General features: G+C 44.9%; 4 protein-coding genes across 4 annotated transcripts; all 4 read right to left on the bottom strand.

Moving 5' to 3' along the window:
• Window positions 1-26,836: 26,836 nt before the first annotated feature.
• RRAGC (Ras related GTP binding C) lies at window positions 26,837-39,499 on the bottom strand. The gene is made up of 7 exons (XM_054395419.1): window positions 39,233-39,499; window positions 33,781-33,984; window positions 32,554-32,753; window positions 31,605-31,719; window positions 29,972-30,114; window positions 28,484-28,632; window positions 26,837-27,215 (listed from the first exon to the last, which is right to left on the bottom strand). Exons 1-7 carry the CDS (start codon window positions 39,497-39,499, stop codon window positions 27,064-27,066), a joined length of 1,230 nt encoding a protein of 409 aa, XP_054251394.1. The 3' UTR covers window positions 26,837-27,063.
• A 1,006-nt stretch (window positions 39,500-40,505) lies between these two features.
• MYCBP (MYC binding protein) lies at window positions 40,506-45,769 on the bottom strand. The gene is made up of 5 exons (XM_054395420.1): window positions 45,736-45,769; window positions 45,473-45,545; window positions 43,761-43,809; window positions 42,951-43,080; window positions 40,506-40,591 (listed from the first exon to the last, which is right to left on the bottom strand). The coding sequence occupies exons 1-5, from the start codon at window positions 45,748-45,750 to the stop codon at window positions 40,547-40,549; spliced, it is 312 nt and encodes a 103-aa protein (XP_054251395.1). The 5' UTR covers window positions 45,751-45,769; the 3' UTR covers window positions 40,506-40,546.
• Window positions 45,770-48,128: 2,359 nt separating this feature from the next.
• On the bottom strand, window positions 48,129-49,693 carry GJA9 (gap junction protein alpha 9). Its single transcript, XM_054395418.1, has one exon. The coding sequence runs from the start codon at window positions 49,686-49,688 to the stop codon at window positions 48,129-48,131; it is 1,560 nt and encodes a 519-aa protein (XP_054251393.1). The 5' UTR covers window positions 49,689-49,693.
• Window positions 49,694-64,042: 14,349 nt separating this feature from the next.
• On the bottom strand, window positions 64,043-65,335 carry TMEM200B (transmembrane protein 200B). The gene has a single exon (XM_054395478.1). The coding sequence runs from the start codon at window positions 65,333-65,335 to the stop codon at window positions 64,043-64,045; it is 1,293 nt and encodes a 430-aa protein (XP_054251453.1).
• Window positions 65,336-70,752: the final 5,417 nt, after the last annotated feature.

Raw genomic sequence — 70,752 nt, 5'->3', positions numbered from 1 at the left:
TTTCATCAAATCCTGTAGAACAAAAATTTCGAAAAAGCAGCAGGGGTATCATGCAACAGAAAAAGAGAAGCAAAGCTCAACTCTAAACCAAAACCAAAACCAAACCTATGAGGTACCTGTTGGCAGCATGGTTTTGTGTAAGCCACTTACTCTCTACAGAACAGAAATGAGGAAGCTAAAGTTTTGTCACCCATCTATATGCACTCCAAGTGCACACATGCAACTATAAAAATGTTAAATAAGCAATTTTAAGTAGCAAACAGTGACTCCTGCATTGATCTGCCATTGACATTATTCTTTGAGTGATTGTCACCATCAGTTCACAGCAGAAGTTTACACCAACTTTGTCCAGTGACTGAAATATTTTCAATGGAAAGCCAGAATGAATTAAACTCTGGCTCTCTAAAGTAAAAGAGCAAGCCAACAGCGCAAAAAAAAAAAAAATATTCTGATGAGCATACATAAAGCAATTAAAGTTTAACTACTTTTCTAAAACAAATTCTTTTAGATGCTAATGGCCATTGTTTTCCCTCTTAGTGAGTAAAATTTTGTGTCACCAAAGGTTAGATGATTGCAAAGATTTAATTGAATGTCTAAAAGAAAAGGAAATGCTTCTTTTAAAAAGCTAAGATGGACCTATTACCACATTCCTACAGCAAAATGTCCTGCAACAATAGTACTGTGATTTGCTGAAATTAAAATGCTATTATGGTGGAATTAGGGCTTCAATATGTTTAGCAGCTTAAATAGGCCTTCCATTTTTAAAGGACATCTGATAATAGATAATTACATTTCATCTTAAAGAAACTGAGTTGTTTTCTTGAGGAAAACTACTTTTTTTTTTTCCATAGAGGTTAAAGCATAGCCATCATTAGTAGCAGCAATAGGCTTTAGGTGCCTACTTCAGCTCAGAGGATATACATTAGCATATAAATAGCCGTTGGTGGCTGCTTGATTCTACCTATTTTATGTTTCCGTGTGGCATCAGAATGCACTTAGCAAGGAACCTGGGCGGGGGTGGGGGTGAAGGAGGAGTTCTGTATAAATATGGCGGGTTTGTAGAGGGGGCATCTTTTGCTGTTAAAGACAATCCCCTGTTCCTCTGTTACTGGGTTTTCTTTATGTCTACTGTATCACTTCAAGAGGCTAATTAACCAGTTCTACAGAGCAGCCTGGCACTGGGTTAGGGACAGGTGCATTGGTTTAAGCAACAGCTCTTTTTCTAAGAACAGGGGGGGATAAGTCAAACCAGGGCATTTACTAAAACACAAATACAGTTATTTATTTTATATTTACATGACATATGCCTGAAATAATCTCTACCATTTTTTTATTGATGGAAAACAATGGGAAAGCAAGGGGGTCGTTATTACCCTCCCAACACTACTTTCCCTGCAATAGGTTTCCTCATGGGAGGCAGACAGGGAAGGAAAGCCATAAGCATTCTCTGTCCTCTGCTTCACACTGACCTTCAAGATTTACTGCTTTAAAATGTTAATCATCGTGAGTGACATTTCTTGTGTCACTAAGTGGATTGTAACAGCAGAGGGAGAAACATTCTTTTTAACAACTTTCCTTACAGCTAAAGAGGGGTGACTGAAGAGAGAGCAGAGGTGAGGAGACAGCTCCTCCAGGAGAGCCATAAGGGCAAACATGCTTCAATCAGTGCATTCTTATTAGGGAGGTGATGAGGACCTGCAGTGAAACAAGTCTGACTAGTTTTATACGAAGACCCTTTAGTGAATCACAGCATGCAACTGGGCCAGTGGTCTCTCTCAACCTCCCATGGATCTAGGCTTTCAGCATCTGAGAGCACTAGGCAAGATAGTCTGATCAGTCTGAAATCAGCAGCACAGCTGCACCCAGCTCAAAACTGCTGCACTGTTCCTTCAGTTGTTTAGCCTGGGGAAGAGGAGGCTCAGGGGAGACCTCATTGTCATCTACAACTGCCTGAAGGGAGGTTGTAGCCAGGTGGGGGTTGGTCTCTTCTCCCAGGCAACCAGTGACAGAAGGAGAGGACACAGTCTCAAGCTGCAACAGGGGAGGTTTGGGCTGGATGTTAGGAAGAAATTCTTCACAGAAAGAGAGATTGGCCATTGGGATGTGCTGCCCAGAGAGGTGGTGGGGTCACCATCCCTGGAAGTGGTTAAAGTGGTTAAAATAAGCCTGGATGAGGCACTTAGTGCCATGGTTTAGTTGATTAGATGGTGTTGGGTGATAGGTTGGACTTGATGATCTCAGAGGTCTTTTCCAATCTGGTTCATTCTGTGATTCACAATCCCCACAAGGTATGCAACAGGGAAGTGTACTTCTACTTGGAGACAACAGACCCATTTGTGAAATATCAGGGAAATTAGAGCATTCCCCATGAAACCTCACGAGGGTACATCAGGTAGCAGGCCACAACATAGAAATAAGACAGTCACCCTTCAAAAGTAACTGACTTCTGCTGCTACACAGTCTAATCTCTTAACTTTTCAGACTCCCTAGGTAATCAATCACACATGATTTGCAAACATAATACAGGGACAGGAGACCCATACCCTTCTGGAGAGGCAGTTGCAGGTGGCAGCCCCTAAAACTCTATTAGGAGCTGATTTAAGGTACCTGAATCCAATCATTCACATCTACAAGTTTTGAATTCCTCTCTACACATTTTGGAAACAAGAGCTACAAATGCATGTGACACACTATCTGTGCATGCTCATTTCTAACAAACCACATCTGTCACACTCTGAAAGGTTTGTTTCACTTAGACAGCAGCCAATGCTTTCATGAACACCACTTTTGAACACTATGCCTGCCAACACTAAGCCCTTCTAATGGAAGCTTAGAATCTGCCTTCCTCGCCTTGCTTCTTCGCTTGGGTCTTAGGCAAAGTCTCTATAAATTCAACAACAAAACAACCAGGTCCACAAGTGACAACCTAAAAACAGGTGCCTTGCACCAGGGGTACCAATATTTGAAATCCTGTTTGAAAAAATCCAGTGGTTTAAATGGCCATTCAAAGTGTTTAATTATAAACAAAGCAGTGGAAGAAATTAAATACCAGTCCAATCAGTTTAAAAATTGCCATCTCACTCACAGTTAATCCAGTCAAAGAAAGGTCAAAGACCTCTATCTTCTAACAAACACAGATCTTGAATCATTACATTAGTGAAGAAAGAAATGCAGATTGTAAAAATGTGACATAAGCCTTCTCTTTTATCTGCATCATTATCATTTTTAAATATGCTATTTAAACTCTGTGACCTTTGCATGAATGAAGCAGGGCCAACACCCTGCAAAGGAAATGGGAACCACGAGCAGGCACTTCAGGCATCTCTTCTTTATTAAAAGGGACTGGGGAAAAGAATTACTTTTCAAATCAGCAAAGCCTACATTTAAGTCACTGAACTAGAACCACAATATTTGCACAGTAGAAGGAGAAATGTAGTAATTATGCCATGATCACTTTCATTCAGCTTCTGTAAAAAATAGCCCTAGCAGCTAGACAAATGTTGGCCTAATGATCAAAAGTGTGGAAGTCTCACCCCAGTGCAGTATCACAAAGCATCTAACACTGTACAGATTAATCAACATAACTGTGAAGCTAATTCTGCAGATGGAGTTATGTTGTTTTACATCTCAGCTTGCTAGATACGGCTGTACCTGTAACCACCTAATTAGGGAAGAAAAGCAAATGGATACCAAACAAGGACAATCCCAGACATCCTTTTTCAAGGGAACACACCTTCAAAGGAGACATCAGATGATAGCTGAAGTGCTCTCCTGTGGCAGAACAGCTCAATGTGGTATAAATATGGCAGCCAGTGTATGCTATATATCAAGATCCTTGTATGTAAACAGTGTGGTTTTCCTCCTTTAATGAGACAATCTCCCCCTGCTTGAGAAAAGCTAACAACAGGAGAAGTGTCTTTGATGTGATTCATGTGAAGCTTCATTTTCAATTGGAGCAGCTTTGTTGCAGGCTTTCACCCTTTCCTCTCAGAGAAAAATCTAACACGTCTTACCTGAAAACAGAGAGGATTTTAACAGACATCCTCAGTTCATCTCTCTAGGCAAATAAATGGTTCTGCTTTTACTCTTGTTGTGATCAAATAAAAAAATATTTGTCTGGAAGTGATCTTCATTTATTTCCCCTCCTGGGATAGGAAATATTGGTATTACTTTAAGAAGACATCTATATTATCTTCAGACCATCTAGTCTTGCTGCAATCATTCCTATTCTCTTAAAGCTTTCTCACTAAGTGCCTTAAAAATAAATAAATTCTTTAATATTTTCCCAAAGCCTCTACTATTGGACCTACAACAAATTGCAGGAACAAAGTCCCAACTAAAGGCTTAATCAATGACCAACTGCAAAAGCTCTTCTCAAGAAATCATATTTTTACAGTTAGTAACACAAGGGAATAACAAAGTTGATATCCACAGCACTCACTGTTAACTTCAGTATCACAGTATATCAGAGGTTGGAAAGGATCTCAAGAGATCATCAGGTCCAACCCCCCTGCCAGAGCAGGATCACTCAGGGTAATCATCACAGGAATCCAGGTGGGTTTGGAAAGCTTCCAGAGAAGGAGACTCCACAACTCCCCAGGGCAGCCTGTTCCAGGGCTCTGTCACCCTCACTGTAAGGAAGTTTCTCCTCATGTTGAGCTGAAATCTTCTCTGTTCAAGTTTGAAGCTGTTGTTCCTTGGCTTATCACTGTGAACCACCCAAAAGAGCCTGGCCCCCTCCACTTGCCCCCCACCCCTCAGCTATTGATAGACATTGATCAGATCCCCTCTCAGTCTTCTCTTCTCCAGACTAAACAGCCCCAGGGCTTTCAGTCTCTCTTCACAGGGGAGATGCTCAAGTCCCCTAAGCATCCTCGTGGCTCAATACCAGTGGAACAAGAGCTTCTGCAGACCTCAGTGAGTTAAGAATTAAGCTACCAAGGAGGGGTTTTGGTTTTGTTGTCATGGTTTTTACACCCACTGTTGTGGAAGGACAAGCCCACACCACCACCAAAGCAAGGTGCATACATTACCATGGGATCACACCCCAAGCAACTTAGTGAAGAACAGAAGTTGATTTCTGCGAGGGACAGATGCAGCTGCAGACCTGTAGCCTCATCAGGCAAACCTCAGCAGCAGAATTTCAGATTTTCTCAAATCCCAGACTGAGGAGTCAAACATAGATGAGGCACTGCTCAGCATCTCATGTTAGTGAAGAATAAAATCCTACTAAAATACTTAGGTGGCTTCAAAATTGCCACTTAGTTTCATGAAGAAGTAAGACTAGAAACAGCTTAACCACACACATGTTTTAGGAAAGCAAACTGCAGTTATATTTGTCCGGTTGTTCAGCTCTCTCTCAGTTTAAACAGAAGCATTTCATGTGTCTGTTGATACTACGATTGCCCTTACCACAGGCTTATTTCCACTCTCCACATGAAATAACTCCTTCAACTTAAATTGAGAAAACGAAGCAAGGACACAGACTAATACACAGAACATTAAAATACGCTTTAAAGGGACAAAAACCTTGCAAGGGATGAACCAAATCATAGAATTGTTAGGGTTGGAAGGGACCTCAAGGATCATCTATTTCCAACCCTCCTACCTTCAGCACTCCCATGCTCCCCAAAACATGTGAACACTACACATCTGTATTTCTACACAGTCATCCTCATGTAACTTGGGACTTCAATTTTTTTTTTATTAGATTTTAAATCAGCTGTAGGCAGAGTTGAGCAATTCAACACTGCTCTGACTGCAGGAAAAAAAAAAACCCTCCTGATCTCCTTCAGTCCAGCTTATGTTGGTGTGGTTGGTTGGTTTGTTTTTCTGACTGAGAGGCAGCTCAGCATTGTATCGCAAAAAGCAACCCAGCAAAGCATTTCGTGTTCTGCTGGCTGAATGGGTGTGAAATGCACTGCCAAGAGAGATGAGCCTGCTGAGTGCAAAACCAGCTGTAATCATAATTAAACGATAAAGCGCTGGTAGCATCTGTTTCCTCACAACCCTGCAGGGCTTATGCGTAGCGTTTGAGATGATCTCAGTATCCTGGTCAAAAGGATTAATTATTCTACAGCGAGCAGTGGGGAAAAGTAACACTCTGAGGGGAAAGTATCAGTGAGGAAATGAGCATTACTGAATCAGCGGCCGGCAGCTGAGGAGCAGCTTCCCGGCAGGCTGCTAATGATGAGACAAAGATTACAGCTAGACACATCTTGCTGGTAAGGAGATCAGCTCAGAAATGGTAATGCTGAGGCAGCACACACTCGAATGAATGGGGCAAGCCAAAAAAAAAAAAAAAAAAAAAAAAAAAAGGAGAGAGAGAGAAGGAAAGAAAACGATGAGGATGGGAAAGAAACTATGTTCTCAGTTCTACAAAGTATTTCAAGTGCTGTGAGTTAACCATAGCAGAGCAGGGCTGGGGAGGAAGCTTCTCTCTAATCATGCATGAGGGTGTTTGTTCCCTTCTCCTTAAGTCCATCTCTACACAAGTCTGGGTTGCAAAGCAGTCCATAATACTTGAGAGTTTTTAAAGGGTCATGTTCCCAGGGCCAGACACATACATTCTGTTATGACTGTTGAACTTCCAAAAATGTGTCATTTCCAATTGTGAAGATGAAATATAACACAGAGAGATATGTTCAGTTTCCTAATGCCTTAAGAATATCTTGTTCACTGTATAGTTATCACACACTTATTTCTGCAAGGCATGCTGCTTCTTGTACATGTCAGCTGAAACGACAGCAGCCCTATTCAAAGACAGATGATGTACCTCCTGCTGTGCTAGCAAACAGACACTCAACAAGACTTGACTTCACTGCTAACAGGCATGGACATTGAACTTTGCAAATGAAGCCTCAGACTGAGAGAATGTGTCCAAAAAAGCCCAGAGCTTCAGACTCAAAGTTGTAGGCTCTGCCTCTCAGCTTGATGGAAGCAGCTTTCTCAGCTGGCCTTGTTCTTTCCAGATCTTTAATTCAAATTCGGAATCAAGGAAAGATTTTAAATGGGAAATGACACAGAACCTGGCTATTGACAGTCAAAAATGTAATGTTGTGGAAAATCAATATAGGTTTTTTGTTTAATGGAAGAGTAATGTGATTCCCTCTTAAAACAGAGACTACAAATTTGCTTTACTTTTCTAGTACTAGACCATTATATTGCATAAAAATTTGCTCATGTAGACTTTGGAACAATTGAAATAACTTTGTATGTTGAACTTAATTTCTTTATAGTAGCATAGAAATTCCCAATCAATTTATCTAAATAACAACTTGGAAGGCAAGCAGGGAGACCATCAAGGATTATCCCCAGAACTAAAAGGATGACAGCAATTCTGCACTTAAGAGCCAGATGACCAATGAGACATTTAAGGCAACAATAAAAAACACCCAGTAGCTTTGTGTTGTTGTAAACATAGAATCATAGAATGGTCTGTCTTGGAAGGGACCTGCAAAAGTCATCTAGTTCAACCCCCTTTGCAGTAAGCAGGGGCAAACACAGACCAAGTGTCACCATATCACTTCCACTACCATGCAGAAAGTTCAGCTCCACCAAATCCTTTCATTTAGGCACATAGAACAACTCAAAAGTCATTTTAACTTCTCTTGCTTGGGAAAAAAACAAACAAAAAAAAAAAACCAAAACAAACAAACAAAAAAACCCACCCAAAACCATACTTCAAAACAGTGTCAAACTAAGATGTAATTTGATTCACCAACATTTGAATCCACAAAAGCTCAGTCTTACTTTTCAAGTGACAATGTGTGTGTCAAGCACAAATATCCTGAGCCTTAGCTTTAAAGAGCTCCATAGCATAAAGGTCAGTCAAGACTAGAGTTCATTTTGTGAAGAGGAATCAGAACCAGAGAAACCTGTGACAGAAAAGACTTCTCAGAGAGAAATCACAACCCATACAATCAGGTATAAACAAAATGCCTTCAAATGCTATTTAGTGAAAGGGAAAATACTCTGGCTGTATTTGAACTCATAAATATCACCTCATGTATTTTGTTAGAAATTATTCCAAAACACAATTTGAGGATGCTTCTCTCTAGAGCAGTCTAATACCCACCCGTGGGGAGCACAGTGATGCTGGAACCCTTCACATGATCACAGGATGTTAGGGGCTGGAAGGGACCTCCGGAGATCATTGAGTCCAACCCCCCTGCCAGAGCAGGACCACAGAATCTAGCACAGTTTGCACAAGAATGCATCCAGATGAGTCTTGAAAGTCTCTAGAGAAGGAGGCTCCACAACCTCGCTGGGGAGCCTGTTCCAGTGCTCTGTGACCCTTTACCTTGGACTTTGCTGTGTGAGGACCCTTCTATATGGAACTGCTCCACCAAAACTAATCTGTATTTTTATCAGACCACATACTGGCAGGAACAGCAGCAGAGATTTTAGCATCCCAACAACAAGAGAACACTAATAGAAATATGAAAGGTACCCAGACCTCCCTAGAGGCATTCTATTATGGCTGAATTCATTTAGATTTCTTCAGCTATCACAACACACAAACCATACATGAGGGTTAATTGATCACTTAAACAAAAAAAAAAAACAAACCCAAACCAACAAAGTTTTCAGAATTCAGACATTTTATCTACCACCACAAACCAACAGAAGGGTTACTGTGAAAAGAAGCAAAGAGAAAACCCCTTCCAGTCTTTTGTCCCTTCTACATTCAATAGCTTTTTATGCATCCAGGCAATGCAAAATGTGTAACTACAGAAAATTGTGGAGAGGATTCAAAGTGAGAAACGAAACAGAAACAAAATTGGATGTAGATCTCCTCTACTTAGTATCTAAGTATCTGATTAACAAAACAAGATCTCACCTTAGAGCTTCATAAACCAGTGCAAAAATAACATCCTTAAAGCATAAGAAACAGACACCATAAAATAACTATTGGGGCATCTGTGGGAATTTGTTGGAGCAGCAACTCTGCTCTTTTCTGTGATCTCCTATGCTAGGAGAAAGGAAGTGGGCAATTATCAATGGATCATAGAATTTCTTTTCATACGCTTGATAGGGTAAGACCTACTTCCTGCTAAAGGCAGACAGCCTGGTATCTAATGCTCTATGATTACAATGTTATATAGTGTCTGGCTAAACATATTCTGGATATACCAATCCAACTTAAAAGAAGGGACCACATAAAAAGAAGTATTGCATTCTTAAATCTTCCCTGGTATCTAAATAAGACCCACGGGAGCTTAATGCTGTTCACACCTCTTTTCAAAGTACAATCTATCATTAGGTGAAAACAAACCATCTCTAACGAGGTGAAGGAATGGAATCCATGTTCGGTATGCAACAATACATTTCCTTGCATGTTTGCACCTCACAGAATTCAGAATAAATTTGGGTTGCCTTTGTTTAGGGATGATTTTACAAATCACTGTCACCCTTTTCCTGATGATGCAATTAACGCCTAACAACTACCAATTACTCTCCCTGTCAAAACCCACCTCTTATTTCTACCACGGGATTGCAAACCTGAAGGGATAATGCCACATGACTTAAGTTACAAAGTCTTCTCAAATACCTTTTCTTTTTCTTCCCTGCATTTTGTTAAATGAGCATTCCAAACAGCAGCACGCAGAGGAAGGAATGCAAGGTTTCTGCTCTCGCAACAAAGATTAGATGGAGCTATGTCAGCACGCCAGGGTACAGGATTTCATTCAGCCAAAGATAGGTGAGGTGGTTTCACTGCATTTGGATGTCTGCAAAATCACTGGAAAAAAAAAAAAAAAAAAAGCCCTGCAGTTAAGAAAACGGCTGGCTAGTAATATATTTAACCCCCCACCTGACATGATAAATGAAAGAGAATAAATGTATACAGCTAGTGAAACTTCCAGGGAACAGGGGGAGACTTCAACACTTTTGCTGACAGTGACTTTACTGTCAGTGGCCTGTCTCTCTCGGAGGCAGCTGTCAATCACAGACCATCTTTCTCTCCCAGAGGAGTTCATTGTGCCTGAAGACAGTTGTGGAATAACTGCTCCTAGGCGTCAGAGCGGCAGATGGAGTGTATCTGTCAATCATTGTCACTAATTATTAACTTCTGTCACTCAGAGCAAGGCAACATCTCTCCGCCTGATCCTCTGTGATTTGATCTGCTACGCCACCTCAGAGACAGACAGTTCAACCTTTCATTATGTGTCGCACACAGAGCGCTCTGCTGGGTCAGCCCTCGTGACTCAGTGTTCCAGCAGAATTCTATTTTAGCCACCGAAGGTTCCGGGGAGAAGCTGGCGCGGAGGACACGCTCTGCGTTCCAATGCAGCGGTCACTCGCCCTCTGTAAACATCTTGAAGCTAGGAAAACGTGGAAACACCAGCCTGGAGTTTTAAACAACGGAGCAGAACATCAATGAAAGCCAAGCAACTCGAGTTTTCACGATAAGCTGTCCCTCGTCATTTACTACAATGTTAATTATCTTACCTCAAAAGACTTAGTCTGGAAGGAGACAACTTCTTTTAATGGCAATTATTTACAGCCATTAGTCAGGTGAAGGGAAGGGGGTGGATCAGACAAGGAGGATCACCCTTGCTTTTTCTGCTGGCCAGAAAAATTACAATAAATTATCACGTGTGATTTCTGCTTGATCTTCTGTGAGCCTGCATTTTCTATCTTGGAATCAGGGGGATTTTTATTAACATTCCATGCAACAGTATTGCTGATGAAAGGAAAAGAATCAGTAACTTAAACATCTCTTCCAGAAATGTGTATTTTCTCTCCCTTTTTATTTTCCAACCATACACTTGATACCCCTCTAGAAATTGTGTTTATGCAATCCCAGTGTGGCATCCCAAGGTTGATCAAGAACATGTCTTATACATAGTTTATGATACAGAAGAAATTGTAATGATTTAGTACTTAAAATTCCATAAATCCAAAAGGCTCCAGACTTTTTATAAACCCAGAACATGTCATCATTTTCCTTCAAACCCCTCTCCTTTGGAAAAAGTCTTACATGCAGAAGTATTTAAACAAAAACATCCCTCTGCAGGCTTAAGTTCTGTTTTAGTTTTAGTACTGGCCAAGTCCTTAATGATGATGAGATTTGTTCAGGCAGGAAAAGTAGTGTGAGTTTTTAACAAACTACTACTGCTCTATTCTAATGTGTTGTATTCTACTACATTCTAACACAAGGGATTCGAGCCACAGGTACAGATGAGGGGGCAAGACCTTACGAGAAAAATGAGTCCAAGAAGGATTCAAGGAAGCACTCCAATTTAAACTTCCACTGAGGTGTTGTGCAAAAATAGCTGAAAGCACTCAGTGAGTGCATGCAATAGCAGAGAAGGAAATAGGAAATCATTCCATTATTGCAGCTTGCATTAATTAATCAAAGCAAGTGTAGCTAATTATCCTGCTGTTCCCATTTGGAAGAGCTAACAAAGACTTACAGAACTCAGGGGTGGGTTTGTTGGTTTTTTTTTGTTTTGTTTTGGTTTTTTTTGGTTTTTTTTTGTTTGTTTGTTTGTTTATGAAAAGACTTTGAGAACCAACTTCATCACTTACAAGGATCATCACAGACATAAAAAGGACATATTCTGCAAGCATTTGAAGACTGATCTCCAAGCAAAAAACCAACCAGAGCTAAGCATGTACATATCAGACATAGAGTGAAAAACCCCAAACTCTCCACATCACCACTTTTTAATAGCAGAAGTGATCTAGCTTAGCAGTGGACTGTCCACAGTAACTCAATATTTTTGAGCATTTTCCTCTTCAGACAACCCAGCTGAGTGTGTTTAGAAAAGCAAATAGGTTCAGGAAGGCATTAATGGTTGAAATACAGGATTAGGCTGACCCATTTCCATTGTTCTCAGTCTTTAAGTGTCCTAAAACGTTGTTAAATGGCAAGGTTTTACAATGTAAGTAGTTTGGAACTGTTAAGATTTTCTCATCTGAAGTTCTCTTAGCTCCTTTATCCAATACTACTCTGCCTGGCTACAACATCTCAACAGCCAGCTACACCACTTCCTTTATTTCCTTTGCTTCAATTCCAAAAACACAGAAGTCACTTATAAATTTCAAACCTTGAATGCTCATGGCTAGACTTGAAATTTCTGATGAGTGCACTCACAAGTTTAAACAGTAGATTGTTCTTTCATTTATCAATACCAAATGAATCTCCCATACTAAATGCTTCAGATGAGTACTTTTTTTTACTCCCAAATAAAAGAAAACCAACCAGCAAACAACATAGAAATCAGATTTATTTAGGTATTTGGTTTTAAAAGTTCAGGACAGGTCTATTCAAGTTTCTTACCCTTTTCTCCTTTAGATTACTTCCAACTCAAACACAAAGCACATTTTGAATAACCATAATAAAATGAGCAACAGAAAACAAACAAACAAACAAAATAAATAAAGGGAAAACATAGCTGAAAAGGGGAACCATCATTGGAAACTGCATAGTAAATGATATTCCAAATATTGGGGAATTTTCATTTGCCCATTTGAAAGAAGATACATTTCAGTGCCTTCCACTAATGTATGGTTTTCACTGGAAAAGAAAAACAAGAAGAGACCATAAGATGATTTCCTCTGCTTTAGACTCTGACCATCTGCTGTCATTACAGCTCAAAAGATATTTAATTTCCTTTCATAACCTTTGACAAGAGGAATTCCTAACAGTATTTTAGTTGAAGAAACTTTTATAAAATATTAAAATCAAATCAATTGCATTAACACATTTGAACCTCGAAGTTCAACACAGTGGAAAACACAATACTTCTTTATTATATCAGCTGTCTGGTTGTATATAAATCATCTATAACTAAAACCAAAAGTATTGAGAGTACTATTTATCCAGACTTAGCAAAAAGAATTATCCAACAGCTGAAAATGAAAAACCCCTAATAAGCATTACAGTGTATTGAAAAGTTTAAACAATGTGATTAAGGAAGCTCTGGCAATAATGAGGAGTGTATGTGATCCCATTTTACCTTGCTAACAAAATCCCTCTGGGATTTCTTATTCTGTTAGACAATAACTAAACTGCAATATTATGTTAAACAAGACTCATATTCTACCTGTATTCAGAATATATTTAAAATTAAAGTATAATGTTCTTTCAGCATATTGCACTTCACTAAAGCATTTGTATTTCCACCCAAATTTGTTGCCCAAAGCAATAAACAGAACAGAAGGAAAAAAAAAAAAAAACAACAACACAACCCTAAGTAATGCCTTGGCCATTTGGAGGCTTAAGAGATGCAGCATAAAGACATTTAACCTGTCCTTTATAAAGTTTTCTTTTAAGAGATGAAACAAGGAACTCTTTAGAAAGACTCAGAGACAACTCAGTGAAGGAATATAGTGAAGAGGTGGCAGAAGCAGCACATTTACCATCTCTCCCTCTGTAAGAAGCCAGTTACAAAGCAAAACAAGCACTGCAATCCTTCAGGAAACAAACAACATTGAAAAGGAAAACTGCTGCACAGATTGCAATGGTTGCCTATACTGTTCACTTAGTGCCTAGAGAATTAAAACCAAACAAATCAATCAAGACACATCTGGAAATAAGGTACAGATAAGAAAGAGCAAAATTTCTCCCTTATTTTATTTGCTGTGGTCAGCAAAATAATAATAAATAGAAATATTCTATTCCCAAGTTATACAGAATTACACAGTTGCTTTTTGTTTGCATTAAGCCTAGGTCTTAAACTGAATTTATGTTGCTCATTTAATTTTATTTAGGGCACTATTTGCAAGTACTCAGTGAGGAGCAAAATGTTTCAATAACCACTTTAACCTGGCACTGCCAACATGCCTTTTGCACTGCACCAGCCTGCAGCTTTATCACATCTGAAGCAGAGACAATGACTTAATGTATTTAAAGTGGAAATTCTTGAATTTCAAGTGCTGCATAAATTTCTTCAGCATGTGTACTGCAGCCTGCAAATAGCTGGCAAATATTCTAACCACACAGCTTACAGTTTAGTATTTACTAGTCACTAAGTGCAGGCACACAAATACTTTCTAGCTGAGTATAATCCCCTGCTAAGTTACCATTCCAAAGCAAGCTAACATTTCCAAACTGAACAAACTGCACACAGACAGAAATAATATTTTCCAGCCTCCAAACCATTAAAATTATTACCAGTACTATTTCAAATACTTAAGGTTCAGACTTGTATGCATCTGAATTAGTATCTACAGCCCTTTTGCTTCCATTGCATAGAATGCAGTCGTGCAAATTCATAAAAAAGCAGCCAAATCCAGACATTCATTTTGCTGATGTTTTAAACTATGTTTAAACCCAGCCACACAGAGGTCAAATTTCTGTGGAACTGCTGTTTATGTCAAGTAAATGTATGAGAGTGTAAGTTTATCCTACAGTTCAAATTTATTTCAGCTAGACAGAGGCAAAATAAGGTCTCGGACACTTCCCCCTTTTATACTCTCTCTGGTTTAATCACATCTCAACCTGAAGTGCTTTACTTCAAACCATTCCTGGATTCAATACATTTCAAATATAATCAATGGGAGGATATTTGATGACAAAACCATGTGTCATGACCACTTGCTCTGGGAAACAGCCTTCTGAATCTCAACAGTTCACGTTTCCAAGCCAGACAATTAAAAACCCCAAGAACCAATAACTGTTGTTGCTAACATGCTTGTGAGCACGCCTGTGTTTTATTGGGTTGGTCATGTACATAGGCATAAAGAACCACATGCTCTTCTCTTAGATCTTCAAAAAAAAAAAAGGAACTGTAAAACTCAAAGGACTATGCAGGAATAAATTTACCAAGTGGGACCTATCAGCCTAATTCCCAAATGCTCTGCTCAGCTGGCAGGCAGTTCTGGAGCTTACCTGAATCCACTATGTATGTAAGTTTCCACTGGGCAAATCCCTAAGGCACTTCAATTCCTGCCTATCAATACTGAGTGTAAGTGAACCCTTCCATTGCAGTATTCTATACGAAAAAAGACTGACTTGTCTTAGCTGTTTAACCAGGTCAGGCATCTGAATCCTTAATAAAGCAGAATCCTAAGCTCATCTCTTTCTTTGGTATTTCTATTTGCTGGTTAAAGCAACTGGGTAAGCAGGCTGTTGTGGATCCCAGTTTTGGGCACTGGGTATCTTCTCTACGTGATACATCCAAAATGAGATGCCCAAAAGTGAACTGCCTGTGTCAAAATAAAGATATGTGATCATCACAGGATAAAGGAAAACAGATTATGTTGTGCCATAAAACATAAGAGATGGGAACTATGATGCTGAAATAACAGCCTGCAGCATAAGCCTGCTTTTTAAGCTCTCTCAGGCTTTGGTACTCCCTTCTGTGTAGGCCTCCCATGTTTCCATTTAACATCAAATTTTGCTCTCTTTATGGACAATTATAGATACAGATATATAGCCAAGAACCTACAACGCTGATAAGAACATTAAAACAAACAAACAAAAAACCCAACCAAAGAAAGAAAACCCAGAAAACTTAGATGCTGTTTGAAATGTAAGAGGTTTTTAGATTTGAAGAAAAAGATTTGTTATGAGGTGACCAAGAATGAACAGCTTTATCATTCAAAAGAGGATTGTGTGGCAGTCACGTTACACAAAGATGCTGAACCAATCAGGAACAGAAAATGAGCACAAAGTAGGAATTTTTAGAATAAGGTTAGTAGTATCATTCCCATGCTGTCACTGTAATGATGGAGAGCAGTACCAGAAGAATAATCGTTCTAGTAATGCCTTTCCTAAGCTAATAGGAAAATATTCTAATGCTGAAAACGAACAGCCTGCCCTCTACAAGTCAGAGAAATATTCTACAAAACAAAACGCCAGAGTAGCAGCAGCTCCCGAAGGACATTTTCTTACTCCTCAGAGAACTGAGGCTGGTAATAATAATAATTTCTATAATGGTAACAACAACAACAACAACATTTCATACCAAATAAGCTGGCATGCTTTGTGCCCTCACTGAAACGGACGAAACCCCATAGTCTTAAGGTTTGATTCTGAGTCTGTCTGTCAGGAAACAAGCGCAAGCCTTCAGCAGCCGCGGCTGCCTGATTAGTCTCACAGTCACTCCAACGAGCTATCAGCTTCTCAGCGTGAAGTTCTCCTGCATCACTGCTCCAAGCCTTTAGGCAAAGGATTCTAATAATGAGTCACAGTGCCGTGACTGAGGCCACACTTCTGCTCTGGTGAGCTGCTTGCTGAGAGGGACTGCATGCTCCCTCATTATCATTTTACAGCTTTTTTTTTTTTTCCTTTTTTTTTTTCTTTTTCCTTTTTTTTTTTCCTTTTGTATTTCTGTTCCTTCCTCCAAATGCTTGGTGCATTTCAGAGAGAGTACTTAGTGCTACCACCAGGACAGAAGACATATGCTCATGTTTAATAACCTTCTGCTGTGAGGTAGTCACAGAACTTAAGGCAGAGGATTATGCAGAACAATAAGATATGATACAGCCTCCTATCAGATCCTAATAAATAGAGATAGAGATATCCTCCTTCCAACCAGCAGAGGTTACAAAGGTAAAATATTTTACACACTTCTCTTTTATAAATGGTATTATGCAGAATGAAAAACAGGAGGGGAGGGGGAGACCACAAAACAAAACCTCCAAGAAACAAACAAACAAAAGCACACAAAAAAAACCCAACCAAAAAACAACCAAACCAAACCAAACCAAAAAACCCCAAACCAAATACTAAAACCAAACCAACCGACCAAAAAAACCCTAACCAAACAAAAACAAATCCCCAACCAATAATGAACTCATTTACCTCCACTCTAGCATCTAGAATCAGGAAAAAGAAATAATGCCCCTGCCCATATTATTATGCATTGTCTGAAAAGTAAATTCCTCTAGAATTTGACCAATGTTACTTAAACCAAAACGTAGTTCTCTCAGCCACATTTTACACAGAGTGATACTAATTTGCCATTTACTAATTGTCTGGCAACATCCAATTGTTATTTTGATGTTCTTTACATGAAACCTAGGCATACTTGAGTGCTAACAAACTATCATTGCTCTGAGACTTCCTACAACTGCAGTCCCCTTTGCTGTTTTATCAAGGGTTACATGTAGTAGCTTCTGTAGAGGATTAGAATAACCTGCAAACCAAACTGGTATGTTCTGATCCATCACAGTCAGTGTTCATACAAAGCACACCACACATTTAAAAAAAAAAAAAAAAAAAAGGCAAACCAAAGCCAGTGAACTCTCCAAGCTCATCTCCAGCTTTTACTTTCTGACTAAAATGTTCTGAAAACAAAAGTTTTTCAGAACTGTACACGTGGAAGATTCACAAAGTGTCAGTCTTTGATATTCTCCTCTCCATGCTCACATTTTTCTGTGTCCTGGCAGTAAGACAGGAGTAAGACAAAAATTACTCAGTGCTCTTAAAATAATGGCAAGTGCTGCAAGTCTTTTCTGTGACTTGCCAGCTAAGCAGGAAGAAAAAAATAATTAAAGGAGAACACACATTGGAATCTGGATATTGTCTTGTACACAGACCCTATCAGGATTGTCATTGGAAATAATTATTAGGGAAAAAAATGTTAAAAACAACAACAAAAAGCTGAAGTTATCAATGATGTCTAAAGAGCAGCACTTGTGTGTAATCAGAGAACAGCAATGCTACAGAAACACTGACTATGAGAGCACAAGCTCACATCTGCCCTAATTTTACATGATTGGAATCCTCAGATGTTTCAATCATGCACCTTTCCTTGGGACAAATCAATCAAGCATCAGCTCTTAACTGCCTAGTTCAGGTGGACCTTGGCATGTTCCAAATACATGATTTTTTTTTTCCCCACTTCTCTCCCATGCACTGCAACTCCACTCTGCTGTCATAATGTTAGTGGCATCCAAGTAGACTAATAGAGAGAGAGCTCAGGTGTATCTATGTGAGCTGCAGTCACAGGAGCCATAAAATTGTAGATACAGAATTACAGAAGTGTCAGGGTTGGAAGGGACCTCAAAGATCATCCAGTTCCAACCCCCCCTGCCATGGGCAGGGACACCTCACACTGGATCAGGTTACTCGGAGTCCTATCCAGCCTGGCCCTTAAAAGCTTCCAAGGATGAGGCTTCCACCACCTCCCTGGGCAAGATTATTTTCACACTAACAGTACCTGGCAGTGAGCTAAAGGGAGCAAACCTCACAGACAGAAAACCTAAGACAAAACTCAAATGTGCGTGTAGGAAAAACCTTGAAACAGAGGCTGGGGAAAAGTCAATCAATGCCAAGTGTGCCTGTCCCACACTGACAGTGTTATGACACTGATATTTTCACTATGACTTTTCTCTATGTCTCTGTTACCTATAGAGTATTGAAAGCAAGAAATAGAAGGAAAATGTCATCTGAAAATGATGGTGTGATCAGCTTGGTAAGTCTTCCAGTCCTGAATTTGTGAGAGGATGCTGGTCTACAAGGTGCACAGACAGACCAAGAAATTCAGAGCTTCATTTAAAGTCACTTACTGTCTTTCTGGTATTTTCAACGAAGTTTGAGAACAGGATAGGTTCTTCCTTGGCATTTTGATAAAAGCATTGTTTGAAAAGGGCACTATCAGAACAAACACCAAACAGAAAGAATGCAACACAGAAGAAGAAAAGAAATTATTCAGCTTGTGATTGAAGGTCCCTGCTGCAGACAAAAATCACCACCCTGTTGTCTTGAAAACAGGTTTTCCAAACACCTCCTACTCCAACTCCTCCATTCAGTTACTTTTCACAGATTTCAGGGATCCTCCTTCGCTCTTCAAGCACAACCACTGGCAATGCATCATCCTCACACAACCAGAGAGCTGCACAATGAACAAACCTTCACCTTTTTGCTGCTCCTGGAGTTTTCCTGATTTGTTATTTTTTTATCAATGAATAGTTCAGGTAACCATTGTGCTTCTGGAAAAATCCAAATGAATGCAGGTTTTGAAGCCTTTTAAGGATGTTCCCAAGCCATCTACTTGGTTGGAAATATATTTAAATATTTAAATGCAAGTTCTAGATAACTCCAGTGAAATGTACATCTCATGATGGGTTTTCCTTAATCTCAAAAGACTGGTTTTTGGCTTTAGATTTTTCTGAACTGACCGTTTATCCTCCTCCTGCCACTGGAGAAGCTGTATGACCTAACTGCCCTGGATTCCCTCTCTAACTTTTTTTGGTCCCTAAGAGTGTTCCACGCTCCAATTCTATGCAAAATTACAGTTAACTTATTCAACTAATAGATTCATGTATTCTTTAAGCCTGCCATGCTGTGAGCCATTCCAGGCTAAGCTAAGTTGACAGACCTCGATTAAAGCACAGCACTGTCATGGAAATTGTGATCTTAACACAAGTGCATGTGACGGGTACCAATTACTTTGCTCTTTTTCATCAGAAGTCTGGATAACACAGGAGTTATTAGGAATGATTGATAAGATCACCTGAATGCTTTACATCATGATCTTCAAACACCATTCATACTTAATCATGGAGTAAGCATAACTGCTTGTCTCTCACGTTATGACCTGTGTGTGCAGGAGAGGCAGATAACCAAAGTTGCTACCAGACCATGCTACCTGTCACTTAAGCAAACTGGTGTCTTCCTTCATGACAGTAGAAGAATGTTTAATAATTTTAACTTCTCCCATTGAGAGGCATTAACTTATTAGATGAGGCAGGCTTTTGGAGCACACCAATGACAAGAAGTGTGCTGAGAGACCTTCTGCTAACGAACAAAGGAAGTCTGGTTGGAGATATGAAGGCTGGGGGTAGCCTTGGCTGAGATGGTGGAGTTCAGGATCATGTGAGGAAGCAGCAGGGCAGTAAGCAGTAATGCAAGTCTGGATTTTAGGAGAGCTAAGTTTGACTTCTTTGGAAGAATCCCATGGGTTAGAACTCTAGAAAGCAGGGGGGGGCGCAGAGAGCTGGTTAATATTCAAGCACCACTTACTTCAAGCTCAAGGTGGGTACATCCCTACAAGTATGAAAACCTACTTGTATGAGCTAAAAATCAAGCAAAGGAGGCAGGAGCCCTGCACAGGTGAACAAGGAGAGCTTCTGCAAATTATCAAATGGAAAAATAAAGTTTACAGCATGTGGATAAAAGGGATGGACACTTGGGAAGAACATAGGAACATTACCAGAGTGCACAGGGGATTCAATAAGGAAAGCTAAGGCCCTTCTGGAATTCAATTTGGCAAAGAAGGTTTCTTCTGAAGACTTAGTTCATCTAAATATAAATTTGTAAGATGAAGGCAGAAGTCTTTTGGGGAAGAAAAACAAACAAACAAAGGAACCCACAACAAAACAAGACAAATCAAGAGAGAGCACAACACACACGCCCCACCCCCTCAAAAAAAAACCCCACAACTTCTTGTATGTTTGTGCTGGAAAACACTGCAAGAACAAACATTCCTTTGGTAGATTGTGCCTATAGTCTAAACACTTAAAGAAGTTTTTAAGATAAACGATTGAAGCAAAAACCCTGTAGAATTAAGTAGGTGGAAAAATACTACCACAGCTGTTCCTGTTAGAACATGACAGAATTCTTACTCCCAGGATAAATTAGCAGGGTTTTTTTTGATATGATGAAAAATGTATTAGGAAAATATTTTCAATTCTCTGAAACATTTCTACTGTTCTCCTCCTGCCCAGCAGCAAAAGATGTATCAGCTCACAGTTGTCCACAGCAGGTTTTTGATGATATGGTCACATATCAACGTTCTTGCTCATAAATACTCAAGCACACTGCAAGTATGTAAACACGGGGAAACTGTGTCTGGACAAACTTTCCCCCTTACAGCTCTACTAGACTGTGTAACAGATTCTTTAAAAAGAGACCAAGACAGCCATCTAGAGGTAAAGGCACATAAATTATCTTTAAGTCACAAGTGAACACTGGTTTACCAATTTACTCACTATTAAGTCAGGCAAAATAGATGTGAATGGAAGTAAAAATGATCCACATTGCTGTTACCCACCAAGGAGCTTATTTTTCCTTAGTGTTTCAACATAACTCACTTAACCAATAACCCTGAACCTCAAAAGTGACAGTTTTCTCTCTTTAGAATGATAACTTCTACAGAAAGTACATACTTTTATAAAAGTAAACTGTTTTTCACTGTGGGGCACTGATAAAGAAGTTAGTTCTGTCTAGCTTAACTGTCTGACTGTACTCATCATTTCCTTCTCCTGCACTAAGTGGCTCTGGTGCAGAACAACACATGGCACAAAGAGGCAGCTAAATTAGCAGTAAGCTTCCATACTACAGTATCACAAAACACTGATTGTTATATGTCCACAGCAATTCATAACTGTAAACCTTCCCAGTAAGTCATAGAAGTGGGAGTTCCAAGTAGAACATCTTTTTAAGTAGCTATTTGTGGATGCCTCCTTCCCAGAGGTATTCAGGGTCAGGTTGGATGAGGCCTTGAGCAGCTGAGCCTAGCTGAGAGGTGACCCTGCCCATGGAGGGGAGGTTGGAGCAGATGATCTCTAAGGTCCCTTCCAACCCAAGCCATTCTATTTGTGGGTACATGAGAGAATTAGATACATTTGGGGCTTATGGCCCGGTGGGAAAGGATTCTGAATAATTCTTACTGTTTATTCAGATCAATTCCTGGCAGTGGGAAAGCTTAATACAGGGCTATTAATGCAGCTGCTTCAGAACAGATGCTGTAGATGAAGAAAAATGTGCAGAACTGAATTATCATTTGAAGAAAGTAGAGAGAAATAGAGATTTGATTCAGACTGGGCAGAGGGAAAACTGTGGGGTGAAACAATTAACCAGTGATGCTTTTCTCTCTCTCTGCACTCACTTCCTTTCTGTTGGTCTCATTTTCTACCCTACCAGAGATCTAATTGTTCTTAACCTAGCAAGTCCACTGTGACCACTGCAGGCTGTCTGTTAAACCCTTCATGGGTACCTGGCATATTTTAATTTGCATAGGGACAAGTGCATGCAAAACTCTCTCACATCTCTTGCCATTCTACAATATGGAGTAAAGGGCTTGAGTTGTCAACGAAACTGGGGGATGTCAGGGTGTGGGGGAATGTTTAAATCTACTCTACTGATTTAGTGTGATGGTTACATTTAGGAGAGTCTACAGAATGTTCACACAGAAGGGGAGACATTTCATACCTTCCCTTTGTGTCTTATCTGACCTGAGGTGCAGGTGGCCCCCTTACTGACACCAGCAAGAAATAATCTTTTAATTAAATCCAAAAGTTTCCTTTAAAGGATTCTTTACACTGGTCTTCTAATGGCGACCTCTTCCCTAGTTTTGCCCTGGCTTCAACTGGCTTTTCAATCGTTTGTGTGGCTATAAAAAACAAACCAGCTCTTCCTAACCCCATTATGATGAAAGCTTTAACTTTTATTATTCATTTTTCATAGGAAGAAGTTAAAGTCCCTCAGGAACCGTAAAGGTAGATTTTTGATCTGTCAGCTAATGAAAGGTCCTAACACTTGAACAAACTGACAGGAGGTCAAACCCCTATTTATCCAGGCAACATAAGAGAATTTTACCAAAGGTAGGCTGTCCCCCAAACCACACCAGCAGTCAGAAAAAGCACCTCTAGAACTCTTTCTTAAAGGAATGTTTCTCTGCTGCTACCCATTTCCAACTCTGAGGGTGGAACCCAGTGCTGTGAAGGCAAAGCCCAGTTGCAGAAGGAAAGGAAGAGAGAAGATGGCCATAAGCACAGCAGCAGGACTCAGCAGAAACATAGAGCAAATAAAACCCTTTACCTGGGATACAGTAACAGCATTTGCCAAACCAGGAAAGCTTAGAGAAGGTTGCTTTTCTCAGCTGCTCTCTTCTGAACGTTACCTTTGTCTTCAAGGGGCAATTATAAACAACTCTGCCCCTGCTCTGCAGTCCTGCAGCAAATGGATGTATGCGTGGCTTGTCCCAAGACTTCACTTGAAGCAGAAAGTGAAGATGGCTTTGGGAAACACTTTAAAATCTTGCAGACACGTTACAAGAGTGCCCTCTGCTGCGAGGACGCACTCAAAGCTGACTCACTGCTACTCCGAGCAAAAGGGAACACAGAACCTTCCGTAAGGGTGAACAGAGCACACAGACAAGCCAAGCGGCACACACTCGGACCGACCGCAGCTCCCAAAGCCTGCCAGCCCCCATCCTGCTGCTGCGGCCGGACGGAGCGTTCGCAGCGCTCGGCAGCTCAGCACACAGCGATGCGCTGCAGGCCGAGCGCCGGCAGGCAGCGATCCTGCGCACGGCGGTGACGGCTGCGAGCTGCCCGCAGGGGAGTAACGGCGCAGGGGTCGCCCCCGTCAGGGCTGCTCCGCTGCCTGCCGCCGCGCCCAGGAGCGGCGCTGACGCTGGAATCGAAAAACTTCTTAGACAAGAGGAGGCGCTTCTAGCTGCTTAGCGATAAATACGCACTCCTTGGGGATTGCTGCCGGAAATGCAAGGGGGACACCCTGAGGCGAAGCTTTCGCGGTTCTTCATACAGGAGTTGTCACAAAGTCACACCTACCTAGCACAATTATTCCTCCTACCAAGTGCATATGCATGAGGTATGACTCATGGAAGTGCTTGGACACCTGCGCCCGCACACATAGCCTAGGGCCCCTCTCACTAGCTCCCCCTCACAAGCTTGAGGTCGTAACTCCCTTTCTCATCCACGTTTGACTCAGATACTAACCGAAGAAAAAGCTCGGCAACAGCACAGAATCACAATCCAGAGCAGGATCACCTAGGGCAGGTCACAAAGGAATGCATCCAGGTGGGGTTTTGAATCTCTCCAGAGGAGGCTCCACAACCTCTCTGGGCGGCCTGCTCCAGTGCTCTGGCAGCACATCAGTTAAAAGGTTTTTCCTTGTGTTTATATGGAACCTCCTCTGCTCCAGCTTGCACCCATGGGCCCAAGTCCTGTCATTAGACACCACTGAGCAGAGCCTGGCTCATTTCTCCTGACACTCACCTTTCATATCTTTATGAACATGAATGAGGGCACCCCTCAGGCTCCTCTACTCCAAGCTAAGGCCCCAGCTCCTTCAGCCTTTCCTCACAGGGAGATGTTCCACTGCCTTCAGTATCCTTGTGGCTCTGCACTGGACTCTTTGAAGCAGTTTCCTGAAGTCCTTCTTGAACAGAGGGGGCCAGAACTAGACACAACATTCCAGATGCAGCTGCACCAGGGGAGAGCAGAGGGGGAGGAGAAACTCTCTTGACCTACTACCCAACCCCCTTCTAATCCACCCCAGGCTGCTATCGGCCTTCTAGGCCACAAAGGCACATTGATGGCTCACTGTCATCGTTCTTCTGCCCACCAGGACTCCTAGGTCCTTTTCCCCAGAGCTGCTCTCCAACAGATCAGCCCCCAGCCTATACTGGTACATCGGGTTGGTCTTTCCCAGATACCAGACTCTGCCCTTGTCCTTGCTGGATTCCACAACAGGAAGTGAGCTCCTGGGAAACAGAACCTTGTTTATGAGGAATGCAAGCTCAGAGTAATAAAAAGAGGGAGGTCAGAGAGGACCTCACTTTTCCAGCTAAATGATAGGCAGATTTAAGTCCTGAGGATAGCAGACAGACACCATCTGTTATTGCTCTGCCCCCTCTGCCCAGGCTTGGACTTTCCTCCTTCCCTTCTCTGTGCTTCAGCAGGTATGACTGTCAACTGCAAACCTAGGCACTGACTGGCAACCAACTGGCACCAGGCAACTGTAAGCTTTGAAAAGTAACCTACTTCATCTTCCACAGAAAAAAAATATTTTATTCCTTCTTCCTGCAGGCCAGTTACCTTCCCTCCTACTGCCTGCCCTCTCTGCACCTTTTTTTCCTCTCATAAGCACACATCCGCCATTGCTTGCAAAAAAAGCACCTGCAGAGCAGCTGTACCACTACAAGCTCAAAAGGGAAAAGGAAAAAAAAACGAAAAAAAATGAAGCAGTAGTTGATGATCTCCTTTAAAATGTCAGTTGTGTATCTCCAATAGGATCTCTTTCTGACGCAGGGAAGACAGAATCCAGCACAAGGGAGAAAAATTCCCCCTCCCTCTCTGGCAGCACAAAGATCTCAGAAGAACCCAAAAGCCCCAGGTGGGAAGGTCATATTTAACTCTTTAAAAATTACTGTGAAGGTAAGATGGCTCTTCAAAATTTGCTTAATTTGCTTAATGCAGGCCTCTTGTTGCAGCACCTTACCCTCCAACACAAACAACAGTGTTATACTTGGACCTTTTTTCAGTTTATTAGCACAAAATCATGTAGAAAGTAAAGACGGAGGGGAACATACACTTGAACTTAGAGCATGGAAAACTCACTGCACAAATAGGAATGGTTTCTTCCTTCCTGTGATCTCACCAATTCCTTCTCCTCCCAGAGTACCAGAACACCATGACAGAGCTTGCAAGCTCCAAAACACGACCTTACAAGCCTACAGCACTTCCTTAAAAAGGTCAGAATTACAACTGCTATGAAGAGAACTGAACTAGAACGCTTGAATTCCCAAGGTCTCCATCTGACTGTGGTGACTTTTGGAGCAGATCCTTTATGGATTTAGTATCATACAACATCTTTAAAGCAAAAAAAAAAAAAAAAAAAAAAAAAAAGACAAAAAAAACCCACAAAAACATTCACACAGCATTGTGCATACATCCTAACCTTAACGAATTCATTTGTACATAGTTCAATGAAAATTGACTCTAGAAGCACAGAAGCAATCCCATGGTTATTTCTGACCACATAAATACATCAGTTGCAGAGATCTCTTACAGTTAAATCTTGCAGAAACTTTTATAGTGGCACTTGTATAGTTAGTTGGTCCAGTGGCTTTGCAACACCTATACACACATAGGGACAGGTAAAAAAAGGCAAGATCTTTACAGGCCAACAGCTGAGCTCAATGCATAGCAAGGCCAATGTACAGTATGACATCTGCAGTAATAATACCAATATCAATAAATTAGATTAAAACAATAGACATATACTTCCCATAGTATGAAAGCCAGCATCCACAACATCAGAAAAGACACTTCTCTCTTCAGATTGCACAGAGACAAACAAGAAGGTGTTTGCCACAGTACAGAATCAACACACTTTCAATGTCCAGAATTACCAGGAGGTTCTGGCACACAGATACTTAACTGCTGTGCAATGGTAACACCCTCAGACATTTTCCTAGGAACTGCCATGATGATCAGTCAGAGAACACAGAGAGATCCACTATCAAAAGTCAGTGACTGCTATTTCTTCTGCTTGGGACTAGCTGAAAAGTGGTTGCTTCATTCCAACAGATGGCAGACATTCCAGTTTAGTTAGCCATGCAGTTGTTTTGTGAACAGGATTAATCACAGTTCCATGACATCCATGTTTTTGCAAAAGAGAGCAGGTAGTTTATTTCTGGTTTTATTACTTCCCTTCTCTCCAAGGGTGCATACCAAGAAGTGTGGTCTGAAAGCAAAGTATCACAATCTCTTAAAGTGACGCTCCAGGTCAGCTCTCCAGGCAAACACAGAATCAGTAGAACAGAGCTCTACCTTCCACCCACTTAACAAGGACAGAATTCAGGCTGGCGAGACCAGGAACTGCTTTTCTGGAATGATTTGTGAGATCAGCCTCACAAAACAAAAAGCCTGAGTTTCACAAGCTAAATAGTAACATTACCTTTTCTTTTTTTTTTTCCTTTTTTTTTAATGACAAAAGGGTACAACTTAAAGCAAGAGTAGATATTCTACAGATTAATTAAAAAAAAAAAAATTGAGCAAGTGATCATTCAGTGTTTCATGGGGTTGTTTTTTTTTTTTTTTTTACATTTTGACCAGGCAATCAGTCAGAGACAGACTGTTAAAACAGGACTCCAAACCCACACCCCCCCGCACTGCACTTGCAACAAAGCTGTTTCCAAACCTGGTGTTTCTAACCCCACTGGCCTCAAGGTATTTTTACAGTAGTTTCAGTTGTCCAACACGAGTTACAAAGCCGCTGGTTCACAGTTAGCTCCACTTTTTCTTCTCCTGTGAAAACATACTTCAGGCTTTCAGACTACTGGTTCTCTCCTCCCACAAAAACTTTGGAGTGAAGAGCTGACAAGTCTATCCAACCTCTTTAGTTCTCCTCTAGACTGCGTTCCTAGGTGTGCCATTGTGAGTCACTGCTTTCATATTGGAGGCGCTGGATTGATGGTTGCAGATTCTGTGAGAGGCAACACCTACTTCAAAGACTTCATGAATGGCTTTGCGGAAGCAATGGAAATTGTAGTCTATCAGACCTGTCGAGAAGGAAAGGGAGGGGGTGGGCAAAAACTTGTGCTCAGCTTGGCATACTTATGTAATCAACAGAGCTTCAAAAAAAACAAAAAAAACCAAACAAACAAAAAAACCCAACAAAAAACCCCAATATAAAACGTTTCATTGAACCACAGCTCTCTTGCTACTTTATTTCACTATGAATTTTGGATTCAGAAAGTTTTATTGATGCCAGTATTTAATTAGACAGCCCCAGTTTTTAGGGAAAAAAAAAAACCCAAAAGTTAACTCATTCCATAGTATATGTTCATAGTTAAACAGCAGGTGAGCAGGTAACACAAGACTCTTAACACCCAAAACCACATTAGCATAGCACGATCATCACTTGAATGGTAGAGTAACAGAATTGTTAGGGTTGGAAGGGACTTCAAGGATCACCTAGCTCCAACCCCTTGCCATGGGCAGGGACACCTCACACTAGAGCAGGTTGCTCACAGCCACATCCAGCCTGCTTCAAAACCTCCAGGGATGAGGCTTCTACCACCTCCCTGTGCAACCTGTTCCAGTATCTCACCACCCTCATGGGGAAGAATTTCTTCCTAACACTAGCTTGCACTTTATGCCATTGACATACATTCTATCTGTGGTGAGAAAACCTTTGAGATAAAAATGCAGTACAGTTATTAAAAGAACACCTGCTTTTTTCCTCTCTTTTTAAAATGCCAAGGTAAGTACTGGCACCATTTAAGTCAGATGAGGGCCTATACTGTCATTTCTACCCTATAACATATGCAAGACCATTCACACCATCAATATCCTACAGGTCCAAGCAACTACACTGTTGGTTAGACCTGCAATGTATGAAACACTCAATTCACTAATCTACCACTGTTGATTTCTTCAGTCATGCACTAAAAATTACATTTGTGCAGCACATGATAGAGAATATGGCTATTCACAATATAGCAGCTGTCAAGCAGAACATAAGAACTACTCCATTCTAATCATTTAACTACAACAGATGGTAGTGACACAGGCCACATCAGCTACACAAGTCATTTCAGCAGGAAGAGAGAGACTGAAGTGATGATTCACAAGAATAAAAATAAGATCTCTTTATATCTATCTCTAGGAAAGGAGAAAATTCTTTTTGCAAGAAATAAATTTAGTTAGCCCAAAGTCACAGTGACTTTTAAAGTCCTATTAATATTTTATAGCTGACAAAAAAAAAAAAAACAAAAACAAACCCAAACACATGAGATAAAAATCATTCAGTGGGGGAAGTCCTTACCTTTGCGCTCAAAACTCTCTTCCCTAAGAATGCAAACTAATGCCAAAAACTTTGTGACCTCCTTTAAGTAGAGGACTGTTGTGTTATTGAGCTTGATAATTGCCATTGACTCTTTATCATAAGCACTTCCAGTGCCATCTTCCTTTAACCTAGGAAAGAAGGAGTTAAGCCAAGACATAACCCAGTTGACATGCACATGTAACTTCAAGACAAATGCCTGTTAGCCACAGAGTATTACTCATGCCAAACACTAAGCAAGGGAAGAACTTGTGATGCAGGTCTTAAATACTGTTGTAAAATCATTATCACACCTTGTGTTCCTCAGGAAAGCTAGACCTGAACAGAGGCCTTCACTAGATATTTAGATGAGGAGTTAAGAGCAAGTTACCAGCATGCACCCTTCTGATAGCAACCAAGAGCTGTGACTGCCAGTACTGGTTTTGGCTAACAGCTGAGCATTGCTAATGGAGGCAGTACAGTACATGACTCACAGCAAAAGTCTGCCTTCAAACTAAAGACTCACTGTTGGTCACTGCCTCACTGAGTTTACAGTGCCACAGCAAGGTACTGTGTTTGAAGGCTCTAATACAAGACTTTAACATAGAAACATTGAGGGAGTGACACCTCAGTGAAATTACTTTTGGTAAAAGTAAGGCTTCCTTAGGGAGGCTGACAGGGTAGGGAGCACAAGAAGGAGCAGGACAAATTCTGCTCTTAGGCTAAAGCAGCCTGCATTTACAAGAACACAATGCTGATTTCTATCTTCAAGTTATTAGTGTTCATTAAATTACTGTAGAAGCAAAAGATGTGTCACAAGTTGCTTCTAACTACTTGCTCCTGAAAAAAACCCAAACCCAAAGCAAACAGTTAAACAACTCTGGGTTGACCTATCCTATCAGGAGACAAATCATTAAACACTGTGGTATTTCTTGGCAGCACTTTATTTTCCAGTGCTGTTCTAAAATAATTTACTGCTTCTTCTCCAGAGCCACTTCAGAAATCCATGGTGGAGCATAATTCAGCTGTAAATTGTGAGAAGCAAGCACTATGTGCACCCCTCACAGAAAGTCAGCAAGAGCTGAGGTGGCCTTGCAAAAGCTACTTTGTTCAGATAGCAGCAATCTCAAAGCAACATGACTGCAAGCTCCACTTCAGAGTTATGGCATGCTATCAGTCCCAGTTACTTGCAGGTATTAACATACCTCCACCCACCATACTCAACAAATCACAGCAGTATTCATATTCCACATAAAACACTTTCATGAATGTCAGGTGGCTGTCTAAGGCCATGAGTGGAAGGAAACAAACTGCTCTTGATCCAGCTTCCAAATCCTTTGGCTTTATTCCAGTTACTTTCAGAACCAATGAGCTCTAATGGCCAATGAATAGCATCCTGCTGGATGACAAAGCCAGCAAGATTTGCACAGTTTGCAACCTATGGTACAGCTTTTAAAGGACATTTTTACCTTAAGAGTATTCATCACTTACCCATATATACAGGAAACATCTATGACTACATCAATCATGTCACAGCACAGCTCATATGACTGCATGTCCACAGGGGAACTGTCTGTTGCAATGTAGATTTTGCTGACTACATCGAAGAGAAAAGCTTTTTCAATGCCTGAATTCTTCAGAAAGAGAGAAAGAATTTGAATGAGTTGTTTTTTTTTTTTTTTTAAATCTGCATTTTTGAAAGTAGAATTTACATACTTCCACATTCTTAATAGCAGGGAAAGGTTTAAACAGAACCAATTTAGAGGCTTAAGTCAGAATCAAGACTTAGAGGATATAATTTCTAAACACAATACCCTTGTTGCCATAGTACCTATCAATATCACCATCTAGCTAGGAAAAGCTGGGGATTTGGTTAGAATTCTTTCTAGTTTATTATTTACCAGATCATAATTAAGGTCACATTTTACTATGCTTCCAGAACCCATATTAAACACTTTTCCTCTTCTGTGGTTCTGTTCACTACAGAAGGGCCACACATTCACATCCACCCAATGGACCAGGCTCAGAGATGAGCTACTTTATAGCAGGACACTGGAGTTCTGTGTTTGTGCTGTCTTGGTAGCTCAGTTTCTGTGTGAGGCAGCTGCCAGGTAGCTTAACATGCAGAGAAAATAAAAGTCAGCTTCTGAACTTATGACTCCTTGAAGAGTATCACATAATGGCAGTCATGGGTATGGAAAAGCAGCAAGCCAATTGCTCCATCCCACTTGTACCTCAGCACTTTGGCTGAGTGCATCTGGTCATGCTGAGTTCAGAAGCCTTCCACTGCTAAGTCAGTTACCACATACACACTGTGGATTTCTGGCAAAGCTTCATTTCTATTTATGCACCACAAGTATGCCTTATCACTTCTTCATAGCTAGTCTGAACACTCAAGGCAGTGTCCTGGGACACCCAGACAATCCTTCTGATGCCAGGGCCACACTCCACACCCTCATGGCACTGAGCAGGGTTAGCATTCATGCACCCTTTATCCATATGGCCAGGTTATTACAAACAGTCCTCTACCAACACATCAGACACGTATAAGTAGTACAGGGTGACATGTATGACCCCCACAGCTCTTCTCAATCACAACTGCTTTTTTCCTCCTTTTTTCCACATGCCTGCAACAGCCTGACAGACACAGCTCAAATGAGACAGGCTACTTCAGCCTGGTCTCTTGAGTGACTTGGAGTATACAGCAGCAAATGTGTATGTCACAAGAAATGTGAACACCAAAAGAATAACAGCTAAAGTTCCACAGGTCACATGAAATAGTTTGGCTCAAGGCCAAGTTAATAGTAGGAAAAAAGTCTCCTGCCAGTGAAGGGAGATTAGGCTACTAAGTGCATTAGTAGACCAATCAGTGTATTGTGCTGGCAGAAACCTTCTGTCTCAACCAGTCATAACCAGGCACACTATGCTTTGTCAGTATCTAGGGAAATCCATGCAAAGCACAGCTGTAGTAGAGAGCTTCTAATGCAGGCAACCAGGCCAGCAGAGTAGGCCAACACAAGTGCCCTACAAATCTCCCAAGGGCATATCTAGCCAGCTCTCCTTAGCAGAAGGACTTCTACTGTGCCATGTATTTCACTTCAAATGCTGTAACATTAACACTTACTGATATAAAGATATTTAGTAGATTTTCCAGCGTTGGCAATTGTGGAATGAGCTTCTGTACCACTTTACTGAAGGCTTCAAATATTGAATGGTCATAGATACTGGTCAAATAAAAGCTGAGATAAGGAGGGAGAGAAAAGGAAGAGAAAGAAAACAATAAATTCAATAATATTTCAGAATTGCAATAGAAACATGAAGTGTTTTCCAACATTCAGGGCTGATGATTTAGCTGGGATGCCTTTATCACTTTATTTTGGCCACTGCACCAAGAATCTGATTTATGAGCAACTGCAATAAACATGAAACAGATTTCCCCCACCCCTGGCAGATGAGATAACAGAATGAAAAACTGACCGTGCTTTCACAACACACTCAGCCTACAGAATGCTTATCACAAAGGAATTAAACTCTTAACTAGATTTCTTCAAGTCTCATTCCTGGACTTCCACTTTGTTCACACTGAGAGATACTGGCAATACTCAAAGGCTCTATGAGAATCAAAATAGCAGTAAAAAACAGAGAGAAAAGACAGCTCATTTTAAAGATCTTGGTAGGAAACACATTAAAAGTGAGCCAAGTATCAAGCAAGAAACTGAACTTCAAAACTAATCATGCAGGCAGGCAGCTTCCTCTCCTTCCCCAGCCTCTCCAGGCAACATGCACAAACTCAGCCTGAATGACAAGTATGCAAAAGGACCTTGAATTATCAGAGAGTTTTATGAATAGAACTGTTGATTGGAATCTGGTAACAGTAGGCTGCCTTATCTCACTCAGCCTAACAGCTGAGGCTTGGCCATAAACTCAGCAGTGTCTTTTATAACAAGAGTTTATGCAGTATTAAGAAACTAACAAAGCCTTGCTCCAGTCCATCCACTATTCCATCTAAAAGTCATTAACCTGCAGGCATAGCAGCAACAGTAGAATCACATATGCCAGAATCTTTAACTCACCTAAGGTGAAGCTTTTCAAGCCCAGCATCTGTAAGGTCATCATTAGCCCTCTGATGAATATCCCTCTGAGTTTCAATTTTATGGTCATCTGATAAACCATCAACTTTATGAATAAAAACTTCAAAGTTCATTTCTGGGTTGACCTTGTAGGCTTTAGAAACTGTAATGTGGAGTCTTGTTAGGGCTTCCATGTAGTCATCCTGTAAATCAGTTTGGGCAGGAATGAATGACAAAGGCTTTATCTCCAATAACTATTCCGTTCTGCACAAAACCAAAATATTTCAGTGCAAGAATTCACTTCTGTAACTAGACAAAAGTATAGAAGAAAACTCCTTGGGGTGTCATGAAATACAAGTAGTTCATGTTCTGATACATAAATTAAGTTGCTTTAGCTCTACTAGGCCCAGCTACACATAACCAGGATTCAGAGGAAAAGGTAGGTTACACTTCAACTGCAGCAAAAGGCAGCAACAATCTCCAAGATGGGCCTAAGAGAATCATAGAATGGCTCAGGTTGGAAGGAACCTTAGAGATCATCTACTCCAACCCCCCTGCCATGGGCGGGGATACCTCTCAACTCGACTTGCCTGCTCAAGGTCTCATCCAACCTGACCTTGAACATACTTAGGGAGGAGCCATCCACAGCCTCCCTGGGGAGCCTATTCTAGAGTCTCACCAGCCTCATATTGAAGAACTTCTTCCTCAGATCCAGTCTAAACCTACTCCCTCTCAGCTTCAAACCATTCCCCCTTGTGCTGTCTCCAGACACCCTTATGAAAAGCCCCTCTCCAGCCTTCCTGTAGGATCCCTTCAGGTTCCTGGAAGGCAGGTAATAACCAGGTTATATCCCATGCTACAATTCCTAAGTTGATTAGAAGCTACCAGATGCCAAACAGCACAAGTACTTCAAAGTGAGGCCAGAAGTGTGCTGTTATGAAATGAACTCTGCAGCAGCAGGAAGGTTTCATTCAGACCATCCAGCATAGTGAGCTGTGTTAGTGTACAACAGGCAAGTCCAGAGCACTTGTCTCTTTTCACTCTCTCCTCCAGGAGTGTATGTTCCTGTCACTTCCCACACCAAGTGTTAGATTGCCAATGCATCCTTTCATACATAAGGGATGGTTTATCAGCTTATCTAAAAATATAAACTATGTGCTTCTTGAGCATTCCTCTTGCACACAAAGCAAAAAGGAAACTTCTTTGGGATTCGTAGTCCTTTGTATTTACCTGGGCATCAATAACATATATTAGAGCACCTGTTCCTCTGAAGATCATCTCATAATCAAATGTTGGATCAAAAAAGTCCATCTGTCCAGGAAAATCCCATATTTGGAAATTCACAAAAGAACTGTTGGAAATATCATCTTTGTAGATCTTGTTGGTACTTTCCAAGAAGAGAGTCTCATTGGGAGACATTTTGTGAAACACCACCTGTTAAAAGAACACAAATAACAGTCTTGACTTTATCAGAAGAGATTGGTAGATGTTCTGTGAGCTGAATCTTATAAACAGGTTCATCCACTCTGAAGTGCTTCCTTTTGGTAAACAGCTTTCTGCACCAGTCAAGGAAATAATCTACCCCCATGACCCAGAACCAAGCAACCACATACAGTTTGGTTTTTCCACCAGTCTAAATAACACTACTGCCTAAAGACACAGACACCCCAGCCACTCTTGCTTCCCTGCAAATCTAACACACAGTATTTTCAAGTACTGCTACATCAGCCAATTCAAAGCTGGTATAAACCCAGCACCTTAATTAAGCAACTGCCAGCTGTTAAGAATTGATCCTGTCCAGCCTTAAAAATTCCTAAAGCAAGCTTTTAGTCTGGTGTCAAGTGTTATGACACAACATAATCAGACTGTTCCTGTACTACAATAAAAGTAAATGAAAAGAACATCTCACTTTTAGAGACCCAAATAGCTAGGTAGTTTGCCACCTCTTAACAATTATGTTTGCTGACTCACTGCTTTCAAGCACCCTATAAAGAAAGGCTGAAAGCTTTCGTGCTAGTTGATAGTTTAGCAGCTGTGATGAAAAACATTAACTGCTAGTACTAAAAAAGCCCTGCTTGGATTTTTAGCCCTTCCCTGAACAAATAGAACTAGCAAAGAAGCCTGTAGCAAAAGCAGTTTCAACAGCCAACTTTTCTCTAAAGCAGCTCCACTGTGTATTACAGAAGTTACTACAAACCAGAAGGTACTGAAATGCTAGGGCTGCAAAATGAGAGATCATAGAATCACAGCATGGCCTAGTTTGAAAGGGACCTTAGAGATCATCTACTCCAACCTTCCTGTTATGGGCCTCTCAACTAGATTTGGCTGCTCAAGGCCTCATCCACCCTGGCCTTGAACACCCCCAGGGAGGAGGCATCCACAACCTTTCTGGGCAGCCTATTCCAGAGTCTCACCACTCCTGTACTGAAGAACTTCTTCCTAAGATCCAGTCTGATCTATTCTTCCTCAGCTTCAAACCACTCCCCTTTATGAAAAGTCCTTCTCTAGCCTTCCTGTAGGAACCCTTCAGGTATTGGAAGGCAGCTCTAAGGTTCCCCAGGAGCCTTCTCTTCTCCAGGCTGAACACCCCCAGCTCCCACAGCCTATTCTCATAGCAGAGGTGCTGCAGCCCTTGGATCATCTTTGTGGCCCTCCTCTGGATTCACTCCAACAGCTCTGTGTCCCTCTTGTGATGGGAACACCACAACTGGACACAGTATTTGAGGTGGGGTCTCAACAGAGCAGAGTACTGGCCACACTCCTCTTGATGCAGCCTAGGATATGATTTGCATTCCAGCTGCATGAGTGCACTGCTGGCTCATGGTGAGCTTCTCATCAACCAATACACCCAACACTTTCTTCAGAGCTACCCCCAACCCACTCTATAGCACTTGGTAATTTATTATTTTAAATGTTTCACACAGACAAAGTAACAGAAGTCATCCATTAAAGAGACCTAGTGCAACAATCCCTGACAAAAAACCTGCAAGACAAACACCACCACAGCTACCCTAATTTACAGATTTTTTTAAATGAGGTTCAAAGCAGAACATCAGCCTAGATTTTTAAGACCAAAGGAAAAAAAATCAGTTCCTCAAGGCATGTTTGAGCCAGCCAGAATCTCAATGAGGTTTTAAGTAACAGGACATTTCTATAGAAGAGAACAGCTCTAGTTATGTAGTTACTATACTGCAAGGACCTCATGGTTTGCAAGAGTCATAAAGCATTCTAAAATCAACATTCCTCCTTGGAAACTCAGTCTCCCACAGGAATCAGTGAATCCAGTTTAAGGCAGAGAAGTCTCTCAGAAGCAATGCCATCAACCCCCTTTTTCCACCTACCCAAAGCAGTGCACTTCATCAGACTGATATTCCCCATCTGGTGGGGAACTAGGACACAGTCTTGCTGAAATTCCATTTCTATCACCTACATCTGCTTCCACTCCTTCTGATGGAATCATAGAAGCATTTCAGTTGGAAAAGGCCTCCAAGATCATCAAGTCCAACCATTTAGACCTGTGCTCTACACAGCTTCAATTAAACACATGAAAAAGCTGGGAAAGCATCTGATTCTTATGCATTCTTATGCAGCCAACACTGATGCCAAGCAGTTCTGACTAGGCATTAGGCAGACAAAACTGGTAACATCCTGAGCTGAGTTTCCTTGCTATGGCTTTTATCATTCCCAAGTGTTCCTTCTATACCTTGAACATCCAACACCTTCACTGACTTCCTGGCAGACTTTCTTCTTTTACTGTGTTTTAAACTCTCAATTTCTGTCTCAGTTTTCAAGACCTCCTTGGATCTCCAAGCTGAATTTGTCCAACATATTAAATTCCCACTACTTTAAACTTTGACTGTAATCCCCAAGGAAGAATGTATTTGGGGTTTTTTTGGTTGGTTTGTTTGGGTTTTGGTTTTGTTTGTTAGTTTGGGGGTTGGTTGGGGGGGGGTTTATTGTTGATTTTTGGGGTGTTTGTTTGTTAGTTGGGGTTTTGTTTGTTTGTTCCCCCCCAATAAAAACCCAGTCATATTTGGAATTACACTTCCAGCTGAAACCCTGGCCTGATCCACGCAAACAAAAATATCCCAGACCACCAAACTATAACCATAAGCATGACTTCCACAACATCCCTACTACAACAGCTGATGATCAAATATAACTTGCCACTGCACCACACCTTATTGGGCACGTTGTAGCAACACCTATAAACAGCAGGAAGAACATCTAAGGCAGGAACTGCAACTTACTGTCAAAGTAACAAATCTAGAAGAGCTTCCCTTCTTTTGGGTTCTGTCTGGAAACCTGAAACAACTGCTTTAAACCTGAGAAATCTACATCCTTTCCCTCAGAATGGTAAAAAAAAAAAATGGAGCCAGATCTTTTCTAAGAATCTTTACAGTGCAAGTAATCCAATGGGAAGAAGCCTTCACTAGGAGTTGTCCCAAAACCCTAAACAGACCCCAAACACTTCCCCCATCCACCCCAAAAACCCCCTACCCAAATCAGGTATTTTGTTTGAACTCTTTCCAGGTTCCTGTACAGTAAGTCCAGTTACCTAAGTCATAAGTCTGCACAAAAAAAATTTGATTTATAAACTGAAGCAATCATCACATTCCCAGAATCTTCTCATCTCGATTTGGTACTGAACACTCACAGGTTATAACAGTATGGAAAATCTGATTGCCTAGCGGGAAGGAGTTCCCCCTATTAATATTGAAATTGATGCTTGGAATTGTTTAATAATTCAGATTTTACACACATACACAAAAAAAGTCTACATTTCCCCAAAGTAAATACTTATCATGATACAGTATTTATCATACCTACCCCTACTCTTTAGGGAGCAACCAACAACTAGTGCCCAGACATAAGGACTGGGTCTGCTTATGACCAGCAGTAAGAGCAGGAATGCTACTGAAGAGAAACTTTTTGATACTCCAAGAGTGCTTCACGTGATTACCACAGTTAGTTCACTCAGGCAGCAGCACAATGAGCTCCTAAGGAACAGAAACCACTGCTTCTAATTCCCCAGCCAGATTGGCAACCGATACACAAATGAAAAATTCTATGTTCTCTTCTTGCACGCCCAACATCACACTGATCCCTTCCTGTCCAACTACTTGAATGGGTCCTCAGAGAACTGGCGCTACTAAACCTGGTCCATAAATAAACAGATCAGTCAGTCAACCCCAAAACTACATCTTAAAATCTAGCCACAATTTGGAGGGGCTACTAAACTCGGTCCATAAATAAATCAATCACCCAGTCAACCCCAAAACTACATCTTAAAATCTAGCCACGTTTTGGAGTTACTACTAAACCTGGTCCATTAATAAATAAATCACCCAGTCAACCCCAAAACTACATCTTAAAATCTAGCCACGTTTTGGAGTTACTACTAAACCTGGTCCATTAATAAATAAATCACCCAGTCAACCCCAAAACTACATCTTAAAATCTAGCCACAGTTTGGAGTTACTGCTTCCCTTCAGCTTTTAGGGTTCATGTTTTTCAACTGTGGATAATACAGTAACATTTCTAATGAGTCTACCATGAGTGCCATTCACATGACTGAAGACTTAAAACAAGACTTTCAGTATAATCACAGCATTTGGGGGCATTAAGCTTAAATAACTGGGTGTTTAGGAAAGGTCACACTGCAATGACAGCCCTGTCACTGTATTTCCTAACAGCACCATGGAAACAATACCTCACTAACAGACACAGTACCTTTGGAAAACCTTGTCTGAAGAGGTTTAGCAAGACAAGCCCACAGCAAAAGACAGGAGTCTTTAGGCTGCAGTTTAGAGCCCACTGGTTTACTACAGTCTGCCTAGACCAAACAGTCTAAGAGAGTCATACCTGCTCTACTGCAATGTTCAAGAGAGGCTTCTCTGCATAAAACCTCTTCAGAACTCTCTGAAGGATTCCACGCTTGCATTTGAAGAGAATTTGAGGCCCCTAGGTCTAAGCTTGAAAACCACTGCATTTCACTTTTAATGTCTTCCTACAAAAATATCACCTAGTAACTTCTTAAGATGGATTACAAACACAAAATTTGCACCGAAGAACAAAGATCGACACTTCTTTTGAGCTATGTAACCAATGAGAATACTGAGTTTCGTCTCATTTTCATTAAGAAACACAAGCAACTTCACCAAGTAACCTAAGGAACTGAAACTGTTTTATTTCCTCCTCGACCACCAACTTTCCTTTGCTCTCTCTACTGAAGGAAAACAGAGGCTGCCTCTCTGCTCACACCAAAGCAGGTCTCGTTCAAAGGAGCAAAAGCAGAACAACAGCTCAAGTCTTCTTCCGACCGGAAGCACTTGCTAAACACCACATACCTGTACCGCTCACGGTGCTTTCACATCCGTAAAACCCCTCATGATAGATTTTTACATCAGTATCTTCAATTTTTATTTTTGAAGCATCAAAACGAAGAGCTATAAAGGCTACAACTTATGCTACACAACCTTCCTTTCTAGGGCAGATGATCGGAGTCCGTTCTGGGAAGTAAGCGTCTTTAAGCAGGAGTCTCCCTCCGCTCCAACCTCGCCACATGCGCCCACATTAAAAAGCAGAATTTGCCTAAACAGCAATAGAAAAAGGAGAAAGAGCTCGGCGCCGGAGAGGCAGCGCGGCAGGCGGGGGCGGGGAGCCGCCGGCTGCCCCTCACCTTCTGGATAGAGGACTTCCCGCTGCGCCGCAGCCCCATAAGCAGGATCCGCGGCTTGGAGTCCGCCCCGCCCGCGCCGCCGCCGGGCCCGCCCGCGCCGCCACCAGGCCCTCCAGGCCCTGGGCCTCCCTCCAGCTCCGCCTCCTCCTCCTCCTCCCCGTAGCCGAAGTCCTTGGGGAACGAGTCCGCAGCCCCGAAGCTACCCCCCACCAACGCCGGCTCCTCGGCCGCGCCCGCCGCGCCCGCCCCGCCGAACTGCAGCGCCATGTCCGCCCGAGCCCGCCGCCCTCCAACCGCCAGCGCCCGTCCCAGGGCCTCTCTCCGCTTGTCCAACCCAACCCGACACCACACAGCCGGCCCCCGATTGGCTGCCATCAAGCTCCTGGGCGCCGATTGGCTCAGGAAGGCAGCGAGGTAGGATGGCTCCGGTCAGACGACCCGAGTCACCTGACGGCGCCAACGCACGTGAGCCAGAGGGGCGGGGCGAGCAGAAACCGTGGGGGGCGCGACTCGGGACTCGCTCCGTTGGCGGGGCTCCTGCGGCGGGGAAACGGCGTAGGGACTGGCCCCGAGGGGCGCTCCAGCTGGAGCGCAGAGCAAACGTGGAGCGAGGCACGGGAGCCTTCGCTAAAGGGGTAGGCGTCCCCCTCTAAGCGAACGTTATCTACGAAGCAAAGTTCGTCACGTTCATTAAACAGTCATTAAGCTTCTACCGCTGTCACCTGTACAGGCAGGCGGCTCAAATGGAGTTTTAACTACTTATTTCATTACAATCCAAATGTAAGGCTCACAAGACCAAATTGTTTGCAAAAGGAAGCAAATCGTTACAAAAAACGTGTGTATTACTGCCCTTACACCTGATGAGTCGACCAAAGAGGCTTTCCTGGCCCCTCTCTAAACACCTTAGCTGCCTGCTGCTGCTTTGGCAAACTGCACCCTGAACTGCATTTATTTCTGTTTTCCTCCAGTCACGTTAATTTCAGCACACGTTCAGCTACAGGATGCAGCTTCCACAACATTATCCTCTCCCTGTTTCCATGGGCTGCTACTTAATGCTAGGTCTGTGTTCTAACTTACAAGGGGCTTGCTTCTTTTTTCTTGTTGCAGAGGGTGAGGCTTATTTTCTGTTTGAGGGGGTTTGGTTTTGTTGGCTTACTTTTCCCCCCCCCCCGTTTTGTTTTTGTTTGGGGTGGGAGGTTGTTGTTGCACAGTTTTAACACAGTATTTTCCCCTCACATACCAAGAAAAAAAAAAAAAGACTGCAGTTCTCAGGAAGCCTTTTATTAAATCAAGGCATTGAAGGAGAAACTACTGTTATTCACCATGCTTCTCATCTTGAGGTGGTTCATACTGAGCCAGCTGTGGATTTAAAGAGAGGAATTTTGTTAGCTGCAGCATTTCAGATACTTTCTACACTAGGAAATGTAGAAAATATTTGGTGTGGAAGCCTTCCATTTACTTTGTGCTATTTTAATCCATTGCTAATATTTATGCCAGGCTATATTCAAAATCAGGCAACAAAGTAACCCTGCCCTCACAGCATAACTTTGACACATTGTATAGCCATGCAGCTAAAGCAAGGGAGGCTTCTAAAACACAGTTTAAGGCAAAAATTAAGGGAGACCTTTTTTGGTGGTTGTTGTTCTGTGTCTTACTAAATACTTTTGATTTCAAATAGCAGCTGATAACCATCAGTGCCTTAGAAGCTCGGATTTCAATGAAATACAATTAAACACTCATAGCAACAGTACCCAAAGGAGTATTTCCTGGAATCATTCTAGCTTTCATTATGTTTTCTGGAGAGTCTGGTCTAAGCAACTACGCACAACCTTTACTTGTAAAGTTATTTCCAAAACCACACATCTAAAGATCTTTATTTCAACTCAAGTTACATTACACATAAGGTCAAGCTTCAAATATTGTTCAAGCACTAGGATTTAAGTCTCTGAAATATGCCAATCCAGTTTCCTCAGTTGAGATCTTCCCCTCCCTACTCCCTCTCTACAAACTGCAGGGTAGGTTAAAAACAAACAAAGCCTATAAAAAAAAAATGAAATTAAAATACCCAGGTGTTCTTTAAAGCAACACTGCATTACAGCAATCACTACACCACTAACAAGAACCACTAAAAGCAGCATTTTTCCCATTCTTTTAGATGTTGCTACGAAAGGTGGCCAGTATACAATCCAAAAAATCAGTTGTGTCCTTTTTTTTTAATCCCCCCACAAAAGGCCTAACTATTCACTTCCTGCCCCTGGCCCCAAATACCCAACATTCTGATCAAAAAATGCAAGGAAAATAACAGATACTCACAGATTAATGCAACAGAGTAATGCCACCTACTTGCACACGATTCAAGTTACCAATAAATGCACTCTTAAAGGCCTGTATTTTATGCTAGAGGGCTGTTAAAACAAAGCTGTACAGTAGAGTTCTCCCTGCATTCTGGCCATGTGAGGTGCTATGGTATGTCAGAACAACAAGCAGAAGACAGTAGGAGAAAGAAAAGGAAAAACCAAAAAACATGAATAAGGGCAAACACATTCAGTGAGAGTTTATCATTTCGTGGTTGGAGAAGGTGAAACCACAAATAAACCCATGGTTATGGAAAGATTTACTTTCCTGGAACAAGTTGACTCCTTTAAAAGATTTATTTAAACAAAGTCTCAGGTTACTTTGCTTTCAGTGTCTACTACTGTCAGGTGCATTTTTAAGTTGGCTGTGCCAGGTGAACTGCTGGTCTTCTGCTACTCTCCCTACAATTCTGCTTTTCACCTTACTTCCTAGCAAGAAATAACAAATGTAGCTGTAAGGGCTCACAATGGGTAACAGAGAAGGAGGAGAATTACTAGGACAGCAAGAGGGCACTTCTGATGAGAAATGTGAAATATCAATGCCCAAGAATCCCTTCTTTCAGAACTAAGGTAGGGTGATTGCCTCCCAGTAAAACATCCCAGGGAGGTTCAGATATAGCAACAGCCATCCTCTTCCAACAAAGGCATGGAAACCTCAACACAAACTACTAACTTAAGGTTCTCAAAGGTTTTCTTCTTCGGTGTTGTTAACACAGACCTTACAGTCAGTGCCCTCTCTTAAGAGGAAATTGTTTGCATCTCAGCTGTTTCAGGGAGCCTGTAAACTCAGGCTGGCTCTACCTTACCTAGCACTTCAGATCCACTGCTGTTGCAGACAGAGGAATACCAGGGCCGTTTAAAATGAAAACTGCAAATGTCTGTTCCACATGGATACAAGTGCCTTCACTGGTAACATCCTGCCTTGTGTAAGTCTCTGCCAGGTCACATAAATATACAATATTCTTCCTTCAGTTGGCCTTTTGAAAACCTCTGTAACAAATACATGAACCTTTCTCTTTTTCAAAGCCCTTATGGAAGCATGAGCTACATAATATCAGACAGATTAAACACACCCAGACAGGACTGAATGAAGACATCAGGTTAGCCTCAATGACACACACTTCCACTAAATAAATAAAATCCCCAGTTTAGCAATATTGTGCTATGTTATAGACTGTAAGAAGTGTCTCATTGGGATAAAAAAAATAAATCTTTACTGCCATGAGTTCCGTCTTCATTCCTCAGCCAGGAGGCTAAACAATGGAATCAAACTTATCAGTTGCTGTAATGGAAGAAAGTTAGCTGTACTCCCAGGATTCAAGTATTCTTGTTGTGTAATAGGGAACTACTAAGTAGACTTTTACCTTGGTTTTCAGTTTTTTATTTTCTTCCAACACAGCGTCGTATTTTTCTTTCATCTCTGCCACTTCCAAGCGAAGTGCCTCTATTTCTGGATTCTCAGGAGCTGAAGCTCCCAGGTGATGCTTCAGAAAGCTGATATTTAGATGTTAAGTATTTCTTCAGCTAGATTTCATACCCACCTTGTAGTTTTAACACTTAGGAAGAAGGTAGTGCTGCAATACATGACTGAAATTGCATTAAACCACTTAAGATCACTGCAGTGCTTTTCATCCTACTAGATGAAGTTACAGAAATAAGAGAACTAAGTAAATTGGTATACTTCCCCCCCAAAAAAAACCCAAAACCAAACCACACCATACACAAACAATATCCAACAAACAAAAAATTACAGACATCAGTATACAAAGGAAAAATTCTTGTGTTTTACTAAACTCCCCTTTTCCTGTCTTAAAAGAAAATTTGAAGAGTCAAAGTAAAAGCAACAGCCACAAAGGCAAGCTGCTTAAAACAGCAGTGTAAAGAAGCTACCTTCAGAAGCCACAGGTACTACAAGTATTGAATCTAATGCTGCAGCTCTAAGACATTGTGACAGCCTGTAACTTAACCTCCTACTTGCTGGCAGAGTTGTCTAGCATCCTGTCAGACTTTGTTAGCTTGCAGGAATACAATTATCAGCTTAGAATCCACCCATAAAAGCCATGTTCAAAATTTAAGTCTTCTAAATGAGCCTCTCCGGTTAATCTAGAGGTCAGAAACAGTACTGCTTCCAAGTGAAGTCTGTAAGAACCATTCCCAGAAGAGAAAAAGGATACTCCAGGGCACTATTTGGTTTCTCTGGCTCTTCATACAAGGCTACCAACACTGCAAATAAAAAAATATTCAACAATTGCAAGAAGTTCATGCAAGTCAAAGATTTTAAACCACGCAGGAACAGTTATAAGGCACGCAAACTGCATGCCACATTTAGAACCCATTTGTCTCTTTAACAAGCTTTGTATCTACCTACTTTAAGAAAGAATAGGTTTGTTGTACAGGGGGGGACAGAACACTCAACCTGTTAACAGCTGGAGAGAACTTTTGTTGATTCCCTAACTACACATAGTCTTTGGCTACTCTAGCACAGAACACAAACATGCCTGGGCAATTTTTACACATTCCACACAAAACCCTAGCATTGGCTTTTGACTTCACATTACTTCCATTTAAGCTATATCTGTAAGCTGCAGGACATCAGCACATCCATAACACTCAGCATAAAAGTTCCATCAAACACCTGCAGCTACAAAACTAAATGGCTACCATTAGAGCAGGTGGCACTGATAATCTTTACAGGTGGGGGCTCTAGCAACCATCAGCATTCCCAAGGTGTAAAGGTACAAGCAGTAAGTACCCTGATGGCTTAAATAAAACTATGCATATACATATTGACTCCATATCTGCATAACTCAGCCACATGAATACTCAGAAAGTTCCCAGCCATAATCACACCTTGCTCCCATAGGGGCACACACATGGCTACAGAAGACATCTGGTTTCATGAACATTTAAGTGCTCTTTTCGCAACCAAATTGGTTTTCCTCTAAGCAGCTAAGTTAAAGATACAATTAGGATGCCACACTGCTTGGAAAACTTCTTGCCATCCCACCCTTACTATTGCAATATACAAAAAAGGAATGATAACCACAAGCCAGGCCAAGAAACTTAGCACGACACAGTATTTGCTTGATATGGGCTGCTCCCTCTTTAAACAGCATATTTTGCAAGCATGAATATTATCATATTTTCTCCACATACTATTAGAAGGCTGTCAAAAAAGGCTTCAGAAGAATTTATAAGAAGCTAAGCCATAGAGAAGCCCAAAGTATGCATCCAGTTTATCATCGTAATTGTCCTCATTCTGACATGGCCAATTGCTCTCACAAAACTTACAAGGTTCCTGAGTTTCAGGGGAAGCATCAAGCTCTGTTCAAGAGTCTTTTTAGCTAGAAGCTCTTTAAAAGTACACTTGCTTCTATTTTGTCTCAACCATTTACTTTCTCTGGAGACCCCATGAAATTCAACTCTCCAAAAGCACTTGGGTCGGCTAAGAGAGGTTTCCAACACACCCCGTAAGGGGACTGAAACCGCAGTCGTGCTCCTCACGCTCCTCCACCGTTCCTGAGCCGCCAGGAAGGGGTTAAGGCGCCGCGGCGCAGAGGCCACGCGTCCGGGGAAAGGAGATGCTCTGCCTGCCCCAGCTCGCACTGCCTCGCCGCCCAGCTCGGGCTCCGCTTCCACCGCCGCACCGGGATTCCCGGGCGAGTCCTGCTGCCGGCCGCCACTCAGACTGAGGAAAAAGACCGATCGGCTCGCCGAGAGGCGGGGGTGCAGGCGGAAGGTGCCGGGGCAGCCCGAGGGGCGACCGCAACACAGCCGTGCCAGGCGGGAGCGGGACGCCCCACGGCGAACAGCCCCCGCCCACGAAAGCGCCCAAGGAGCCGCCCCCCGGGCACGTCTGGAGGCTCGACTAGGGCCGGAGACTTACCCTTGGTGAGCGTGTCCAGCACCCCCGACTTCTCCAGGTACCGGCGGAACTGCTCCCGCTTGGAGTCCGCGGCCTGAGGGAGGACGCCCACACGGTCAGATCGGCGGCGCCCACCCTTCAGCTTACGGAGGCGGCTCGTTGGACCAGGCCGGCCCCCAGCTCCCCGCCGTGGAGGCGGCACGAAGGGCCAAGCCGGGCACCAGTCCGCAGCCTGCCCCTCCGCACCGACCCCTCACCGCCGCCGGCTGTTCGCTCCCTCCTACCTTGTAATGCGCCATCTAACCCTCACCGCGCCTGCACCCCGCCCCGCGCCTGCGCCCGGCGCTTTAACGGCGCGGCTGTTCCCCAGCCGTTACCACAGCGACCGGGCCCGACGGCGGCCCCGAGCCCCGGCTTGGCGGCGGGAGGCCGCCGCTGTCGCCACAGCAGCAGCTCGCTGCCGGCCTCGTCTCGCAGGTTGTTCGCGGCTTTGCTCATCACAGAATCACACATTTAAAAAATAGAGGCGGTTGCACCGGTTTGTTTTCGGGCAACGCTGTGGTGTCCACTGACTGAGAAAATCTATTCATTGTAAAAGTTATAAAAATGCCCCAACGGAATAATGCTGCACCTGCGATGTAAGGGTCTTTTTACACTTCTTCTGCACAGTATTCTGCAGTGTTTTCGATTTTCACTGGAATTAAGTTACAATTTTCACTTGTCAAGTTTTTTGTGATAAAAGAGAATGTTTGACCCATGTCCACGCAAACGAAAAAGGTAAAAATCCGCTATCAGCATCAGAAAAAAAACCAAAATCTTTTGTATCTTGTCTTGAACCAACAGAAATGCAAATTTTATGTCCTGTATGTGAGCATCTAAATGCTGATTTCTCTTATTTAGACAGTGGGAGCAGAGTGGATTAAATGCTTGGCTTTTTGTTACACAGACATTAAATGCAAAATGTGCATTCAGCACAGTTACCACCCACAAAAACTTACACATCAAGAAATGCAAGAATTCAAACCACACTAGCAGATTGAACTGAGCTAAATCACACCATCCTTGGATATCAATTTAAGAGAGCAGGGAAAATTGCACAGGACTGTGCTTAAAAATACATGTGGAGTGCTACTAGAAGTGAGAAGAATTATCTGCTGGAGAAAAATCTGAAGTGAATAGGTGTAAAAGTATCAATGCCTGTTTCTTATGTGGACAGGGTCAAATTTAATCCTGCTGCTATTGTAGAACCTTCAAGCCAGTCTGAAACATGGCTGCCTTGTATGCATGATTATAATGCACATGAAGAATTAAATGATGCTGTAACATAGTGACTTTACACCCCACAAATGTTTTTTTCCAATATACACACAAGAAGTCAGATCCACTGCTATGAAATACGTGTGGACACATTAATGCACCCCAGATAGGACCACCTACCTCACCAAGTATTTAACAGTCTGTCAGTGCCATGCTACTCAAGTAAATGCAGTTCATTCATAGTAGTCTTGAACACAAATGTAACATTGTATTGCCTTAGTCTTTATTATTTCATAGATGGCTCATGGAACTTGCCTTACACTCTATGGACTGGAGCAGCAAGTGCTTGAATGTCCGTTATTTATTACCCTTATAAAAAACATAAACTCTTTCTAAATTATTATAAGCACTATTTAACAGTTTCTCAGAATTTGGGGGACATATGAACCCCCCAGCATCCAAAAAAGGAGTAGTTTTGCAGTTTGATAAACCTTTTATATGGTTCTTTGACATTGTAACTGAAAGTAGGGAGGTACTACCTCTTAACCAAAATAAAAATTCTTTTTTTCTTTTATTTTAAACCACACTAAGACTTCTGGTTTGTGACATTAAAAAAAAATAAATTACAGTAATTTTTTTTCTGATTGAAAAAATAATAATAATGACTAGCTTATTAGTGTTAAGCAAAACACTCAAAATTAAAGCTCATAACTCATCTCTAATTCATGATGCTTTGAAAATGTAGTAGTGTATTTAAAGGTAGTAGTATATGACATTGAGATTCACTCTAATTGTTCTGCTGAGAAAGCCAATGGTGATACACTGAAAAAAAAGTACTGTGTAGTCCAAGAATTAGTGATACATGTATCAACTGTTTTGTTCTTTTTGTATTTACCGTAGTTCATACAGCAGAATGTCTGACATTCTGCTTTCAGACAGCCATCAAATGCCTGAATTCTTAGAGACATGAAGCAGAAACATAATTTACCAGCAGCTGATTTCTCCTGAGAGCACCAATGCCATCTTTCCCCTAATTTCATTTACTGGTCTTTGGAAAATATATTGTTAGACTATATTTTGCCTTCTACTTTTATTCACTTTAAACAGTATCAGCTGTGGTTTTATGCCTGCCATTTCCTAATATGTGGACTTAGACAAGCATGTTTTCCCTTTTAGCTGGAAGGGTCATGTAGAAGTTTATATGCTGAGGTCTAAGCCACCCTTTCATTACAAAGGAAGTAAAGGGACTGTTTAAATATTAATTAGCTAATAGTCAAAAGGCTACACAACTTTTGTGTCTATGTGAAACAGCTGGTTAAAGTTGAACCATTTATCTGCTCTTACACATAATTATTCTTTATGTTGCAGTGTTCAGTAATGATCCCAGCACTGCCAAGTGCAATGGATGGGTTAGCTCACACTAGATCTGAAGATCAGTGGGGGCACGCCTGCCACTGGCATTACTGGACAGTGATAGTTGCCTGGACAGGGAGAAAGGCTTCGGACTGTCACAGTTTTTACTTTGTTTAGATTCTGAGCTCACCTCCCCTGTAGAGTCAGGAGTATCTGGTCTAGCATATTTTACATCAATATTGTAAGGAGGTTGGGCTTTGTTCGCACTGAAACCACTTTGCCTTCTGCTGCTGTTCTTCGGAAGAGAATTTGCGGAGGCTCCTTCGTTCTCAGCCATCGCCGAGCAGTTCCAAGCCGAACCCATTCCATGTTGTCTTCTGAAACTGGCAGCAGGAAATGTTGTCTCGGGTTGCAGTGAAGTTTGAGATGGCATTTCAGCAAAGCTTCTCAAGCAGGTGCTCGAGGCTACATCTGCACCCTGAGCAACAACAAGGAAATGTTTCTTTTCAGCTTTTTGGCACGCATCTTGTGCTTCGTTCCCGAGCTTGCCGAGCAAGCCTTCGTTATGCACTGTGCTAGCATTTTGAGTCTGGTTATCTAAAGCATTGGTAGCTGGCCCCTTCTTTGGCACTTTATTCTCCTGATTGTGATGGGTGTAATTGCTGCTCCTCTCTGTATGGTTATTTTGCAGAGGCTGGAACATGACAGGAGAGGTTAGAACTGGGTAGATGGCAGCGTCAGTTTGCTTTCCCATGAAGAAAGTGTAATCGCTAACAGCGGACGGGAGATTTTTTTGCGGGGCTGTGGATATTCCCAAGCAAGAGTGGGGGATCACAGAGTGCTTCTTAGATTTGTTTGCACAGAAGTGATCAGGATCGTCCTTGTTTTTATTTTGCCCACAGAGTCCTAGTTTAATCTTTCGAAATCCTAGGTGGATAATCTCTAGGATGTTTAAAAGCAGTGACACGGTCGCTATCGACTGCATGAATAAAATGAACACTGTCTTCTCGGTTGGTCTGGATACGAAGCAGTCAACTGTGTTTGGACACGGATCTCTCTGGCATTTGTAAAGGGGATCTAGATGAAATCCATAAAGAAGATACTGCCCAATCATGAACCCAACTTCCACTGCTGATCTGGTGAAAATATGGATCACATAAGTGCAGAGCAAAGAGCCTCTCAGGGGGGCTTTGTTTAGCTTTCTTTGGTCCAGCTGCCGGAGTTCTCTCTCCAGCCTTTTCCGACTTTCAGTCATTTCTAATTCAGTGCTTTCGAGTTCTACTCTTACCTGAGCTTTCTTTTTTTGCCTTTCTTTTTCTAAGGCTCTTAGTCTGTATAAGGCATGACCCATATATACCAAGGAAGGGGAAGACACAAATATGACTTGCAAGACCCAGTATCTTATGAGAGAGATGGGAAAGGCCTCATCATAGCACACATTTCTGCAACCAGGTTGTTCGGTATTGCAGATAAATTCTGACTGCTCATCATTCCAGACATCCTCAGTTGCCACTCCAAGAACAAGCATTCGAAATATGAAGAGGATAGTTAGCCAGATCTTTCCAATAATGGTGGAATGAATGTGGACCTCCTCTAAAATGCCTCCAAGGAAATTCCAGTCTCCCATGGTTATTCTGCCATCTTAACACTAAAATGTATGAGAGAACAAAGTATCAAACATTGTAAAAGCTGCAGTCCTTCCTTAAAGCATTACCAAAAGAAAAAAACACTGGGAAAAATTATTGAATCTCACCTTGTAGCCACAGCAACATGACCCACTGCTCATTTATACTCTAGGTACTTTTCTCCCACACATCTACTGTGTCTATCAGTAAAAGACATCCTGATAAGCACATCACTATGAGGTGTTAGGCACCCTCAGTCTACATAAATCAGTGGAAACTAAGGTGTCTTGTAGTAGGATTTTAAGAGCATTATGTGGTCCATTTGACCCAATAGCGGTGTGATCATGGTATGTTCATATTTAGGACACTTATGAAGGCAGAGGAATATTTCCTGGTCCTCCTTTTCAGATGTTTTGAGCCCCACGTTCCAGCTGACGTTACAGTAACGTCCAATTGGATACACGAAGGAACTCAATCATAGAATCACAGACTGGCTCTAAGGTCCTTTCCAACCTAAGCCATCCTATGATTCAATTTACACAAAGATCTAAGAGGAACAGAATATTTCACTAAAAATTGCATTGTTAAATTAAAAAAAAAGACCTTTGCACATAGAATTTGGCCCAGACGATTGCTCTTTGTGGATGTCATCAATAAACAAATAAATAGAACCACCATAATTAGTTTCCTCTGATCAATGATAGCTGCAGTTGATATACAGAGCAGAGTGCCTAAGTGTCAAGTGGTGCTATCTTTGGCCTCAAATCTGTGAAAAAGAAATGAAAAAGAAATGTTCTGCCATCATTTTCCTAAATGCACTAAATACCTAAGTACAGATAAATGGGTGATGTGTTCAGAATTGCACATCTCACTTCTCTTCCCTGTGTTTCTTTCATTCCCTGTCCCAGGAGCCTATATTGTAAGCAAGATTTTAAATTCCTTTTCAGTGTTTATGTTACAAAATCTGTTTGGGTCTTTTTTATGTGCAGGGATAATCTCTGTGCCTGTAGACGTACCTTTTTATTGCTTGTACAGTACAATTCAATAGCATTCAGCTATACTAAATCCAGTAGAACTCAGTTGTGCTAAAAACTGAATATTTGATTTTTTTTTTTTTTAGGGTAAAGGTGGCTTAACACAGCATTTGCCATTCAGATGGGATTAATTTTCACCCTGTGAAAGAGGACTGTTAAGGAATGAAACGGAAGTCGCAGCCTTACAGCTGCAGTACCAACGACTACAGGAGAAACTTTAATCTTAAAGCAGACTAAACACAAAGATATTTTTGCAAACTGGCATACAAATAGGCAAATCAGACATTTTAAAAGAGAAGGAAATGAAAAACAAATGGCAAGTTAGCAATAAAACATACCTTTCTTTACCAAACTGGGTGAAAGTAAAGATCTGCAGTGTCACAACCCCTTCCATCTTCCATCTGCGTGAATAAATTTCACGTTATGAGCAGTTTTATTTCTCTGCAGCAGCAAGTGATGGAGTGCAGGCTTTGCACATTGAATTTATATTTGCCAGGGATAGAGGGAGGAGAAAATCAATCTGTTGTTCAGTTTGCTACAGCTCCAAGCATAATTTCACTATGACCAGTGAAAGAATATAATTTTTTAAAGCTAGGGAATGAAAAATCTGCATCTCTTAACTTCCTTCAGGTTATCTTTGCCTTTTGCTTTCCAGCACATACCAGGTTTTTAGAACAATCTCAGCCTCACAGAAACAGAATAGAAGAAAACCATTGGCCTAAGCTTACATATCTCAGTAGCAGCAAACACTTGGCTCATCTGCAAAAGCAAAGAAGGTAAGTCTTAGCAAACACTACAGTTGTGAATGTTTGCAGACAGTCTGTTCTCCTGGAGGAGTTTAGCACAAATCACAACTTGTAACCTGAGGGAACACACAAAATGTGTTTAAAGAGAACTTAATATCTCCCTGAATATTTTGGAGTCAATCAGATTGCTGCAGAGCATTTTGGGGAATGATGGGAGGCCAGGAAGCACTCTTTCAAACACTCTAAACTTTAGGAAATGCTTGCAAAAACTGGTGAGGAGAGGGGAGGGAAAGAGGCCTCACTTTAGGGAAAGAGGCCTCACTTCAGAAAATTCATTGCTTTGTGTCCAAGGTTGTCCTGGATCCAGCATGAGCAGTGCAATGGCCAAGGATAGGGTCTTGCTGGGCATGCCTGGTATTAATATGTAACTCCCCCACCAGGATCAATATGAATTAAAAAGTATAGCTAGCACTACAATGCTCTTTTAGATGATTCTCTTCAGTGCCCTGTAAAAGTGTATCACTGATCCAAGTATCCTGCAGAGGATGGATAAATTCCCTTTGGTGAGGAGTCTAAAATGCTAATCATTCTTTTTTAATGTTGATGCTGAGGATCAGTCAATAGGTCATGTCCGATTTCAGAGTTAAATAACAGCTCGCCTGGAAGTATTCGATCATTCTGGCAAGCTCTCAGTCTACAGCCCAGCAGCTCCATTAAGTACCTCAAAGCAGGTTTCTAAACACACATCTCTTCCACTGAGTACTTAAAGTAGCTTTCTAAACATTTTTCTGCCATTGGTGAAAAAAAAAATTCTAAGTCCTTTGAAAGGGATCACAGACACCCCCTCCTTGCCCCCAACCATGCCTCCTGCAAAGATGCTGAAGCTTTGTTTGAAAATCATGAAGTGTTCAGTCAGACTGGACCGTGGTGGCTGAGGATCTGCTTGTCCTGTAAATGTTAAGATGAACATTGAATGATCTGCAGAAAATGTTCCGAGATGCATTATTTCATTTCAAATGGTATTTCAGTCAAATGACAACTCAACAACTTGGGAGGGAACATTAATTTCAGCACCTGTGATAATTCCATGCTGCTCTATACCTTCATCCAAACTCTGCTCTGATAAGACCTCACCTGGAGCACTGCGTGTGGCTCTGGAGACCTCAACACAGGAAGGACAAGGACCTGATGGAGTGGGTCCAGAAGAGAGCCATGAAGATGACTGGGGGGCTGGAGCACCTCTCCTGTGAGGACAGGCTGAGGGAGCTGGGGTTGTTCAGCCTGGAGAAGGCTCCAGGGAGATGTAATAGTGGCCTTCCAGTACCTGAAATGAGAGAAGGGGAGATTTAGATTGGATGTGAGGAACAAGTTCTGCACTATGAGGGTGGTGGGACACGGGAACAGGTTGCCCAGGAAAGTCGTTGAGGCCCCATCCTTGGAGATATTCAAGGTCAGGCTCGACAGGGCTCTGACAGCCTGGTCTAGTGGAGGATGTCCATGCTTACTGCAGGGGGGGTTGGACTAGATGGCCTTTGAGGGTCCATTCCAACCCAAATCACTCTGTGATTCTCTAACTCTATGTTGCAGATGTGACTGTCTACACAAACTGTCATACCAGCATTCAGTGTTTAGTATCCAAACACTTAGTGATGCTTTTCTCCCTGGCCTAGAACCTATCTCACTGGCTTTTCATCAATGGTGGCTTTGCTACAAACCATCCCCCAAACTTTAATGCCTGTATTGCATTCTGTTAGCTCAGGGTTAGCCAGGGAATTCATTCAGTTGTGGAAATACTCTGAAAATCAAGACCTTTTCATCCCTACTCATCAATAATGTGCACTTCCTGTGTACAATTGATTCTTATTTTCTACTGTATTTGTCTAACTCAGGGTTGCCAGCTAGATAACTAGAGGCACAAACAGCAGCAACATGTCCTAAATGCTTTCAGGGTAACGTGGATGCGCTCCCACGTTTTTCCAGCAGTGAAGTTAGGATCAAATGACAAATTGCAACAGCAGGAAATTTGGGGAACCGTAGATTGGATGTGGGAAACAAATTCTGCACCATGAGGGTGGTGGAACACTGCGATAGATTGTGCAGGTAGGTGCTTGAGGCTCCATCCCTGGAGATATTCCAGGCCAGGCTGACAAGGCCCTCAGCAGCCTGATCTAGGGGGGGATGTCCCTGCTGACCACAGGGGAGCTGGACTGTATGACCTGTGGAGGTCTCTTCCAACCCAAACCATTCTATGATTCTATTATCATTGTCTTTAGAATCACTAAACCTTTTCTTTCCCTCACATGTCCCAAGATAGAGATCTCTTGCAGATAGAGAAATACTTTCAAAAGCTCCCACTTCTCCTCCCCCCCCCTTATTTTTTTCCCATTCTCCCCCGCTTTTCCCCATCCCCGTTTGGGGCTGATAGCCCAGACCGGGGACTTCCCCCTGAAGGAAATGACACAGGAAATGTCCCTCGGTAGCTGTCACGGCTGCCGTTTGTACCTCGGTAGCTGTCACGGCTGCCGTTTGTGCCTCGGTAGCCGTCACGGCTGCCGTTTGTGCCTCGGTAGCCGTCACGGCTGCCGTTTGTACCTCGGTAGCTGTCACGGCTGCCGTTTGTACCTCGGTTGATGTCATAGCAGCCTCCTGCGCCTCGATAGATGTCATGGCGGCCTCCTTTGCCTCAATAGATGCCGTAGCGTCCGTCTGTGCCTCGGTAGATATCATCACGACCGCCTGTGCCGCTGTAGACGTCATGGCGGACGCCTCCGCCTCGATAGGTGTCATGGCGGCCGCCTCTGCCGCGCTAGATGTCATGGCGGCCGCCTCTGCCTCGATAAGTGTCATGGCGGCCGCTTCTGCCTCGATAAGTGTCATGGCGGCCGCCCGTGCTTCGGTAGGTGTCATGGCGGCCGCCAGTGCCTCGGTAGATGTGTCTCGGCTGGCTGCCCCCTTGGTGTTTCCTGCCTAAAAGCCCCTGGAAGCGTGTTTAAGGTGCCTGAATGCCATCAAGGCAGGCTTAGGCAGCATTCACGCTAACTGCTCATTAGTTTTTGTTCAGTGTCTTAGTTTTTCACTTGTGTTCATGATTTTTCAGTTAAGGGTTGTTATTTTTGTTTGGTTTTGTAAGTCATGGGTTGGGTTTTTTACCCTCCCCTCACAGTGCCGTTTAAAACTTAACACATTACCCACAGACTAGGGAATATATCCTGCTACCAGTGAATTAAAAACCCTTTAGGACAACCTTTCCTAGGTCTGGAACGGTGTTTGGAGAGGCTGGAGAAGGAGGTACTTTAAGAGGTGCTGCTGGTTGTGATGGAGCCAAAGCTCGTGGAAAAAGCTACCACCCCTCTTCCATGCTGGCTTCAAGGTCTGGGCTTTGTTTGGCTTTGTGACCACCTTGCTGGAAGGAAATACCAAGGTTGCATTTTTAAGCTGAGCTCACAGAGCACTGGGGCCAGCTCCAGCAGGGTAGGGATGACCAGAAAACATCTTTTGTGGGACTGGATGCTCTTCCTTCCACAGCATCACGCCTGAGCTCCTGCTGGTGCTCACTGGGCTGCATGGAAATGCTCTGATTTATCCTTCCAGTATTTGCATGGGGGGGAAAAAAAGCCAAGCTTTGTAAAGAGTCTGTCCAGACTCTTGTGAACACTTTAGTACACGTGGAAGTTGTGATTTATTTTCTTTATATAGATACAGTGTGGCACACTGGTAGCTAAGGGCATGGAGTGTTCTGGTGCTGCTCCTCAGTTGAGGATGGGGAGAAAAAGGAAATAAATTAAAAAAAAAAAAAACCTCTGCTAATTTAATTTGGAATAATGTGTTTCAGAAGTCACTGCACTGAGCTCAGGCTGCAACCCTTCGCTGTTCCAGCTGCAGAACCAGCCTTGGAACTACACTGGGGCCAGTGGAGCTTCTCCCATTCAGGTGCAATTTTAATCAAGCTGTCAGTATTGAGTAGAGGCTGCTGAAAATGCTGGAGCTGCTGGAGGTTTGCTTTGTTGGAGCCTTGCTGGCTGTGGGACCTTCCCAGCCTCCAGCCCTCCCATGCTGGCAGCTGCTTCTCAAGCTGCTCTGGGCACGTGGTCTCCTCCTGCGATGCTCTGGCTACAGAGCATTCTCCTTGGGGGATTTGGGGAGTCCAAGCTTCCATAGCTGCAGTTCAGAGATTCCTACTTCCTACTGCTGCCTGAGCAGCCTTTTCCTTCCTTACTCTGTGTGACACAGAGCCTCCAACACCTCTGTGTCCCTGCTGTCCTCAACTTGTCTGGGTAATGCTCACCTTAAACACCTGTTGTGCTAAGCACCCCTCTGGCAAAGTCCCTTTTCTGGGAACTGAGCCTTTTTTTTAGCCACTCAGCCCTTCCTTCTCACCCTGTAGCAGCTACTGGAGGAGTCAATGTGTGCCTTGGGTTGTTAAGAGGCTTTCTGAGCTCCACCAGAGAAAGCCAGCGTGAAATTGAGCCTGTCCACAGCGCCAGCAGGCACTTGGCCGTCATGAGGATTTAGGGGAACTTGGTGTGAGGCTGAAGCTTGGCTCTGGGTGCCCTGTGGGGGTGTCCTGGGTACAGTGAGCAGGACAAAACACCCTGAGCAGGGGCTTCCTAGGGCAAGAAACCTGCTGGCACAAGAGCTGGTTCCTGTCCAAAAGGATGTGCTCGCAGTGGCTGCAGACATCTCATTTTAAGGAGCCACAGACTCCAATAACCCAGGCCTTATTCTTCCCCTGGACTCTGGGTGGCTGTTTCCAGGTTGTTCATTCTCACACTTCCCCTTTTGAAGTCCTTGCTTCTCCCTGAGTACTTTCAACAAACAGTTGCCTCTTCATGGTGATAGCACTGCCCAGAGCTGGGTGCAGACAAGCTCATCCCTTGCACTCAGCCTTAGCTCACTATTGCTGCCATTCCTCTGTGTGACCCCACAGTGGGGGATCCAGCCCTGCTGACCCTTCCCAGCTGGCATGGCCACTGACCTCCAGGAGCCAGCCAGGAGCAGAAGCAGCCTGGGGAGAAGATGAGTTATGAGCAGCAGCAGCTTCAGGACTAGAGGAAATGGTTACAAGCTGTGCCAGAGGAAGTTCAGGCTGGATGTCAGGAAATATTTCTTCCCTGGAAGGGTTCTCGAACCTTGGCATGGTCTGCCCAGGGCAGTAGTGGAGTCACCATCCCCGGGGGAGTTCAAGCAGCCTGTGGACCTGGTGCTTAGGGACAGGGTTTAGCATTGACCCTTCAGTGCTGGGTGAAGGATTGGACTGGATGATCTTTGAGGTCTCTTCCAGCCAGATATATTCTGTGATCCTCTGATTTTTCCATCCTCAGGGCCATGGTGGGGCTGCTGCATCCCTTCCACCTCCGCTGGGTTTGCCAGTGCTTGGCTCTTGGCATTGCTGTGTCATTTCTAGGGACATGCCAGCTAAGGAAGGTCTATTTATATGAACGTTCCCAGCTCTTCCCACTCCACCAATTCACCCAGAGCCTGTCTTGATTGTGTAAGATACATTATATGGAAGCTATTTATACATGAATGAATGTTTTTATAGAGAGGAAGGCGAGGAGCTCCTGCTCTCCTCTTCCATTAGACTGGGACGAGGACTCTGCTTGCTGAATGGCAATCACTGACCCAGCAGAGATCTGTTAGCAATGAACTGACCATGAGCTGCTTCTCATAAACTGGGGTTTGCTGAGCTTGCTCATTTCACAACTCACCTGGAGAGGTGGTGGTGTCCCAGCCTTAGAGGTGAAACTTGTAAAAAAATAATAAAGAATGTAGCTGAGACTATGAAGGAGCTTTGTAAAGTTATTTCTAAGGCAGTTGTGAACTGTCTCAGGCAAGCCAGTCACAGCCTTCATTCTCAAAAACACAGCAGCCTTAAAAATGGGCAGATCTCTCTCCATGGACTAGGGATGGGAGCTGTTCTTTTGGACTTTCAGAGTGAATCAAAGGGAAAGCTGCTGGAGCATGTAGCCAGACCTCAGTGTTGGGTATTGCTTCTTGTATTGCATTTTTCAAATACATTTTCAAACAAAACTCTCTCCCTGCCCCTGAAGCTTTTTTCCTCTGATTCACCTTCCTCCAGCTCTCTCTTCCCAGCCTGGCTTCATGGAAATGGAGCCAGACCCAAGGGTATCCCCAGCAGAGCTGGTGCTGGCTGTGCCACTGTATGCTGTGACTGCTGGAGCTCTCCCTGGCTCTGCCACCACTGTGGCACTCTTGGTGGCTTCAGAGGCTTTAAACAGCTCCCAGTGGGACCACAGCAGCCAGAAAGGGCCAAAAGGGAGGCCCAGAGGCCATGGGGAGGGACTGTTTACAAGGGTTGGCAGCACTAAAACAAGGGACCATGGTTTTAAACCAGAGCAGGGTAGGCTTAGGTTGGACATCAGGAGGAAGTTCTTTACCATGAGGGTAGTGAAATACTGGAACAGGTTGCCCAGGGAGGTGGTGGAGACCCCATCCCTGGAGACATTCAAGGTTGGGTTTGATGGAGTCAGGGCAACCTGATCTAGCTGGGGATTTCCCTGCTTACTGCAGGGGGGTTGGACTAGATAACTTTTGAGGGTCCCTTCCAACCCAGTGCATTCTGTGTTCTCCCTAAAGCATCATCACTTGGTATCAAACCTCCCTTTGAGTTCCTGAGTCTGAGGTGAGCTCAGGTGAGGGTTTCTGCTGCCCACCTGCTGCCTAACCCCAAGTGAATGTTACTGGAGCAGGGCAGATCTCTAGCCCAGCCTTTTTTTTGTTTGTTTGTTTTTTGTCCCATCTCATTTTTTTTTCTGGCTGCAGCAGCTTCAGGAGGGACAGAAATACCAAAGGGCAAGCTGAGGAAGCACCTTGGCCCCTGGCCTGACAGAACACAAGCCAGTTGGCCCAGATAGGGCAGCAGGGGACTGGGAATGGGATGGGAAGAGCATCCTCACGGGAAGGGACTGGCTGCAGTTCCACTATCCCATCCCTCAGTTTCCCCAACAGAAGGGAAGGGAAGGGTTACACAGCACAAGTCTAGATTCACGTGGTGAAAGCAACAGGGTTCACAGGGCTGCAGAGACAGCTGCTGCCTCCTGCTCTCACCCTGCCCTCGGGTGCTGCCTTTCAAGCAGCTCCAAGTACTAAATCTCAGCGTCTTGTGAAGCAAAAATTCCAAAGGAGCCACAGAGCTCAGCCCTGGATGGTCGGGAAACAGCCCCAGCTGGAGCTGCTTTTCCCTACCACATCCCAGCCACTTGATTCACTGCCAGCACTGCGCAGAGCAGGGCAGAGCTGGGACCAGCCAGCGTGGGATGTCACAGCCCCAGGCTCCTTTGTGTGGCCAACCCCATCAGGGTCACACCAAAACACACTCTAAATAAATACAAAAATAAAGGAAGCCTGTCCCGGGTTGCTGGGGCTTGTGGAGCTGCCAGTTCCTTCAGATGAAGCTCTGCTGTGATGAGCCCCAAACTGCAGCTCCAAAAGCATCATTTTGGGGGCCAAACAGCTGAGAAATGGCTTCATTGCTCTGCTCAGATGCACTTTGGGGTGTCAGCCACCCCCTACTCAGCAACCAGGGACCAAGGCATCACTCAATGTTTTGACATCACCCAAGGAGCACCTATGAAGATGCTGAGGGGCCTGGAGCATTTCTGTGAGAAGGAAAGGCTGAGAGCCCTGGGGGAGTTGAACCTGGAGAAGAGCAGCCTCAGAGGGGATCTGAGCAATGCTCAGCAAGAGCTAAAGGGTGGGGGCAAGGGGATGGGGCCAGACTATTGCCAGTGGTACCCAGGGACAGGACAAGGGGCAATGGGCACAAACTGGAACCCAGGAGGTTTCACTTATAACTTAAGGAGAAACTTGTTTGGTGTGAGAGTCCTGGAGCAGGCTGCCCAGACAGGTTGTGGAGTCTCCTTCTCTGGAGGGATTCCAACCCCACCTGGACATTTTGATCCTGGGCAAGCTGTTGTGGGTGACCTGTTTTAGCAGGGGGGTTGGACTGGATGAGCTCCAGACATCCCTTCCAACCCCCACTGTGGTAGGATTCTGTGATCTCCAAGCTCTGCCTGGCTCCACTGAGCTGCCCCACAGCAGAAGTGGCTCCCAGCCTGTTCCCCGAGCTCCCAGCTCAGCATCAGCTCTACTCACTGTGATACAGGGAATCATGTTCTGGGGTGTGCTGGACTCCAGCCGTGTGTCCTGGCAGAAACCTCACCAGCTCTGGGAGCCCTGCACCAGGGCAGCCTACAGTGAGGGCAGTTGGGCTGATGCCCATCCCCACTGCCTGGTGCCCTCCCCTGGGGGTTCCCAGCCCATTGAAGCCAAACACAAAGCTGGTCCCACGTTGTCTATCCAAGGCAGGATGCCTTGCTGGGCAGGATCATTGCCATGGCAGGCACAAGGACACCCAGAGCAAAGGGACATGAACCCCCACATTTGTCCCCAGCTCATTTCCCATGGGGACAAACACAGGGACAGCAAACACCAACCACTGATGCTCAGCCAGGACCCTTTGCTCTGCCACCAAGCCCCGAGGCCATCAACCAGCAGATCACCACAACTGGAAAGGCTTTTCCTTAAAGACCCCTCCCTTAGAGCCTCCCTGGGGCTGAGCATCCCAAGCACAAGATGCCTTCACCCCATCCCCCCCTCACAGCCAGAGCAGGAGGGGGCTCAGCTCTAATCCTTCCTGTTACTCCCTGTGCCTCAGTTTCCCCCCTCCCCACACTGATCCCTGCCAAGCCTGGAGCCTTGCAGCTTTTGCCTGGCTACAAGCAAGGGAAAATATTAGGTAAACAAACACCATAGCAATCTGGAGAGATGCAAATAAAGAAAGAAAAAACCCAAACCCTTTGTACCAACTCCAGCAGAAGGCAGCAGCAGCAGCCTGAAGGGTCCCAGGGGGGCCAAGATGAGGATCCTGAGTGGCTCCATGCCAACTCCAGCCCCTGAATTCCACACCAAAGGCAAAAGCTCTGTCTCAGAGGTCCCATCCTTTGGGAAAGAGACACAAAAGCCATTGCCCTTCATCACCATCCCTGGGCCTTCCTCAGGTCTCCACCCCAGACCCTGACCCAAGACCTGGAGGAGCAGTGGTCACGCTGGAGGAGAACATTCCCATTCCAACACCAGCTTGTTCCAGCTTGGGTTATTTTTAGGTTGTTCCTCTCGTGGCAGGCGCTTGGGCAGAGCCAGTCATGTTCCAGGAGCATCAGCCCCAAGGTCAGGGCTGCTCTCAGGGTCCCAAGGGGAATGCAAGAGGTGCAGGGGCTAGGCAAGGATGGGAGAGCACAGGGTGCTTTGGGGTCTGGGATAAAGAGGGCTGAAAGCAAAGAATGTCTAAGGGCTGTGAAGATGCTGAGGGGGGGACAGGAACACCTCTGTGAAGAGGAAAGGCTGAGAGACCTGTGGGACACAGAGGCTGGTCCAGGTTCCAGAGCTGGCTGGGTCCCCAGGGATGTTGGGATGTTCCTGCTCTGCTCCCTGCTCTGCCTCCACAGGGGTAAACCTTGAAGACATGAGCTTCCCCCTGCTCCCCCCAACACCAATGTCCTACCAAGCTGCTCAAGGTCAGAGTTTTCCTGTTAACACACTGCCCAGTTAACACACTGGACACACCACATCATCCCTGCACCCTTTCCTTCCCTTGGTTTGTTCCCTGTTCTCCACAGTGGCCTCCAAGCCAAAGCCTTGGAGATCTGGGCTCCAGCTCTGGCCACAACCTTGCACTCAGCTGTCAGGACATGGCATGGATCCTGGTAACAGCTGATGTGGGACTCTGTTGAGGAAGCACAGTCATCCCACCCTGAAACAGCCCCAGGAGGAACATCTCCACCTTGCTCATCCCATTCCTGCAGCAGGAGAAGCATGGAGAGCCTGGGGTGCCAGTGAGCCTGTGCAGGACGCCTCCAACCCCACAGAAGTCAGAAAACAAAGCCAAATAAATAAATTAAGCAACAACCTCTGAGCCCAGCCCTGTTCTGGTTCCTTTAGGTGCTGGGAAGCACGAAGATGTGCACCTTAGGCTCAGTGCTGGCTCATTAATGCAAAGAGGCACCCCTTTGGTTTCCTTATTTTGAACTAAAGCACCCAAAAGCAGCACCCTCCACACCTCACCACAAGGTCACGAAGCTTTATAGCCCCAGGGAGCACATCCACACATCCATCACCTCCATCAGCCCCACTTAGGGCTCATCTCCACACACAAGGTGCAAAGCTCCATGCTACAGCTCCTCAGGCATCACAACAGCCTCAAGCTCAGCCCCAGCACTTCATCATCCCAGTGCCTCAGGAAGGAGATTTACAGCAGAGAGCTCTCACCCAAGGGTTCCTTCCATGTCTGTACAAATGCTGCACCAAGGGTTCCTTCTGTGTCTGTACACAAGTGCACACCACAGGCAGAGTCCTCTCCTTCCTAGGAACTTTAAATCTTAAGGAAGGTCCCACAGGCCAGGCAGAGTCATGACTGTAGCTTCCCTTGCTGTGGGAAGAGAAGGAGGAAGGAGGAGGAAGAGCTACAGCTTGGTGAACTCAATGGGTTGAGCAGCATCAGGTGTGGGGTGGAAGCAACAATCCCCCAGCTGCAGTTGATCTGCCCAAGCATGGCTGCAGCTGTTGGGCTCTGAGATTGGGGTCTGGATGCCTTGCAAAGGGCATCTGCTGCTTTTTGGTGTGGCTGCTCCAATCCTCTCTCTGTCACCACTTCTTTTGCTCCTTGGGGGATGTTTCTCTGGGCCAGCTCTGACTCTGTCCCATTTTTGCTGCATGGTCTTTAGCTCTGTTCCATGTAGGTGGTCAAAAGGCTCTTATTAACTGCCCTCACCCCTTTCACAACCTCTGCTGGGGACAGAGATGTCCCAGCAGTGAGCTTGGAGCCCTGTCAGCACTGCCTGGGGTGGCCTTAGCTGTGGGAGGATACAGGGGCTAGAAGAGGATGCTGGAGTGACTGCATGGTCCACACAGGAGATGTTGCAAGCAGGTTCCCCTCTCGTCCTCCATCATCTGCCACATTGGGTTCCAGCTGTTTCCTGAGGTCAGGCTGAGCCTCAACCAGAAAATTAAGGGGAAAAACTGTATCAAAAGCTCCCAGCCCAAAGCAGCTCCTGGTGGCATTTTGGGCTCCAATTCCTTGCTGCTGGTTTCAGAATCGTGGCCCAGGGCCTGGCCTCAGCTCTGGCTGCAGCTGGTTGAGTTATTTTGAGCTAAAAACAAGCTCCTGGCCCATCCCCTGGGATGCTGCTGCGGGGCAGCCCCTGCTGCTGACTTTCTGCTGTTGCTGTTTATTGCGTTGAACCTGTGCCTAAAGAATTTTGAGATTAACCAGCCCAGTAAATAGCTGAGCCAAGGGCTGGGATCACTCCCAGCCAATCCCCAGGGATGCTCCTAGCTCCCAGACTGCCAGTCCCAGCCCCATCTCTGCTTCCAGTACCTGAAGGGGGCTAAAGGAGATCTGGGGAGGGACTTTTTACAAGGGTTTGTAGTGGGAGAACAAGGGACAATGGCTTTGAGCTGGAAGAGGGGAGATTGAGCTGGAAGAGGGGAGACTGAGACTGGAGATTAGGAAGAAATTCTTTACAGTGAGGGTGGTGAGACACTGGAACAGGATGCCCAGGAGGCTGTGGATGCCTCCTCCCTGGAGGTGTTCAAGGCCAGGCTGGATGATGCCTTGAGCAGCCTGGGCTCTTGGAAAGTGTCTCTGCAGCCTCATCCCTGTTCTGCATCCAAAGGGCACCAAAGAACCATTGTGGGACCTAATGGAGCAAACCCAGCCCCGTGCTCACCCTGACCTCTCTACCCCATCACATCCTCCCACTACCCTCATGCTCTCATGACCCACATCCTTCACCCTACCAGCAACCAACACCAATAAACCCCAACCTGCAGATGGGTTTGGGGACCCACCACATCCCAGTGACTCCATTTAAAGCCCACAGCTGCCTGGAGGCAGGAGGGTGGGCAGCAGCACCTCGCTTGCTGCCTGCATCTCCCATGGGCACCTTTCCTGTCCCTACTCCACAAAAAAAAAAAAAGAAAAAATCCCAAACCTTAAGCTTCTCAACCTTTTCCTGATACTATCCAGCAGCTTTAGAGCTACCCACCCCAAGCATCCCACAGGGAAGAGACCAAGGTGAGGCAGGACCACATGGCATTGAGATAATATTTAATAGCCCCCTGGGGCTGACGTGCTCTGGTCAAGCAAATTTCCTGGTGGGTTGAGGCTGGGCAAGGGGACATCACCCCCAGAAACATCCTCCCACCCCAACCCCGCTGAAATAAAGTGCTGCAGGGGCTTGGTGGGGCTTCACCCACCCCTGTGTCCCCATCCCACAGTTTGTGTTGGCTCCCAAAGCGAGGGCTCCTCTGGAGAAGATACCAAGGATGAGGGCTTGTAAGGCCAAGGGCATCTACCAGGAAGCCGTCAAGAGGCAGCCAGAAGAGGACATCCCACCCTAGGTGAGTCCTCCTCCTGGAGCAGCATGTCAGGACCTCCCTCCTGGCATCTGCTTAAAAACGCTGTCCTCAAACCCCTCCTGGATGTGGGGTTTGGGGGTCGCTGGTGGGTGCTGGGGGCAGGATGAGGGACTGTGATGTCCCAGGGACGTTGGGACATCAGACCTGTGAGCCCTGCTCCGTTCCCACTGCCCAGGAGCTGGGTCGGGGCTCGCCCCGGCCGGGGGGCTGGCAGTGCTCCAGCAGCTGGTCCGAGGACTCGCCAGTGCTTTCCAGTTTGGTGTAACCCACCAGGCTGACCTGGTCCAGGCGGGGCCAGCTCCGGTTCTTACGGTCTTTGATGGAGGCCACCAGCAGCACCCCCGGCCGGCCGAGGTCCAGGGACTTGGAGTGTCCTGGGGTGTGGAGCTGTGCATCGAGGCTGAGCTCTGCCATCGCCAGCTCCGCGCTGGGGCAGCTGCCATCCATGTTGATGACAACATGGCCACTGCCACCACCTCGGCCCTGGCCGGGGGGCACCTTGCTGCTGCTGGTGGAGAGCTGCGGAGCCTCAGGGAGGGGCTGGGTGGGATCCCCCTCCGCTGCCAGCCCAGCCCCCCGCGCTGCCGCGTCCAGCAAGCAGTTGTTCAGCTTGATGACAGGCAAGGCCAAGGCGCCCACGGCCGAGGACACCAAGGACTCAGCTCCAGTGTGGCAGGAGAGGCCAAGGTTGGCCTCAGTGGAGGCACCGGAGCGGAGGCTGAGGAGGGAGGCCGCGGGGGACGCTGCTGGGTGCTGGAGGAACTCGGCCATGGCCTGCAGCCTGTTGGGGCCGTAGCAGTCAGACCACTTGCTGCTAGGGCTGTGGCAGGGCTGGCAGGAGAGATCCACCTGGTAGCAGCCTTCCACGCACTCAGCATTGGCCCTGGGGACAGGCTGGCCCTCCTCACGCTGGCAGTGCCCATCCTCAGGGACGGCCCCCTCGGGGCGCCCCCTTGCCATGGCGTAGAGCCCCTTCTGCATCAGCCGGCGGGTCTCCATGTCCCTGTTCTCGTAGAGCATGGTGTTGGCGCAGATGAAGATGAAGAGCCCGATGCCCATGATCACAGGGCCGATCAGCTTCAGCTTCTCGCTGTGGGGCACCTGGCTCCTCGCCGGGGCCACCTCCCTCCTCACGTCCCCCGAGGTGCTGCCGTTCCCTGTGCTGGCCCCGCTCGCCCCAGCTCCCCGGTGGGGCCAGTAGCCCACCACAGCGATGGTCATGCCCACCAGGACCACCGAGATGCCCACCATGACGAAGGCTCCTGAGGGTGAGCGCATGCGGAGCTGCCCCTTCACCTGGACCTCCGGTGGGGACTTGCGCCGCAGCCGACGCCTCCGGCGCCGCGGTGGGGCTGGGGGCACCGCTGGCTTGGTGCCCTCTGCCTCTGGCTCCCGCCTGGGCCCACTGGCTTTGGTGCTCTCAGCTGTCATCGTCTCTGGCTCGGCTGCTCTTCCTGCACGGTGGGGAGGAGAAAGAGGTGAAGAGACATCACTGGAACGTGGGGAGCACAGAGATGCCAGGAGCAAAAGGATGCTGGGAGCATGGGTGGTGGGACTACAGGGATGTTAGGAGCATGGGGACCAGATGGGAGCATGGGAATGCTGGCAGGATGAGGAGCAGATGGATACTGGGAGCACTGGCATGCTGGGAACACTGGGAGCACAAAGATGTCAGGAGCATGAAGTCTACAGGAATACTGGGACAAAGGGGTGCCAAGAGCATGAGAAGCAAGTAGACACTGAGAGCACAGGGGTACTGGGAACAGGGGAGGCACAGGGACACTAAGAGCACTGGGATGCCAAGAACATGGGGAGCGTGAGGATGTGAGGAGCACAAGGATCACAGGGACAGCGGAAGCATGGGGATGCCAGTCACAATGAGGACACAGGGATACCAGGAGCATGGGGATGCTGGGAGCACAGAGGGCACTGAATCCATGGACTGCACCACATCAGGGACCAGCAGCTTTGCTCTCCTCCCTCCCAGCCCACTGTCCTTCTCTCTCCCCACTCAAGTGGTGGAAGGGCCATGGAGCTGCCTCTGCACTGCCAAAACCTCAGCACTCTTACCCCTAACCCCCCTGAGCAAGGCAGTGAGGATGGAAGGGACACAACTGCCCCATGGGCACAGAGATATCACTGGCATCAGGGGCCCAAATGACCTGTCCTGGGTCACCAAGTTCCACCCCATCTCCAAAAAGTGCCAGCAGCCAGCTCAGCTTGACAGCAGGGAGGGAAGGAGTTCTTTATTTGCCGACCAGGGAAACTGAAGCATGGCTGCATGTGAAACCCCAAACCAAGGGTCTGACAAAGCCCTGTGAGCGACGCAGCTCCTCACTTTGCTCTGTCCCTTTCCAAACACGACCTAAAAACCCCAAACCATTCCCCTCGAGCTGCTCATCAACCTGTGCTGGAGCAAGCACCAACCCAGCACCCACCTGGGGTTTAAGCTGAGAGAGGCATTTTCCTCAACCTGCTGCTATCTCCTGCTTCAGGGGGAAGCCAACCCCCTGGGTGCATCCACAGGGTCCTGCCCGCACACACACCAAGATCTCCACATCCAGGGATCTTGGGGGCCTTGCAGAGGACAAGAAATTTCCTTTTATCCAGCAATTTGTTTCCCAGAGGAGCAAGAAGGTGTCAAAGCTGCTGCCCAAACCAGCTGGTGACCAGCCCAGCAGGGAAGCATCAGCTGGGCTGGCACTGGTTTGCAGGGGGTAAGTGGTGCCCTGTGAGACAGTGAAGCTTAAAACATGCTCTGAGCACAGCCCAGACAGCAAAAAACCCAACATCTTTAAAATAAAATCAATAACTTCCTGCTGGCAGGAATTGTGTCCCCATAGCCTGTCTGCTGTGTGCCCAGTGATGGTTGGCACCGTGGGCTGTGGCTGTGCAGCCAGGGCAGGACGCTGTGTCCGTGCCCTCGGCTGCATCTCCTGGCACTGCCAGCATGGGAACGCTGCCCAGGCTGTTCCCAAACCGGGGATGAGCCACTGGGGAGAGCAGGGACTGCTGCAGGGTGGCCCCCAGCCAAGGGATGCTGTGGAAGGGGCTGCAAAGTCCCTGTAGCTTAAACGGCCAAGGGATAGCATTTGGATAGCATGTTGGCATTGGTAGGATGAGGAAATGGCCTCAAGTTGCAGCAGGAGAGGTTTAGGTTGGACATGAGGAACAATTTCTTTCCTCCAAGAGTGGTCAGGCATTGGAACAGGCTGCCCTGGGAGGTGGTGGAGTGAATGTTCCTGGAGGTCTTCAAAGGACGTGTAGACATGGCACTGTGGGGCATGGTTTAGTGGGCATGGTGGTGCTGGGTTGATGGTTGGATTTGATGATCTTAGAGGGCTTTGCCAACTGAAACAATTCCAGGATTTTATGATATTCAGCAATTAAAGGCCAGAAAGCAAACCCAAGGAGAAACACCCTGGTAGGAGGAGGTTGACCACTCTGATTTTGCTCCCTGAGATGAATGAAGGACCCAGAACCAACAACCAGCATCACCAATGGCAGAAAAATAAGATACTATGGGCTGGACTTTTCTTTTTTTTTTTAATTTCTCCCTAGTCTTAATCATCTTTAGGTGTTATTAGCATCAGAGGGAAGGAATTAAAGCTCTGAGTTGCAGGATGACAGCGTGTTCCTGGTACAAGGCTGTCAAGCTGTGACAATTTGAATAAGGGAGATTTAAAGGGAAAAAATAAAGTCCCAAACAAACCAGCCCAACCCACGGCCCACTGCTGAGTGGGATGTTCAACCTTCCTGCCAAACCAGCTGATAAATCCTGCACTGCAATGGGGGAAACACAACAAACCCAGTGCAGGGCTCGCCCTGAGTGGGAAAATGAGTCCTTAAATATTTTGGTATTGAAGGGAAACAACTGGGCACTGAACACAGCCCAAAGCCTGGGGGTCTTTTGCCTCCAAACACCCTGATTTAGGTTATGTTCCAGCTTTCTCCAGCGACCAGCTTTGATTCAACCTCTCTTCATTTTGTATCAAACCCTTTAAGCACGTTGCTTGCTTCATAGGGATTAAAAAAAGGCTCCCTAAACCACAAGAGAGGAGCAAAGGCTTTCTGATACTGACTGGAAGGGGAGAACTTGAACTCCTCCCAGGGGTCAGCCCCTAGAGTTATGCTGAATACACACACACCCCCCAACCATCTCCAGAGTTTGGACCCAGACCTCCTTCAGCCCAGTTCTGCCTCTTTAAACCCAGCTCTGCCTCTTTAAAGCCAATTCTACCTCCTTAAACCCAACTCTGCCTCTTTAAGCCAATTCCCTTACCCCTACTAAGCCCCATGGAGCCAAACCCAGCACCTCTGGGGATCCCAAGTATCCCTCCAGGTCCCACCCAGGGATTTGGGTTGAGCCCAGGTGATGTTCCCCTTTGCTATACCACATTGCTGTACCCAGCCCTCGTACTGGACACAGAGCTAAACTGGGGCAACTGGGCTGCTTCAAAAATGGGTGCAGCAGGACCAGAGGCTGCCCACCCACCTCATATCCACAGGATCCAGATCCAGGCCTCTTTTCCCTCTCCTATCCCTTTCCCTGGGTGCAGGGATGGAGTTTCCAGGCAGGAGGGCCAGGCAGATGCCAGGAATCCACCTTAGGGCAGGGAATTCCCTTTACCCCTCACCAATCCTCTGCCATCATCCCTGCCCCAGAGTCTTCTTCCTCATGTCCCCAGCGCCCAATCCCTGCCTGCTCCTGAAGTTGGAGCATTCGATTGCTCATCGCTGGGGTTGGTTGTTCCCAGAGTTCAAACCCATTATTTTTATTAATAGAATCCCCAAGGTTATATAAGCTCTTTAAAAAAAAAATAATAAAAGAAAAGAAAAAATAAACCCAGGCACTGCCATCCAGCTCCACCGCTCGCAGCCACTCACAAGCAAATGCAATCACTCAAGGCTGGACCCAGCTCAGGCTGGGGGTGCTGCCAGGGCAGGGGGCAGCCTGGACCCTTGGGGAGGGCAAGCAATAGCCCAGGGCTCCTGGCTACCTCCTTCCAGCCCTAGAGCAGCCACAGGTTCACAGAACGCCTCCAGTTTTGATTCTCAGTGAAGAGGAACAAAAGGACAAGAGGTAAAGGGTGGGGGCCAAGAGGCTGGGGCCAGGCTCTTGTCAGTGCTGCCCAGAGACAGGACAAGGAGCAGTGGGCACAAACTGGAACTCAGGAGGTTCCATCTGAACAGGAGGAGAAACTTCTTCAGTGTGAGGGTGCTGGAGCCCTGGAGCAGGCTGCCCAGAGAGGCTGTGGAGTTTCCTTCTCTGGGGAGATTCCAAATCCAGGTGGCCATTGTGATCCTGGGCAAGCTGCTGTGGGTGCCCTGCTTTAGCCAGGGTGGTTGGACTGGATGATCTCCAGAGGTTCCTTTCCAACCCCACCATGCTGGGATTCTGTGATTCCATGGTTCTGTGAAATGGATAGCAGGATGGAATGGGACAAGGAGCTGCTCTGCTGCCAGGTTCAGAGTTAAGCCTCCAATCCCCACAATAAGCCTGGCATTAAAATAAACACAAATATTTCTCTAATCCCCCCATCACAAGGACATGTTGCTGGCACCACCCTCCCACCCCAGTCCTCTTCTGCCTCCTTCATAGAGAGAGCACCCCAAAATGTGACACTACACCCCAACACATCTGACAACAGTGGAGCTGGATGGGAGGTAAAGGGGAATTTGAGGAGGGCCCCTCTTGCAGACGAATTCCCTTATCCACTTGGTGCCCTGGGGATGCTCTGCCTCTGCCATGTCCACACTGCCAACATGATGTGCAGCACACCACAGGCTATCAAAATGCAGATTTAGCCCCAAAACCTCCCCTCCAGTGAAGGATGAGGGACTGTGATGGTGCCTGGCAGTGCCACCCTGGGGCAGTGCCACAGGACATGCCACTAGCAGCCAGCTAGTGATGTGCTGGAGAGCTGGAACACCATCTTATGCCAAAGAGCCAAGTGCAGGCAACACTGGGGGCAGCTGCCCCCTCCCACCTCTGCAGGTTTATCAGGTTTTGTCTCCCTCACCCATTATCCTTCCAGGAACGTGCCCAGATCATACCTGGAAAGGGCTTTGGTGCAGGACAGGCTCCACCATGGACCTAAAGCCCAGCATCTCCCTAGGGAAAGAGTTTCCACTGCTGTCCTGCCCTGCTCCAGCTGTATGGCACAATCCCATCCTGCACCCAGGATCCCATCCCCCGGATGACATCTGCAGAGCATCACCCCAGGGAGGTGGCACTGGGAGCAGCCCAGGTGTAACCAACACTCAGGAAATACCTGGCAAACAGAAACACATTTCTCTGTGTTTTTTTTTTTTTTCCCAAACCTCTGTGACCTCAAAGCTGCTCTCCTGATCTTGGGGGAAAAGCTCAGTTTGGTGCCACATCAGCCAGGGTGATGTGTGAGGACCCCCAAAAGCACCAAGGCACAGAACAGCTTCCTCCACCTCATCCAATGCCCCAAGGTTGCCTGTGATGCCAAAGTCAGCGATGTCAAAGCCTGTGGTGGCTGATCCCCCCCAAAATCCCCAATCCACAGGGAAGGGGAGGCCCAGCAGCCAGGACCTTAGGGATATGAGGATGCTCTGAGCTGTGCCGTGAGAGCCCTCCTGGCTTCCCACCCACCTGAAGGCAGGCAGAAGGGTAGTGACAGTCTGCACTGCGCTCTGATGGTTAAAAATAACTCCCTTCTTCAGCCTAACCTCCACTGCCGCCCCCACGGTGGGGCTGGGAGGGGACTGTGTGGAGCAGGATCTGTCCCAGTGCGGGGGCATCCCTCATCTTGGATGCTCGGGGTGGTTTGAGGCCCCTGTGGTGCCTCCTCCTTGCCTATTTGTCTCAATTCACTTTG

Source organism: Indicator indicator, chromosome 33 (genome assembly GCF_027791375.1).
Source record: "Indicator indicator isolate 239-I01 chromosome 33, UM_Iind_1.1, whole genome shotgun sequence".
NCBI classification, from domain to species: Eukaryota; Metazoa; Chordata; class Aves; order Piciformes; family Indicatoridae; genus Indicator; species Indicator indicator.
The sequence above is the reverse complement of the archived record's forward strand: the minus strand, read 5'-3'. Positions and strand labels throughout refer to the sequence as shown.

Coding starts and splice junctions, on each gene's coding strand:
- RRAGC (XM_054395419.1), bottom strand. CDS start 39,499: ATGGCGCTGCAGTTCGGCGGGGCGGGCGCGGCGGGCGCGGCCGAGGAG. Junction 30,115..31,604: donor TACTAAATATCTTTATATCA/GTAAGTGTTAAT, acceptor CTCTTTCTGAAG/AATTCAGGCATTGAAAAAGC. Junction 27,216..28,483: donor AGAGAGTTTTGAGCGCAAAG/GTAAGGACTTCC, acceptor CCTTCTCGACAG/GTCTGATAGACTACAATTTC.
- MYCBP (XM_054395420.1), bottom strand. Junction 43,081..43,760: donor AAACCAAATAGTGCCCTGGA/GTATCCTTTTTC, acceptor TCTAAATATCAG/CTTTCTGAAGCATCACCTGG. Junction 40,592..42,950: donor ATAAAAAACTGAAAACCAAG/GTAAAAGTCTAC, acceptor TTAAATCCACAG/CTGGCTCAGTATGAACCACC.
- GJA9 (XM_054395418.1), bottom strand. CDS start 49,688: ATGGGAGACTGGAATTTCCTTGGAGGCATTTTAGAGGAGGTCCACATT.
- TMEM200B (XM_054395478.1), bottom strand. CDS start 65,335: ATGACAGCTGAGAGCACCAAAGCCAGTGGGCCCAGGCGGGAGCCAGAG.